At 43.7% G+C, this 70000-nt stretch overlaps 2 protein-coding genes and 1 long non-coding RNA gene across 4 annotated transcripts; 1 reads left to right on the forward strand and 2 right to left on the reverse strand.

Moving 5' to 3' along the window:
• Positions 1–12281: 12281 nt before the first annotated feature.
• cbln2b (cerebellin 2b precursor) lies at positions 12282–14365 on the reverse strand. Its single transcript, XM_063206112.1, has 3 exons — positions 13961–14365; positions 13394–13513; positions 12282–13274 (listed from the first exon to the last, which is right to left on the reverse strand). Exons 1-3 carry the CDS (start codon positions 14246–14248, stop codon positions 13077–13079), a joined length of 606 nt encoding a protein of 201 aa, XP_063062182.1. The 5' UTR covers positions 14249–14365; the 3' UTR covers positions 12282–13076.
• A 9357-nt stretch (positions 14366–23722) lies between these two features.
• Positions 23723–24742, reverse strand: LOC134455560 (uncharacterized). The gene is made up of 3 exons (XR_010036124.1): positions 24595–24742; positions 24307–24428; positions 23723–23843 (listed from the first exon to the last, which is right to left on the reverse strand). It is a non-coding gene; the product is annotated as an uncharacterized LOC134455560 (long non-coding RNA).
• On the forward strand, positions 23838–41696 carry fbxo15 (F-box protein 15). Of its 2 annotated transcripts, XM_063206699.1 has the most exons (11): positions 23838–24157; positions 24333–24422; positions 24765–24869; positions 25253–25489; positions 28230–28445; positions 30124–30253; positions 36828–36845; positions 37432–37514; positions 38480–38625; positions 40080–40204; positions 41172–41696. In XM_063206699.1, exons 1-11 carry the CDS (start codon positions 24096–24098, stop codon positions 41436–41438), a joined length of 1479 nt encoding a protein of 492 aa, XP_063062769.1. In that variant the 5' UTR covers positions 23838–24095; the 3' UTR covers positions 41439–41696. The 2 variants fall into 2 exon arrangements, with proteins under 2 accessions (XP_063062769.1, XP_063062770.1); XM_063206700.1 differs by lacking the exon at positions 36828–36845 and having other exon boundaries at positions 23841–24157.
• The last annotated feature ends 28304 nt before the right edge of the window (positions 41697–70000 follow it).

Below are 70000 nucleotides of genomic sequence, written 5' to 3' on the forward strand. Positions count from 1 at the left end.
ATGGACACTGGGACTTAAACCTCAGGACCAAATTGAAGCATCAACCCCGCAACCCGCGCCCCAGAACCTAAACCAAAGATTCTAAATAATAATTCCTTTTCAATTGTCTCAAAAAGCTCCTTTACAACCATGCCTAAATCTCAACCATGATATATCCAAGGACCAACCCAAAGCCACAAGGCACAAACCTCAGCTCCATCTCCATCCACAACTGTATCTCACTCATTTCGTGAAGTATTCACGAAAAAATAGATTAATTTTCGTGGTGCATTCACGTTATTGCCCGTTTTCCGTGGTAGGGCAACGAAACGCTGCCTATTCACTTGAATTGCCCGACTGTTGCCTAGCGACCCACTAGTTTGATGCCCTTTCGGTAGCCTACCGTCACATGGTAATCAAACATTTCAAACAAGCAATTTAGGGTTAGGTTTAGGGTCAAGGTTAGGGTTAAGGTTAGGGTTAAGGTTAGGGTTAGGGTTAGGTTTAGGGTTAAGTAGGGTTAAGGTTAGGGTTAGGGTTAGGTTTAGGTTTAGGTTTAGGTTTAGGGGACATAAGGCGTAAGTACCGAAAGGGCGTCGAATTAGTGAGTCCCGAGTGTATCAGCAGTGTTCTGTCAGCACCCCCTCCCCGCCCCTGCAGACGCTTGGATAACCATAGCAGCAGTGGGGCAATTCAAGTGAATAGGCAGCGTTTCGTTGCCCTACCACGAAAAACGGGCAATAACGTGAATGCAAAATTAATCTATTTTTTTCGTGAAGACTTTACGAAAGGCGTGAGATAGGGCTCCCATCCAAGCACCAACCCCAGTCCCAGCCTCAACCGCCCCATGCCCCATGACCCCATTACAGGCCCCAGCCCCAGCCTTGCCCTGTGTGGAGCCCTGACTCCTGCCGAGTGGAGGTTGGCAAGCTGCTCTTTCATTAGCACTCACCTCATTTCTGCTCCTGGGACGGCGAATGGGTTTCTTTCTTTTTTTTGCATACTGCTGCTATTATTACAACGCCTCTGGCAACACCTGGATCTGTATAATCAGCATGCAACCGTTCATTGTTTTTGTAGCTTGCGTAGTCAATATTTATTTATTTATTTATTCATTTATTTAATTATATGCTTACTTAGCTATTTATCTTTTTATTTAGGCCTACTTATCAATCCTTCCATCCATCGTTCCATCCATGCATCCATCCATCCATCCATCCATGCTTCCATCCATCCATACATCCATCAATACATCCAAACTACCAACCAACCAACTGACCAACCATATATTTAGGTGTGTGAGTGGTGGTGGGGACTAGGGACTCAGCCAGGCCGTGCCCTCCTGATGACACAACACCTTCAGCGTTGCTTCTAGTCAGACCAGGAGCAAAACAAATATCGTTTCTGAGCTCCAGAAAAATCGGGAACTCCTCCTACTTTGTGGGGAAGCAAACAACCAGTAGCAAACCAAGGGAGGCGGGTCAACCATGCCATTTGGGAAGTGTTAATTGCTATGCTCTTGGTCAGACCAAGTCTCGAAGAGATTTGAAAGTCGATGATAATCAGGCTACTACACAGCAAATTCTGCAGTGTTCATTCAACACTTAGAGGGTTGATTTGACCTCATTTGGACATAAATGAACTCTTAAAGTGTTGAATCAACACTGCAAAATTTACTGTGTAGGGAGTTACAGTATGTTGTTAGTTCAATGCAGTTACAGTAAGCCATTTGTCCATTTTATTGTGGTGCAAGAACATGGATTGGTTCAGGGTTTGTACTGTAAATAGCACAGAACTGTGAGGTTGCTGCTGGGATATTAATCCTGCATGTCTGTCTGTGTGGAGGCTCAGTTGCAATGCCATGGAGAAGAGTAAGAACAAGAAAGGTGGAGAAATTATATTAGGCCTATATCTCTATTTCTCTCTATTTCTCTCTATTTCTCTCTATTTCTCTCTATTTCTCTCTCTCTCTCTCTCTCTCTCTCTCTCTCTCTCTCTCTCTCTCTCTCTCTCTCTCTCTCTCTCTCTCTCTATCTTTTTTTCTTTCTTTCTGTCTGTATGCCTCCCACTCAAACACACAAGCATTCACACATGCACTCAAGCACCCATGCACACACGCACACACGCACGCACTTTTGCAAAGCATCACTGTCCAGCCCCCTGTCTCTGTGGTTTTGAATTGATTGCAGTTTGGCTTGAGCTGGGTGTGTGTATCAGCGTTTGGGTTCTAAACATGCCCACAGCACTGCCCAAGGTTCATACCAATGCTGCAGGCAGAAAGGAACCCCATTGGCCAAAGGGCTGGACTGCTATCTATTCACCCAGGACCACATCTATAGAACTGGGATGTAATCCGCCAGCCAGAAGCATCTCTTTTTCAGCTTCTTCTAGTCAGACTACCTTATATGGTAACCCGCTGAGAGGGAAACTTTTTTCCCTTTGGTCTACTACATAGGCCCTACTGTACAGTTGCATATCAAACAAACACAGTTTGTACTGAGCACTGTATGTCAGAATGAAGATGTCTTTTTTTCCTGTACATACTCATGTCTGTTTAATGTGTGTAGGGTCTTTACAATTATTCAAATGAACCCCTGGAGGGAAAATTGATCGATTGATCTTCATCTAAACCATCTAGTTACTTTTGTTGACATTGTTTCAGGACATTATTCATGCCTCTGATAGGTTCAATCACTGAACAGCTAAGGCCTGTTGGGTCAAAAGTTCAAGAGGTGAGATACAATCAAATACTTGCTTTGATCGTTCTCGACTATGCACACTAGCATCACTAATCTAAGCCGCGGTAGATGATAAAAGTGATTTACAGTGGGACTATAAAATCTCTACACACTGTGCATACGATTCTTTTCTTCTTTTTTTTTAAACCCATCTCGAAACTTAATGTCCACTCGCTTGCCAAATTGTGTTTAGTGTTCTGACAGCTTGCAAAACAAAGACATGTCAAGCAAGAGGAGGAGAAGCGCCCCGGGCTCATTAAGGGCTGTGAAGGCAGCGGTGTGTGGCGCAGTAATTGTCAGGCCTCAGATCTTTAACAAATAAAGTGCCACTTAACACACGGTGGTGGAGGAGGATGGGGAGGAGGAGGGAGGAGGAGGAGGAGAGGCAGGGTGTATGTCACAATTATGCCACAGGCACTGGTGGCTGGGTGCAGGGTGCAGGGTGAGATGGTACTATATGGTGTGCCGCTACCAAGATGCCAAGAAATGCCACCACCACAAAGCAGCACAGTCCTATGGGGTGTCAGTGTGTGTGTGTGTGTGTGTGTGTGTGTGTGTGTGTGTGTGTGTGTGTGTGTGTGTGTGTGTGTGTGTGTGTGTGTGTGTGTGTGTGTGTGTGTGTGTGTGTGTGTGTGTGTGTGTGTGTGTGTGTGTGTGTGTGTGCGTGCATGCATGCAGAGCCAACGACAGGGGGGACAAAGGGGTATGTGGTCATGGGCCCAGGGAGATACGGTTCCCAGAATTGGGTCCCCATTACAATGTATGTATTGGGTTGGGGGACCTTTCAGATTACTTTGTCCCGGGCCCAGTAAAAGCTGTTAGCGGCCCTGCAAGCGTGTGTGTGTGTGTGTGTGTGTGTGTGTGTGTGTGTGTGTGTGTGTGTGTGTGTGTGTGTGTGTGTGTGTGTGTGTGTGTGTGTGTGTGTGTGTGTGTGTTGTGCTGGAATGCAAATCAACATGAACTACTAATGGTGAAAAGTAGAGTTTGGATTCAGGGGAGTGCAATGTTTTCACACGGCATCAACAACAACTCTTATTTTTCTCCATACTGTACAGTACACACACACGCCAACTCATTCTCTCCTTCTCTCTGTCGTTCTTTGACATGCACGCAAGCACGCACGCACGCACACACACATGCACACGTACACGTACACCCACACGCACACGTACACGCACACACACACAGATCCTCACAGCCTTATTGCCAACCTCTAGAACAAACAGACCCAAATTCAACCTGCAAGTATACAATGTGCCTCAGTGTGTGTGTGTGTGTGTGTGTGTGTGTGTGTGTGTGTGTGTGTGTGTGTGTGTGTGTGTGTGTGTGTGTGTGTGTGTGTGTGTGTGTGTGTGTGTGTGTGTGTGTGTGTGCGTGCGTGTGTGTGTGAGAGAGTGTTTGTTATTTACATAACGGAGCCCTCCCAGGGAGGCTGGAGTGCCTTGCTGTGCATGTTTGCAGCACAAGTCGGAGTTTCTCTCTCTCTTTTTTATTGCATTATTCTGTCTGTGGGGAATCAGCTGTCTCAGCAGAATGCTATTGTCTTATGACAAGTTGCCATGCCGAGAAGTAAACAGACTCTCTCTCCCTCTCTCTCTCTCTCTCTCTCTCTCTCTCTCTCTCTCTCTCTCTCTCTCTCTCTCTCGTTTACCCCATTTTCAAACCCCTTCCCCCTCTTCTCCTCTCCTCTCCCCTTCCCTCTTCCCCTTCCCCCATTTCTCTATTCCCTTCTTCTCCACTCCTCTTTTCCTGAAGCCAACTGACTCGAGCCGATCTCAAAGAAACACTCCTTGATTGATGTTGTGACAGTTATGTGCATTTGCACACTTCCTAAATGTGCTTTGCATCATGATATCCTCCCCATGTCTTACCCTCCTATCTCTCTCTCTCTCTCTCTCTCTCTCTCTCTCTCTGTGTCTCACACACACACACACATGCACACACACACATGCACGTCGCACACACACACGCACGCACACACACGCACGCACACGCACATGCACACGCACATGCACATGCACACACACACATAATGTTTTTGTGTGTGTCTGCTTTTCTCTCATTGCTCTTATCAAACCCATCCCTACCACTCGACTGCCGTTGTTGTTTTCTCACTCTTGTATCATGTCTGATGTGTTTCAGATAAAATGGCTGGCCGTGTGCGATACTAACACACGGCCCTCGGTTGTTATCTAGTTCGAGGTGGGGAGGGGGGGGGGGGGGGGATCAGCGTTCTGCTGGGTGCACAAGCTGAATTGCCAAGGAGGTTCCCTATCTTTCACCTTAATATTCCCTCCACCGAGCAGAGCTGCAGGTGGAGAGGAGGGAGGGGGCGTTGAAGTGGACCTTGCCATAAAAGAGGGCACGAATCACTTTCGAAAAACCTTTGGTTAAGAAGATGGCTGAAACCAATATGAAAGATGGCCATGCAATTAAGGGTTTTTAATGATGTGCCGGCTGACAGAAGTCAGCCAAGAAGACTTTCAAATCACACCGTAGCGGATCATTAACGAGGGGCAGTGTGTTCGATAGGTGTTGAATAAAAATGAGGGGAAAAAATGTAGGTGTTTTTATTAGAGGACACAAGAGCAGGCAATCTAAATTTAAAATGTATTCATTTTGGATACATAAACAAAGACGTGCGTACGGTTTTTGTGAAATGAATGGAATAGATCTATCATGCACTTTGGTATACTATTGCTATATTAGTTGAATTGTGTTATTGATCGGTTGTCCTGACAAAAAAAATCTGAAGCTCTGTCCGATTCTGTGCCTGTGTCTGATTGCGGGACTAAGCCCTACTGAAAACTTCTTACGGGTACGTTGAAACATGTTGGCTGTTTTTAAACATGCTCTATCCAAGATTTAATTAAGTTGTCTTGAGTAACCTTTTTGTTGAATACCGTGTTTGATTCTGACCGTGTCTTGTTTGTCTGCTTCTTTTTGGGTAAGTTTGCGCCATGCCATTTGTCGGAGTCACATAGAGCAGTGGTTCTTAACCTTTTTTCTTAACGCACCCCCTTACCTGTGTCCAAGACAAGCCGCGCACCCCCATCCAAACATCTTCATGTGTATACACACTAAAAACTGATTTGAGTGATTAATTATAATGATTCTTGCTGGAGACATTAACCCATACCTTAATCATTTTACATGGGGACCAAAACATAATTAATTATGTTTTGGTCCCTAATTATAATATTCACAAGCAGAATTTTGGTCACATCCTCAACAAAAAAAACGAATCCGCGCACCCCCTGAAATTTCTGGCGCACCCCCAGGGGGTGCCCGCACCCCAGGTTAAGAACCACTGACATAGATGTATGCAGCACAGCACAAAGCTCAGGCCTGGGTCTGTTCTCTAGCTGAGGACATGAAGAGACGATAGGTAGGCGGGTGGGGTGGTGGTGGTGTAAGTAATTCTTCCCGCTCACCACCTGATCAGCCTCTGAAATGAAGACCGGTAATGACTTTAGGGTTGGTGATTACCTGTCTCGGGGTCCTTAGCTGACTCCAAAAGATACAGAGGGAGCCTCATCCGCAGGCCTTGTGCTTTGAGCACAGCACGACGGGACAAACAAGGCAACCTTTCCTAATGGCTTTTTTAGCCTTCAAACAACAGCAGGTAACAAGAATTAGCCCTAAATAAGAACAGGGGCTACACAAATTTGTAGAATCCAAGAGTTGATTTAAGGTTCACCCACCACACAAGCTTCTATTCTCATGCAATCTGAGTACAAGCCTGACAGCCTTAACAAGTTGCTGACTATGAACAATTTGATAATTGAGATGCTCGGTGTATAGCCTCCTGGACATGTCTGGATGGTTTTTTGTTCTTATAGTCTGGAAAACAATACTTCGAGACTACACACAGCATAACTAAAATCGAAGGGAGCTTCTAAACATAGGGGACCTAACCCTGCTGGGCTTTAGAGAGGGGGAACACTAGGGGGGTAACGCTGAGAGTGGAATCTGGTTTAATTGAATGAACTCTGTCCAATGCACAATGAGAATGAGAGGGGGAAAAAAGAAGTTGCTGTGAACAGGAGCTGCATGTAGGGGGAGTGTGTTCAAGCCTGGCTGAGCAGAAATTACAGCAGTGTCGTTGTCTCCGTCTCTATCTTGCTCTGTAGGGGGAAGCCCTGCAGAGCCGACATTGAAGACATGCGATCCCACAGATTAATGAATAACTGCTACCGACACCACTTATGAGTCCTAACACCCAAAGATAATATCATTGGCGCTGCTTTAATGTGTAATTTGGACGCTAATGCTTGAAGTATTGCGCCCGCATCTTGCTGGGGGAGCCACTCTGCGGCACCGGGGTCCTGCTGTGCCAGCGCTCTGCCGCTGCTGCATGGGTGAAACAGAGGCATTCAAATTAGCCTACAGAAACACACACACACACACACACACACACACACACACACACACACACAGTCGCGCGCATACACACACGCGCGAACACATACACACACACACACATACACACACACACACACACACACACACAAGCCCGGGTGCCGCCAAAATTCTAGATGAAGACATCTCAGAATTTAGTGTAAATGGGGCTTATTTAATGCGGAACTATTAAAAGGGGTGGGAGGGGTTGGGGTTGCTGCTATTTTGGGCCTATATGAGGTTTGTTTATTTATTTATGTGATGTCTTGCAAAGCACATTAGGTTGCCATCTGGGTTGTCATAAAAGGCGATTTTTTATGAGCATAAATTTACAACATTGTTTCTGTTTTTTTTGTGGTGGCGGTTTTAACATTTCTTTCATGGCTGCATCAGTTTAATTTGTAGCAATTAGGAGAACAATGGCCAAACTTTAGTGCTGGCTTTGGTTGAGGAGCTGCAAGGCCATGTAATGAACTATGAGATCATCGATTTGAACATGACTATGTCACCAAGGGGGTATGCTAAGAACATGGTTTAGTGAAAAACCAGACGTAGTTAACCTACAGGAAGTGGTAAACTGCTAATAGATATACCAGTAGGCATCATTTACGTGATAAGAAAATGAGGACTTCAGGCTCTTCTATGAGATGATTTAGCTATACCACAAGGTTAACTTAACCTGGTTTACTACTGATCCAGCTTCAGTATACCCTCCAGATACCCTCCAGTATACCCTTTCTCTCTCTCTCTCTCTCTCCCTCTCTCTCTCTCTCTCTCTCTCTCTCTCTCTCTCTCTCTCTCTCTCTCTCTCTCTCTCTGTCTCTCATATGTGTGTGTGTGTACAGTATGTTCGTGTGTGTGTGTGTGTGTGTGTGTGTGTGTGTGTGTGTGTGTGTGTGTGTGTGTGTGTGTGTGTGTGTGTGTGTGTGTGTGTGTGTAGGATTTAAACTAAAGCATACAATTTGCAAAATCAAATCTACTTTTGGGAAACAAACACCAGTGTTTAGTCCAAAATACACAGGACAGTATGGTTCCCTCAACCCTCAAATTAATGGAGCCACAGACTGAAATGTGCTTACAGTTCCTGACATGTCAAGAAGAAAAATCTCGCCAAAATATTCTGTACCTTTTTAAAAGTAGTAAATCAATGAATCATCATTCTGATGCTGAGGCTCCTCAATTTCACTTTAGAAGGGCTGGGTTGGAACGAAAAAACTGCCAGGACCCTCACATATCCACAGGCCTGAACTGGTAATCTGTCGTCCTGGGACATTTTCCAGTGGGCAGACAGCCTTTAGGGCCACCACCTGTAAAATGTGGGACGGTCCCTAAGAAAAATAGAACAGCATTTGGCCTATGAGGACCGGCCACCCTCAAATAAAATACCCTGTTTGTTCCAGTCCTGCCCTGCACATTGGATTTAATCACAGATTAGCCTTAAATGCATTGCATGTAGGGTACCAATCAGATGTATGGCTTTGTTACCACACATGGAGAAGGGTTAGTCTGTTCCATCTGTCATGATTCTACGGCACTGCTCCAGATGTACACCCTTGCAAGCTCATCTAAATACTATTAGACATACTGTACAGTATAGGTTATGTATATCATTTGGTACACAGTTATTAAGAGGGCATACCAGGACTGCAATTCCCAAACACATTTAAGTAGAATTCAAGCCTAAGTAGTACTTAAGTATGAGGTGCCCCCTAGGCAATACACCACATCACTAAAAGTTTATGCATACAATCATTCTAAATATTTTTCTTGTGCATGCAAAGTGCACGTGCAACGTAAAATAATGTATGTATAAACTTTTAGTGGTGATGTGAGACCTATTTCTGATATATTGCCAAAGGGGGCACTCATACTTAACAGTTTTAGGGAAACGCAGCCCTGTCACAAGGCCCAAGTGTTGCAACCCTCCTCTGTAAAGCAAAGTAGGCCTACATCCAGGCTATACATTGGTAAAGCTGCATACACTTGTGTGTTGTGTGTGCTTTCGAAGTCAAGAAATCTAGCATTAGCATTAGCTGTGACCAGGTGTGCATCCCAATATGTGACCTTGCCTCCTCCACTTGTGCTTGTCTCCTCGTCCCGCCTCCTGGCCCCTCCTCCGTGGAGAAAACGATAAAGTTTCCCAGCTGTCAGCCTCGCCACAACAACTTTTGAGGGACTGTTTCTCATTCACCATCCCAATTGCAAATGAGAAAAAGACTTTACAATTGAGCTTTTGCAAGATATTGAAATATAATGCTGTTGTCAGTGATGTCATCATGACGAGAAGCAAGTGGAGGAGGCAAGTGGAGGAGGCAAGGTCGCATATTAAAACGCACTCCAGGCCAGGGTGGTCCAGAGCTTGCTGCTTATAATTTGTCTCAAGTGTTCTAGATCAGCTAATCAACTCTCCTTGCTCCTAATTGGTCAGTTTCAAATTTGGCGCCTTTTAAAAGTTCTCTGTCTTGCTCCCAACTTGGCTGCTCGCTTCTTCGTAATCCACCACCTCCCCTGCTCCACCTTGTCCTGTATGACATGGCATGGGCTACTCCTTGCCTCACATGCCTGATGAAGACCCTGTTGGGTCGAAAAGTTGTATGACCTGAACACATTTTCAAAGCGGTGCTACAGTGTGCGGACTTCAACTTACCACTACGGGCTACTCCTTGTCATGTTGCCTGCTCAGCTCATGGGGGAATTGCTGGCTCTCCTAATCGTAAATTCGGTGAGCATTCCCTATGCTGCTGCTGTCCCCGGAATCTCTGCTTTCTATGGTACTCTGAACAGCGCCATAGCGTCAAATCTAATTCATAGCTGTTCAATAAAGAAATTGCATTCAGAATTTCTTGTCTTGTTTTTCTTGACTGTAATGGACGTGACAGAACTCTTGTTTTTTTCAAGGCAAACAATCCATCTTTCAGTTGATCCGTGAAAGACGGTCATCTTCTGTGAGAAACATGACAACTACATGCCCCCGGAGACCAACGGTGTCCCCATCCATCTCGTCAATGGCCTATGAGGTCTTAGTGGACTATAGCTTTTCCAGGCGGTCATCACACCATTCTTCCATACATGCTCCATACAATTTCTACCAGCAACTGACCTGGCCTTCATAGTCATGATGGCATGCTTGATGCACACAATATGCCTAATGGGCCACTTAATGATGTGTGTTCCAACGTCTTGAGCCATTGAATGAGGCATTTCATACTATTAGCTCTATGTAAAAAAAACAACAAAAAACAAACTGTAGCATCCGTCATTTTCAAATTGCACCGTCATACCTCTGATTCCTCTGTCACATACTGTATCTGATACTGTCAGTCACATGTCTTAGAAATAATTTTGTGTCAACATTAGCAGACATTTGGCATCTCTAGGCTATGGCGCACATTGTTTGCCTTCTCAGAGTAAAGGCAGCAGCAATGGCAGCGTGTCTGTATGGCTGGCTGCTGCTGTGAGGCTGTGTGGTTATTTCCCCCCGCATGCTAGGGCTCATTTACTGAGCCTGCTGTTAAATTATCATCACAGGCTCAGGCCACTCGTAGCAACTGAACTATGCTACTCAACAAACCATAAATAAATAGACCTAATGATCCACCATTTAACGCTCACACTTGTGTCGCAAAGCACCCGTAACAAATCGTCTTTTTTTCTTTGTCTTTTTCCCCCACTGCTCTGCTCAGATGTGTTTTTCAGACTATGGCTCGATTTGTTACTTTTCCTTTGGTCAGGATCAGAAAACCATTTGGCTCCTACCAACAAAGGCAGACAGATGTAGTGCACTGCAGACTCTGTTTCGTCCTAAATTGTTACTGATGCCTCTGACTCGGTACCAAACTGTTGCACAATCCCTGATTTGTCCTGTTTGGAACAAAAGCAATACATTCTGTTGTTCTATCTCAATTTCGCTCTGTTGGTCTCTGCTTCGAAATACCTTGTGCACACCCTCTGTACTGTTACTCTGACTGTGACTGGTCCTCCTCTGAGTAATCAGAGAACAAGGGGCGCCCATGCTTTCATTTTTTTAGATCTTGTTGTAGGAACTGTGTGGTCTACACTGTGATTATTAGTCCTGTTATAGGAGGTCATCAGAATGATGGGACCTAATGAGTTGTGTATCCCACAACGTCTGTATTCTTCACATAAACAGTTTAAAAATGGAGATGAACTCCAAAATCACTTACCACCAATAGACCTATAATGTCAAATACATTGTGTCACAAGGAAATGTGTTTCAATCAAATGCATATATGAATATAGAACTTGGGATTTGATGTGGAACTATCACAGTTTTAGAATTTTAGAAAAAGAAATGATTTCACATGATTTTCTTTTCGCTGCTGCACTCCTACCTCATGCAGATAAAATAGACATTGCCCACATTCTGCACCACTTGGTCCTCTGAATTTGGAACGTTTATTTTATACTTCCCATATGTGCAGTCTTTGATGTTTTTAGGTTACTAACATATAGATGTTTTTTTATATTCAAATGTGCAGTTTAGCTGCATGATAATAATGTGTGAACAGGGATTTTTTTCCAATTAAGCTACACCAAATATATTGTCTAATGTTCTAATGTGTCTGATGTCTGTGTGTGTGTGTGTGTGTGTGTGTGTGTGTGTGTGTGTGTGTGTGTGTGTGTGTGTGTGTGTGTGTGTGTGTGTGTGTGTGTGTGTGTGTGTGTGTGTGTGTGTGTGTGTGTGTCAAGCGTCCATTTGTGTTGATGCAAAGGGTTTTTTGCCCCAAGGGTAAATAAAGAATGCGAAAATGCAATGTGTATTTCGTAGCATGGCAAACACGGTAAAACCATCGCCAGAGGTAGGCCCTATGTTTTGTAGAAAATGTAAGATGGTGGGGTTCTGTCCATGCCCCAGTCCGCTCAACCAGACCACCAGCAAAGGCCTTCTCGCTACTCCAGGACCATGGACAGCGGTCACTTCTAGGCCTACTGAAACTACACGGACGCCCTCTGCCATCTGAAGCGGCCATCAACACACAGATATGCTAAGATAAATTGATTAGTTTTACAAGTGAAACGAAAATGTGTATTTAATACCATGCGTAATACCCAAGAGACGCGTGGTGACGAACGTAGGCTAATAATCCGCGTCAGACGTTTATGTGACATTTGGATTTGTAGAAAAAAATAAATAGATAGGGGTACAATACAATATTTTTTATTAGGCGGGACATATAGGGTTTTTTTCTCCTGTTATTTCACAATATACATTTGTGAGCAACGTCACTGAACACTAAATCAGTCAAAGCTACGATCCGGAATGTAGAACACACCATAATGTGAATATGTATTTTTTAATATAAATTAGGCAAATGTTAAGTAAAAGTTTCTTTTTAAAATGTCTCCATTGGCTGTTATATGACTTTTCTCGTAATATAGTAGGCGGCCTACATTTGGCATATTTTCAATATGTTCAGCATCCAAACGAAACACCATGGACAGCACAAAAAAATCATAATCTCCCATTCGTGCAAAAATGCTTTGGGCGGAAAAGGACTTCTTCACACATGTACGTCCGTCACTCCATATATCTCTTTTGACTGAAGCCAGATCTCTTAAGGCTATACAAACACAAAATAAAGCATTATTAAATACATGTGGTTTCGGGGGTTATTCTTCTGCGTATATATCTTCTCTTTTAGTCCGAGCGCTCATACATGTCTTTTGTCAAAAGTTGATTTTCCCAAGCAATAAAATCCAGTAGCCCGTCTTGGGGGGGAAAGCACACACGAAGGCAGATCGATTCGTTTATCCACCGGATTGCATTGGCCGATGGGGTTGAAAATATGAACTCCACAGATTCGTCCTTTGAATGATATTTAAAACGTGTAAGCTATTTGTCCGCTTGGGTAACAGTTATGTTCGAGGAACTGACCTTTGCGTGGTTCCTCACCCACGGAGGAGTCACTCGCGGTGCAGTGCGCCTTGCCAAGGTTATTATAGAGGAAATACCAAAAAGCCAGAAAACGTGGAGTACTTCCATCCGCCCATGAGATTCCCCCGCTCCAATTTGAGATACAGGCGGTCCTCTCGCTCCACCATCAGTAGAACTCCGTTACTCGCCGCTTCTCGTGTAACATCCTGATCCCCGGCAAACGCAGAGATGACTGGATACTCGTTTTGCATCAGGTTGACCTAAGAAATAGAAAAAAATAACATTTTTAACCAATTACGTCATTGATTCTGTCAAAGAATTGGGTCCGTCTCGTAAAAGAAAGAGAGAAAGAAACAAGTGCGCACATTGTCCAACTCACCTGAATAGTTTGTCTGTTGTACACCTTCACCACATGAAAGCTAAAGCTGTAAATCCCTCTCCTTGGAGCCGTGAACACGCTGCCTTTGAGGTCGAAATGATTGCCGATGTTGACTAATGCCTGCAACGACAAGAGCAAAGCGCACAAAGACACCTGTGAAAGGAATTCTGATCCGCGGCACACGACACGAACGAATTGTCCCACCGACTTGCAACAAAATCCCCAAAGTTGACAATTGCAGACCTCGAAAACATGAAGCAGTGTTGTTTACTAAACCTGTTGGATGTTTTACCCTCTGAACACAGTTATTTTACCGGTCTCTATTCAAATTCCAAATCACATTTTTATTGTTCATATCGTGTAGGCTGTGCTGAACAGTTTCATATCCTGTACTGCATACCATGCAGTATTTTGGGTGAACCACGAGATGTATAAGTGCACCCAATGTTTAACAAGTCTACAATCCCGCACCATTCCATCACGTCTCTTTGGAGGTATGTAGTTTTTACGCGCAAACACAGTGCGCAAAATAAACAATAAACAAAGATTTTAGAGAGTGCATCTCACCTGGTCGAAGTAGATCGTCATTGAAGTGTTGCTCATCTCAGATGGTTCATGGTTTGTCGCTCTGACGGCGGAGAATGCCACTTTGGCGCTGCCAGACCTGACGGATATCCCGAGCGAAGAAGTGACCCCTCCATCAGAGGACGGGTTCGAGTCGCACACCACCAGACACTTCCCTTCCAGGACAATGGGCTCCGTATCATTCTGGCCGCGGCATACACCGATGCCACATCCCAGGAGCAGAACTAATGCCAGCATGGCACGGGGTCCGGGGCAGCGTGCTGGCACCATGGTCGGAGCAAGAATCCTGTGCACACTGATCTTAACGATCAGCCCCTTGGAGGTTTGTTGTGGCTCTATCACCTGGTCCAACCTAACCCCTCACTCCCTGTTTCTCACCCTCACACACACACGCACACACTGACACACACACGTTCTCTCTCTCTCTCTCTCTCTCTCTCTCTCTCTCTCTCTCTCTCTCTCTCTCTCTCTCTCTCTCTCTCTCTCTCTCTCTTATGCGTCTTCGTAGTTGGCAGGATGATCTTCAAGCTGCTTGTGTGATGGATCCTGATAATTGAAAAGAAAGACACAGATAGTTGAATTATAGGATGAGGTAATAAAGAGATTGAACATTTTCAATTAAATGCTCTATTATGAAGAATTCGCTCACAAATACGCACCGGAGAGCGCATAATTTTACGCACAGCCAATATGCCTCAAATAGAGAATTTGTTGCGGTATTCAAGTACTTGAAAGACTCAACGTCACCTATGTCTTTTAAAATAGCATCATTAAACTTCTACGAGTAATAAACGCACATTTAAAATACACCTTACGACTGGTGATCCGTGCGTAAAAACACTTTGTTATTTTAGTGTGCCTTTTCCGCGCGATAAAAGCTGTGATGCTTCACAAAATGTTCTATACAATACCTGTTAAATCCATAGCGCTCTTCTGGGACCGTCCTCTCTGCATGCGCGGCAGTCCTGAGAGTAAGTGAGAGAAGGCTGCGGTTTGACGAGAGAAAAAGAATCGCCCCTTCGTGCCCTCCAGAGAACGGCTCCCGCCCATCCTTTACATTTACGAACCGTAGCAATTTTACACGCTGGCGAGAGAGAGAAGCACCCACTTCATTCAACGCCGCCGACTGGCCACCCGTCTAGATTAATGACACTGTTTGCATAACCAGTTGAATCAAAGTTTAACTGTAAGAGATCCCTTGGGACAAGATGTTCAGTTGTTTAAAAGGAAGACTGCCGCTGCTAATAGGCTAATTCGATGTTATGCAGAGATTAATCAGAATGGATGAGAGAAAAACGTCTCACTGCATTTTGGTTTGTTCGGGTAATTGAGAGTGTATGTATGTTCTGATATGAATGTTGAGGTGACACAAAGAAAAAGGATAAGCGAGATACTTTTGCTCCATCCAGTGGTTGAAAAATGGTATAGTTCTGATGCGTGTTTGAACATTCAATTCAGTGCATCTTGTTATTTTCATGGTTTAAATTTGAACTTTAAACACATAGCCTACACCTTAACAGGGACCTATGGATTTGAAACGCATTAATGAGCCAATTTGGGAATATTATGAAACACACACCAATGACCTTATGTGAAATGACCCTGTGAAAAAAAACTTGTCTTGACAGTTTTGAAAATGTATAAAAATAAAAAAACAAAGAAATCATATTTACAAAAGTATTCACAGCCTTTGCTTAATACTTTGTAGAACCACCTTTGGCAGAAACTAGGCCTACATTCATTTTTTCATTTCGAAATGAAAAGGGATAAAAGGGAGGTCATCGGTGTGTGTTTCAACCTTTCAGTACATTGAAATTGTATATTTTGAGTCTGCACCTGGCTAAAATAGATGGGTGTGAGTTTTGAATTAAATCCTATGGAGAGTATCATGATCTGCTTCTGTAGTCACAGTGCATGTTGACATGCATGCTTCTTTAGGTGTAATTCAGATTTCCAATGTTGACGGCATTCATACATTCCCAAACCATGTCAGTCCCACTACCTGTTATGTTTGCCATTGCCATGGCAATGCCACGTTTACAGGTTCATACGTATGACGTTGTACGTAACGTCACTCTAGTTAGTTAGTTGTGTGTGTGATTAAATGGAGGACTCTCCAACTTCAGCTCTCTGTGTCCGAGTCCTTTCCTACTTAACATTTGGCGACGAGGATGGCTGACTGTTCACTACCACCGCCTTCTCCTTTCCTGGCTCTGCCCGGCGAACCACCCGTGCCGTGGTTGCGTTGGATTACAGCATTCGAAACTTATCTCCTGGCTGCCGGCTTGGATAACGTTTCGGACGGGAGGAAACGCGCGCTGTTACTGCACTGTCTCGGAACAGAGGGACAACGAGTGTTTGACACATTCGGGAAAATTCCTAAATATGACGACGCAGTGAAACGTTTGAAGGACCACTTTGCAGCCCCACAAAGCGCCCTTCTCCGCCGAGTCATTTTCTGGCGCAGGCACCAACGGATGGGTGAGTCTGTATCCCAATATGTTGCAGATCTGAAGGGCTTGGCTAGCTTGTGCAAGTTTAAAACGCTGCAAGACGAAATGATACGCGACCAGCTCATCTTACATACGAACTGTGATAAAATCAGAGAGAAACTGTTATTGGAGGAAGATGATTTGACACTAGTACAGGCTGTGAAGATAGCTGTTCAAGTGGAATCTGCCCTTAAATGCGCGGCAAATCTGTCGGAGCCCGCCCCATCACAGCATTCATCGGAGGCAAACGAATCACAGCCCTTAATAGCATTGGCCAACCTCACTACCACTACCACAGATAACGTGCAAATAGCCTCTCAGCCACGTGAGCGTGCCAGACAACCATGTGGGAACTGTGGCTCTCTCACACACAATTCTAGAGCACAAGTCTGCCCTGCGCGGGGAAAAACCTGCAGCAATTGTGGGAAACTAAATCACTTTCATAAAGTCTGCAGATCTGCCCCAATGAGAGCCAACCAACAACAGTCACTCGCCCCCACAACAATAATTCACAATGTTCACTCTGGCTCCTCATTTAAAACGTGCTCCCTCATGGTCAATGGTGTCACACTGCCTCTCCTCCTCGACACAGGAGCCACTGTATCACTGTTGAACTGGTCAACCTGGAAAAATTTCTTCTCTGATAAGCCACTAGCCCCAGCCTCCACAACACTGCGTGGCTATGGGAATTCCAACATTGACCTTATGGGAACTGTGACGCTCCCAGTGCGTTATGGAGATAAAACCCTGCCAAAATTCACATTTCATGTTGCCCGCCATGGTGCCAACTTACTCGGCCTAGACCTTTTCAGTGGCCTCGGATTCACCTTGCTCGACACAACGGGTTCAGAGATCCACACTGTCGCCTCCCCATGGCGGCAACAATGGGTGATGTTGTTCGATGGGTTGGGTTGTCTTTCAGCTTTTGCCCATCAGCCCATGGTGGACCCTACTGTCAGATCTGTGATGCAGCCACTTCGACGCTCCCCACTAGCTCTTCGCGACGACATCACAGCTGAACTACAGCGCATGCTCGAGGGTGACATAATTGAGCAGGTGAATGCTTCACCATGGATATCCAACATCGTGGTGGCGAAGAAAAAAGATGGTGGCCTGCGCATCTGCGTAGACCTCAGGTCGGTGAACAAAGCCATAATACCGGACCGCTACCCCTTGCCAACAACAGAGGAGCTTACTGCCCAGTTCTATGGGTCCACAGTGTTCTCGAAGCTGGACCTCCGTCAGGGCTACCTCCAGGTGCCTTTACACCCAGACAGCCGCAACCTGACGGCGTTCATTACTCACAAAGGTGTCTTCCGCTTCAAACGCATGGCTTTTGGACTGTGTTCGGCACCAAGCTGTTTTCAGAAAATCATGGCCTCCATCCTCGCGGGGATTCCAGGCGTGGCTGTGTTTTTGGACGACATCGTGGTCCATGGCTCCACTACCACAGAACATGACGAACGGCTCCACAGAGTTTTCTCAGCATTGGCCACACACCAGCTCACACTCAATGGAGGAAAGTGTGTCATTGGGGCCTCATCCATCGAGTATGTCGGGTTTCGTCTGTCTGCGGAAGGGATCAGCCCACTCCTCTCAAACACAGAGGCCATTCAGCGAGTCCCAGAGCCCACATCGCCAGCTCAGGTGGCTTCCTTCCTTGGCATGACCGCATACTATCTCAGGTTTGTGCCACAGTACTCGGAGACAACCGCGCCACTTCGGAGACTGCTAAAAAAAGGACGAGCCCTGGCTCTGGACACCGGCCTGCTCTGAGGCCGTGCAATGCCTGAAAAACACAGCTCACATCACCGCCTATCCTGGCACACTTCGATCCAGCCAGCCCCACACTGGTCACGTGCGACGCCTCAGCCATCGCCATCGGGGCGGTGATGTCACAGGTCCAAGGGGGTACAGAGCGGCCCATCGCTTTTGCCTCCCGGGCCCTCACCCCTACAGAACAGCGCTACTCTGTGGGGGAACGGGAAGCTCTGGCGTGCCTCTGGGCCTGCGAGCGTTGGCACTTGTATCTGTATGGCCGCGAATTCACCCTGAGGACTGATCATCAGGCGCTCACTGCCCTTCTGGCCACATCAGGCACTGGCCATAGGCCACTCCGTCTGCACCGTTGGGCTGAACCGCTTACTGCAGTACCACTACCGCCTGCCAATTCACACCTGGGCGTGACAATGTGGTAGCAGACCTGCTGTCTCCGCGCCATCCCCACACCACCCACGCCTCAGGTCTCAGTTTCCAGTTCTCGAGCAGGAAGAGCACGACATTGTACAGCTCCTCCACACACCACTCCAGGAAACTGTGTCACTGCAGGAGCTGCAGGAGGCCTCGGCAGCCGACCCCCCTGTCCTTTCCTCTCTGTCAGAATATATCAGGCATGGCTGGCCAAAACGAGTTCCGGAAGAGCTCACACCCTACTTCGGGTTCCGAGATCAGCTGGCCTGCTGGAACGACACCTGTGTTGCCAGAGGGCTCTGCGCGGTGATTCCAAGTTCCCTGCAGGCACGTGTCCTTGCTATGGCGCACGAGGGCCACTTGGGCATAGTCAAGCTCAAACAGCGGTGTCGGGATACAGTGTGGTGGCCCGGGATCGACAGGGAAATCGAGGACATGGTAAAGGACTGCACTGCCTGCCTCGTCAGTGGGAAGACTCGGGCCCCAGCTCCGCCTCCACCCATGCAGCCTTTGGCCTGGCCCTCAAAACCCTGGGAGCATCTACAACTCGATGTGTGTGGCGAACTGCATGGCGTCCCGCACCACCAGCGTTTTCTGGTAGTGCTCTATGATCTTCACTCCAAGTGGCCAGAGGTGACACCAGTTGGCTCAGTTACAGCCAGGGTGTTGATCAACATTCTAGACTCCCTATTCGCCCGTTGGGGTCTGCCCCAAAAAATCACCACAGATAATGGGCCGCAAATGGTTTCAGCCGAACTGACCTCCTACCTGAAGGAAAAAAGGGATTCACCACATTCGCACAGCCTTCTATCACCCCTCAGCCCAACGGAGGGGTGGAACGGCTGAATCAGTCTTTGAAGAATGGAATCAGGGCGCACTTGGCCCAGGGGTGCACATTCAGCGTCAGCCTACTGCAGACATTGTTACACTATCGTGCCACCCCACATGCCACAACTGGAGTCTCTCCGGCCTCCCTCATGCTGGGGCGAGAGCTCCAGCTGCCCGCTTGACAGACTCCGCCCCGCTCTGGCCCAAACCCCAGCTCACCCACTCCAAGCAAAGGTGGACGCACATCAGTCTCGAATGAAGAAGTGGTTCGATGGGAAACGACGAGCCCGGTCTCCCAACATCGCAGTCCATGACTGGGTGAGAATTCGCCGACCACATCGGGATAATAAATTGCAGTCTTTCTGGTCACCTCCTGTCCAGGTCAGCAAACGGCTCGGCCCTGCCACTTTCCGGCTCGCAGATGGAACCCGTTGGCATGCCAGCCGTCTCCGCAGGGTCCAAGCTCCCATAGGGCCTAGCGGATGTGCAGCTCCAACTACGCCCATATTGATCCCACGAGATGGCCCATGGCCAGGGCCCAGCACCCAGCCTGACAGTGACACACCTCCTGTCCAGCCAGGGGCCACAGCCCCTGAACCTACAGCATCGGAGCCAGTCACTGCAGCTGAGGGGCGCCCAGCCGTCCAGCCAGGGGCCGCAGCCCCTGACCATGCAGCCCCTGACCATGCAGCCCCTGAGCCTGACGCTGCAGCACAGGGACGCCCAGCCCGGGCACGTGCACGGCCTGGACACCTCAATGACTTTGAGACTAATTTTCACGTTTAGGTTCTGGGGAACGGGGGGGAAATGTTATGTTTGCCATTGCCATGGCAATGCCACGTTTACAGGTTCATACGTATGACGTTGTACGTAACGTCACTCTAGTTAGTTAGTTGTGTGTGTGATTAAATGGAGGACTCTCCAACTTCAGCTCTCTGTGTCCGAGTCCTTTCCTACTTAACACTACCATGCTTGACTAGCCAGATGATACACTTTTGTGTAAAACTCACTTGTTTACTACCACACATGCTTAACACCATCTAAAGCAAATTTGTATTTCTTGGTCTCATCAGACCACACAACATGGTTCCAGTGATCCATATCCTTGGTCTGTTCCTCTCTCTTGAGACCAAGATAAATACATTTGCTTCAGATGGCGTCAAGCATGTGTGGTGGTAAACAAGTGAGTTTTACTCAAAAAGTGCATCATCTGACTAGTCAAGCATGGTGGGACTGACATGGTTTGGGGATGTATGAATGCAGTCAACATTGGAAATCTGAATTACACCTAAAGAAGCATGCATGCCAACATTGGAAATCTGAATTACACCTAAAGAAGCATGCATGCCAACATGCACTGTGACTACAAAAGCAGATCATGATACTCTCCATAGGATTTCATTCAAAACTCACACCCATCTATTTTAGCCAGGTGCAGACTCAAAATGTAAAATTTCAATGTACTGAAAGGTTGAAACACACACAGATGACCTCCCTTTTAATCCTTTTTCATTTCGAAATGAAAAAATGAATGTAGTTGCTACCAAAGGTGGTTCTAGAAAGTGCTAAGCAAAGGCTGTGAATTTGTAAATATGATTTCTTTGTTTTTTATTTTTATAAATTTTCAAAACTGTCAAGACAACTTTTTTTTCACATGGTCATAATGGAATAATTTGTGTAGGATTTTGACAACAGAGATTCATTTGTAGCATTTGGAATAAGGCTGTAAGATAATAAAATGTGGAAAAAGTGAAGCGCTGTGAATACTTTCCGGATTGACTGTATGTAACGTGGGCATTGTAAATTCTAACTTTTCTGGGTTTGTTTTAATCAAAACGAGTGAAGTGGAACACTAGGTCTATAACACAGTGAGACACTGATAAGAAGAGTTGTTTTATTTTTTAATTGAATTTACTTTTAATTTTAGTCTAGTCTTCTTCCACAACATGTCAAGCAAGTTGATCTTTTGGCCTCCCTGAGGACCCCTTTACACTGCAAAAGCCTGGGGTCGTAGCACTGTTGTTTTTCCTGCTGTTTAAGCCTGTTAGCAGACATGCCACAACTTTTGTCCTTATTTTCAAAAGTGTCTTCATCTTCAAGTCTGTGGCCTATGCAAGGCCAAAGCACACCGCAGTGTCAGTGACCTCCCTGGCTACTCAGGTCCCGGAGGTCTGGGAAGTGTGTGTGTGTGTGTGTGTGTGTGTGTGTGTGTGTGTGTGTGTGTGTGTGTGTGTATGTGTGTGTGTGTGTGTGTGTGGGTGCGTGCGTGCGTGTGTGTGTGTATGCCAGCGAACCTGCGCAGAAAGCTCCTAATGAACTGTCAGACTCCATCCTCCCCAAGACGCTAATTGGCAATATCATGCAGCTCTGATTGCACCGATATGCTCAGTTGAACCTGCTCTCTCCCCAGCCCAGGAAGTTACAAAGGCCTTTAGTTCATTTCAGTAATGTTATTCTTGGTTTTTTTCTTGATGAGCGGGCAATGTTTATGCACACTTCCAGGTGAATAAAATCAAGGGCAATTAATGAGGCAACTCAGGAATTGGCAGGATTTAGAGATGTGCGTGGAGGTGTAGTTGTTTTGGTGCTCAGAAAGACACTTTTTGATCTCTAACACAGACACCGGACAAATTAATGTAGTGTGTATTCAAAGTCTGTAATTAGTAGAGATGCACCGGATTCTGATTTTTAGGATCCTGCCGGATACCGGATCCACTGCTTAAGATCCTGCCGGATCCGGAACCGGATACCGGATCCTACGAAAGTTTTGAAACGCATAGCCTATGCGCACACGTGGGCCCTTTATATTACGTTGGCTCAAACAATTTTTTAGACTCATTGGCTTACTGCCACACTGCCTGCACTGCCCGCTTCCAAAGTTCTTTCACTCCATGCAGCAATTGGGGTTGTGAAAGACTGACTTAAAAACCTAGGCTAGAGATGCACCAGATCCTGATTTTTAGGTAACTGCCGGATACCGGATCCACTGCTTAAGATCCTGCCGGATCCGGATCCTGTGAAAAACCCTATTATCCTGCCGGATCCGGAACCGGATCTTGGATCCTGTGCATCTCTAGTATTTAGACATAAGCAGACAGGCCTGAAAACAGGTCAGAAATTACAATTTGCTCAGCCTGGATACTTACTGACTCATGTTCAGATTGAATGGCTGGAGAAGGGAGCACTGTGGCACTGGGCGCTAAGCACCCAACATATGGGCTTGCATGCCCATGGGGACCCAGGTTTGAGTTCGGCCTGGGTAATCCCCCAACCCTGCCCCATCTTTCTTCTTGTCAAACTCCTCACTGCCCTAAGACATAAAAAAACTCTTCAAAAGAATGGCAGACAGTGACAGACTCACACATCAGTGGCAGTTAAGTCTTATTGTTTTTTTGTAACCATTTGAGCCTTAATACGTTGTTATCACCACTGCAAATCATTCATCTGGCCACCTCTAAAGCCCTCAAAAAACCATACATGGTTGGCAGTGACCAAGGGAAGAGGCTGACTTCATATGTCCTGAGAGCAGTAACTGACATCAGGCATGAAGGACATGCAAACAAGACATGCAAACACCAGAGAGAGCGAGAGAGAGCGAGAGAGAGAGAGAGCGAGAGAGAGAGAGAGAGAGAGAGAGAGAGAGAGAGAGAGAGAGAGAGAGAGAGAGAGAGAGAGAGAGAGAGAGAGATATGAAAATGTCAAGTTGAGAGTTGAACTTAGTCCACATTAAGATACCTAAGGCAACAGTGATTCCAGTCAACCAAGCGAAGACACTTTTTTTTTAACCTCTGTTTTGCTCTATTTTTGTTTTGTTTTTCAATTCCGCTTATGTGTCTTGTTTTTATTATTGCTTCTCTGTAGGTAGGCCTACAGTGTCATTGAGTGTTTTGAAAGGCGCTTTTAAATAGGCCTAAATGTGCCTATTATATAGGCCTATGGAAGTTACAGCTATTTACTTGACAGGCAGCGGATGGAGCTGCAGAGGTCTTGGCAATGTGATCACTAAAGTTACATTTGCGTGAGAGTGAAATGAAAGGTGATGGAAGAGAAGCGTTTTTATGAATGTGCCATTAAGGGAATAGTGTGACAGAGGACATATCATATGGCCCACAAATTATGTTTCATCATGATAAACTATGCAGCCCAATAAGCCACACTGGAGAGATAAGTTAACAGAAAAAAAAACACACCTTTAAAATGTGTCCTTTATTATTTTGCATTACAGGCTCAATTCTACTCATGCCGTCTGAGTGTAGGCCTATCACGCCAAACCAGAAGGTGTCACTGTGTTTCACTTGAAAGGGTCCAAAATGACAGCTGACTTTCCAAGTAGTAAACTGGGCGCGCGGCTGCACCTGTTGATAATTTGAAGGAGTTCTGGTGATGAATATTGGATATGAATGTGCGCTTCGGCATGAACTGTATTGCAGGCGTAAGTCCACCGATTAGTAGCCTAATATTGCCCTACAAAAACATCCTGCAACAAACTCAGAGGGCACTCAGCTGAAGCTTGTGTTACCATAACTACAGGACGCAATGCCAGCACGTGCACTAACAGCAGCGGTGTTGCAGTTCTGGGCTAACAATTCGAATTTCAGTCGACCGAAATGCAGCAGTTTCCTCGCGGCATGCCACCGCCAGTCGGGTGTACCATGTCAAATAGACAAAGGTAATTTTTGTGAAAACGTATCTGAGATTTGATATGGCAAAGAAGCCAGTCTACCCAAACGACCATGCGAAATGGAAGTGGTAACGTTACAATTAGTTGAAAAGTAGTTGTTGACACTAAGTGAAAAGTGTTTGCTCTTTGTTCCATACCTCTCAAACATGTCCTTGAATGGCAGGAAGAAATTAGCGTCGAAGAACAGGGGTGGATACGGTCGGCCTAGAGCAACTCCGTGGACCTCATCTCCTAGCAGAGCCAATATCGGAAGGTAGGCCTACAGTACATTTAGCAAACAACGGGGTCAAGTCTATAAAGTGCACGCACTATTTTAATAATATGTAATGTATTTTTGCAAAGTTTCGTGTCGGAGTGCTGGTTGTTGTCTTGGCTTGTTCGACAAAATAGAACACTAGACAGTAGCACTGTTACTGCATGCATACCGTTAACCGTGTACAAAACCTGTGAATTCACTACAACTACGAGTATTATTTGGTAACAAGACTAGCTGTATGACACTCTCGTGGACTTGCACGCGAGTAGGAGGCATCAGTAAACGCCGCCTGTCCGCTACAGTCGGTTTGTTTTGACAACACGTTTCTTGTCTGCCCAGCCTGCCACCAGAGGTTCTGATGAAGATCCTATCCTTCTTGGACGCATCCTCTCTGTATTCTGTTGGTTATGTTAACAAACAGCTTCACGCCGTCTCAAACAGCAAGTGAGTATTCAGCAGAATCTCTACTCTATCTAGCCTACTACTAAGCTTACATGTGCACGTGACATGGCAAACCATATGTCGATACTAAGACATCTGGTGGTTCTTGAAAAGTCAATTGGTTTATAATAAGTAGTGGTCGAGTTGCAAAATCAAAGCAGGGGGAGAGTCAGAGATGGATTCTGATTATTGGGGGTTAGGGGGGTTTCTCCCATGAGAAAACACTGAAAATATAGTTGTTAAAAGTGCAAATTTAGCACAATATGTGGAGAAGGGATGCCTGTTTTTTTTTTTTTTTTTTTTGGGTGTTGTCTGAAAGCATAGAAACCTGATAATCCCCTTGTGATAAAACTCAAATTTTGACACACTCCGAAAATACTCTCCAGTTCCCTGTGGTACAGGCTGTACACGAGAGACTGTGCGGAGAGCAAGCGGAAGCCACTGATGGTGGACGAGGTGGCAGACGGACTGACCAGCGTGGCCATACAGGAGAAGCCTATGGGATACTGGAAGAGACTGCTCTTCAGGAAGATGGCTGGCTTCAACACGGACAAGTGGCTGAAGCAACTCAAAGTCACCAACCCTTACACGGGCCTTCCAAGGCAAACGGAGCATGTCCTCAGGTTCGAGACCCCCTCTCCCCCCTCTCCTTCCTTTCCCCTTTCTCGTTAAGACTAATATCTTCTCTTCCCCATGGGTAATTAGTCCTACGAATGTTGCTTGGGTGATGTTGCATAGAAGTGTGGTGTATGTAGGCATATTCATCTCCATTATGGACTCTTGCTCTTATGGTGCACCTAATACACACTTGCATGCGCTGTCTTGGATCTTTCTTTCTTTCTTTCTTTCTTTCTTTCTTTCTTTCTTTCTTTCTTTCTTTCTTTCTTTCTTTCTTTCTTTCTTTCTTTCTTTCTTTCTTTCTTTCTTTCTTTCTTTCTCTCTCTCTCTCTCTCTCTCTCTCTCTCTCTCTCTCTCTCTCTCTCTCTCTCTCTCTATCTCTCTCTCTCATAATCATCATCACTCCCCATCACCCCAACATACTATCATAACCTCTTGTGTTGTCTGTTCCTCTCTCTGTCTGTGTGGCTGTTCACTAGAGATGCACCGAATCCTGATTTTTCAGGTACTACCAAATACCGAATCCTACTCTAATCATCTGGTACATTATAATGCATTGAGAACCATTGCACAGTGCATTTATTTTCTTTAACAGTAAGATAGAGATAGGCCTAGGGTACTTTTCTTAGGCATATTTTATGAATTTATTCCAGCGAGGGTCCAGCGAGGAGAAAAGTGTAGCGCCAACTTACTGTAGTTGGAGCTTTCCTATTATTTTTTTCATAGGGAAACAGATGAATGGACTAAAATGTGAGTAGTTTGGATACAATTTCATCCTGTGACAAAGATTTTTTGTATTACAAGTTGTCTGAAATATGATGATTAACTGTTCAAACGAGATCACAACCAGGCAAGCGTTGAGGGGACATTAGATAGTGAGGAGGGGTGCTTATGCCATTGGGGGGCATTAGTCTATTTTATTTATTTTTAAGGGGGGCATTGGCAGGGTTTTGATGAGGTCAATGGGGTGTTAGAAAGCATATGATGAGGTCAAGGGGGAATTTTTTTTTTTTTAAAGGCTGAGAACCAAACCCTATCTATCTATCTATCTATCTATCTATCTATCTATCTATCTATCTATCTATCTATCTATCTATCTATCTATCTATCTATCTATCTATCTATCTATCTATCTATCTATCTATCTATCTATCTATCTGCCTGCCTGCCTGCCTGCCTGCCTGCCTGCCTGCCTGCCTGCCTGCCTGCCTGCCTGCCTGCCTGCCTCATCAGACATGACAGCATGACAATCATGAAGTAACGAAGATGGTTGGCAGTTCTTCTTATGTTCACTGTCCCTGGGTCGCTACAGTATGCTCAAAATTCATAATTTAAAGACGGTTTTAGCTACATTTTCTCCCATGGGAGACCATGCCCACAGACCCCACTAGTATGACTCTTATACAACACTGTCCCCCAAAAACGCCACTGCACACTACACCTGTGTGCGCACCGTTCCAGCACACGCGCCGCTCTGTGCCACCGCGCCACGCCGCACCTTTCTCACCTTTTTCACCCCTGACCCGTTTTCATGCCTGTACAGAACTGGATGGACTGAGGATGATCATAAACATTTTCCTGTAAATAGCTAGTTAAGTATGCTTTACAAAACTTGCACATGCTGTAACATTCGGTTCGGTTGACGATCTGGGTTTGGCAGACACTGAACCCTGTCAAAAAGGCCAAATTCGAAACCCAACCTTGGACTCGGAGCATCTCTAGTGTTCACTACCCACACCTTCTCTCCTCAGCTATCACCCTCTCCTTCTAATTCCATCTCTTCCATGTGACTCTCTCTTCATCTCCTTGCCTCTCTTTCACTCTGCCTCTCTCCCAGTCTGAATGGATTTTGCGCTCCCCCCAGCTCTATCATGCTCTCCTTCTGTCTCTCTGTCTGTCTGTCTGTCTGTCTGTCTGTCTGTCTGTCTCTCTCTCCCAGTCTGTGTGGGTGAGCACTGGCCACCTGCACACCTGGCAGAAGTCCTCTGATGATGATAAAAATCAGGCCTGTGCCGCTAATTAAAAAACGGGAGCATGTTTGAGGCAAATTCAGCAGGCTGTGCTATACCGCAGGGCATCTGGGTGTAGACCGCTGTTTATGAGCCATATTGGACATCTAACCGTAAGTCCCCTCCTTTGTGTATCAGGGCCACACTTTTAACCCCACTCTCTTGACACAGGCAGGGTAGTGCAATATTGTTGCTTATAAAGACTGATGCTATGAGTTAATTTTAGTTTTTGCTAGTGCCGAATGTAAATAAGAACATGAATTGGAACAGAGAGCAACAGTTGGTTTATAAACATAAATATGCTCAGTGTCCCAAAACGTGTATTGCCTCTGGCACTAGGAAAATGATTGAATGAATGAATACAGGTAAGCAGATAAAAAGTGTTCATATTTTAAAATATCTGCAATCTGCATAATAAGTTTAAACAGCACCCTAGTTCTCCCAATCAAAATGTTTTTGCAATCCATAGGACCTTAACGAGGTTCTTCTGCAACATTCCTGAGATGATTCTTTCCAGAAAGTTGACATTTTGCCATTTTGCTTAAAAAAGGGGGAAAAACATGACTTTGGCCACCCGTTGAGTATTTCATGTCAAAACCTGATCTTAAAACATCTTTCTCTTTTCTGTTTCTGGTTGATGCTAGCAAAAAAAACCCTTGAACTAGATCCTCCTCCAAAAGCCGTAAAATGTCAGAAGGGGTTTGTGTCTCACTAACGTCTCTCTTTTGGCTGCCAGGAGCGTCGGCGTGACCTGGGAGCTGACTGTGATTGATATGAGGCGACGGCAGTGCACCTTTAAGCCCTCGCGCGTCTTCTTCTCGGAGTCGTCCCTCAGCCTGACCTGGTACAACCTGGCCGACCTGGCCAGCATTCACATCCACTCCATGCAGCTCCACGGGGTGGTGCCCATGCTCTTCGACCGGCACACCGCTTCTGGCAGGCAATCCAGGAGGTGGTTTTGCATTAATAACAATAATAATAATAATAACATATAATATTTAATCAATGATGATGTATGGATGCAAATGATTAATTGATTAATCGATTAAGGCGTTAATCGATTAAAAAAAAAAAAAATCGTGATTAATCGCCAATTCAACTGACAGAGACCCAGGTGACATGGGCATGTGAAGAGTGTGTGTGAAGAGGGGTTTGAATAGTGGGAATATTTAAATCACCTTTGGATTAAATAATTTAAATAGAACTAATTTAAATGTAGCATTTAATCTAAATTTTGAATTTTAATTTTTAGATTCAGTGGGGTTTTTTTTCGAGAAACATTGAGATTTCAGGGGAAAACGCTGCTTATCAGATAATCGTAAGTTGTTCGATAAGGCAATCAACTAACGATTAATTCATTAATCGATATTTTGCATCCCTAGATGATGATGATGATGATGATGATGATGTTAATATTATTGGTAATCTCAATATCAATAATGATCATCATCATAATTTGCAATGTATTTATCAGGAGGGGGGGAGTGCCAAGTCTTTCTTGGCTCTTTTTGTGGAGTTAGAAACTGGCATGTCAAAATCTGCCCTAAACTGCAATGGTGAAGAATCTTTAAAAGAAAAAAAAAAACAATCCTGGTTCTGGATCGTGATCCGGATCACCACCAAAATGTAATCACGTGTTCCTTTTGTCATTTGCAACAACTCCCCAAAATTTCATTCAAATATGTTCAGAACTTTTTGAGTTATCCTGCTGACAGGCAGACAGACCAACGCGACAGAAAACATAATCTCCTTGGCGGAGGTAATGATGATGATGATGATGATGATGATATTGTTGTTGTTGTTGTTTGTTGTCGATTTACAATTTATTAGTTGGTGGCTTTGTATTTGTGTTAGGCATCTCAAACAACTGCCAATGTTAACATGTAGAACTCTTTTCCGAAGTGCTACAAAAACCATTTGAATGCAATTTTAGATTCCCGTTTTTGTTTGATTTTAAGACTATCGGGATAATTTACTGTTCGGCAGCCACACCTTAAAACCAACAACTAACCGATCAACGAAATGCTAACTATGCAATATCCTACACATAGTCTGCTATTATGCACAAGTTGTGATGCAGACGAAAATGAATTTGCCCTTGGGGACAACAAAGGCTATCTATCTATCAGTTATTATGAAGCGTGTCATAAAAGGCAAATTACCATTTCTACCCTCTACCATGGGACCTCTATTCAAAGATCTATCATTTCTGTCTGTAAAGAACAGTTAAATACCTATAAAAGACTACTAAACACCTCGGTTTTGCATTCATTTGAGTGGGGAGAACCATTGCATTGACTGACATGGCAATGCTACTGGTCATTTGGAATGGGGTTAATGTTATCTGAAATTAAGCAGGGATTTTACTGAGAGGCACACTAAAATATTTTTGAAGATGGAGGCATAATGTTTTGGGTAAAAATGATTTGCTTGTTGTTAGGCACCTTAAAACAATGGCCTCTGACTTCATGTTTGAATCATGCTTGAAGCATGTTTGATGAGGCACAGTGGCACATGGGCGAATTGCCCAGGTCTGTCAAACCATTTCCTCTCCTCTCTGCTCTATTTTGATTTGTAAAGTCGTGTGTGTGTGTTTGTGTGTGGGCGTGCGTGTGGGCGTGTGTTGGCAGCCCTGTGTGGCGTTCCCTAATGGCTGAGGTGGACATGAAGTCGCCCAACTGGCGATTCCTTGGAGCTTGCCAGCTCGTGAGGATGAAGTGCAGCAGACAAATCCCAGGATTCAGCTTGGGACAATGGAGGGTAGATACACACACACACACACACACACACACACACACACACACACACACACACACACACACACACACACACAGACAACACGGAGTAAAGTGGAGTCATGTCGCGCGCTATAAACAGGTTACGTGTTACAGTACATCTTGGTTACCTCCAGAGGCATGGAAGTAAGAGTTGGGCTAAACCCATTGACCTCCAAAATAGTTCAAGGAAAGTGAGTGTCGAACACAGAAAGTGCAGTAAAGGTAAATGTAATTCATTTGAATTCCTTTTAAAGGGACACTGTGTGAGATTTTTAGTTGTTTATTTCCAGAATTCATGCTGCCCATTCACTAATGTTACCTTTTTCATGAATATTTACCACCACCATCAAATTCTAAGTATTCATTATGACCAGAAAAACTGCACTTTTCATACATGAAAAGGGGGATCTTCTCCATGGTCCGCCATTTTGAATTTCAAAAAATGGCCATTTTTAGCTGCAAAAATGACTCTACTTGGACCATACTAGAAAACATTTGTTTATTGCTCAGTAAACTTAAATGTAACTATCAAATTTGGCGATAGCCAACCCAGTTTCAATGAGCAGCATAGTTGCAGTACCTTTTTTGACCATTTCCTGCACAGTGTCCCTTTAAAGTCATCTTTGCTTATTATGTAGGGGTTCTGTGTTAGTCTCGAAAAGAAAGCCGCTGCTTAGAAAGATTTGAATCTACATGAATAATGTCACCAACCGACTTCCTGTACCCCAGTGGTCACAACTCTGAATTCCATGGCTCTGGTTACCTCCATATTGTGCAGGTTCAGTTGTAAGTTTAGGAACATTTCATATAGATTTTTCCATTCAGCATTTTTTTTTACTTCTAGGACCCCCCCGAATACAAATCCACCTGTTTCCAATTTTTTCCTTAATATTTAGTGGCAAATCCAAGATGGCTGTCATAGTGTACAGAACATTCGCCATTCATTAATGTTGTTTTAAGGATTGAATTTCTTCAGTTAACCTTTTTTTATTTCCAGGGCATCATTTAATAGAAAACAACTTGTTTCCAATGTTTCGCTTCCTTTTTAGTGGGAAAATCAAGATGGCTGACATTATATTTGGCAACATTGGCATATTTAGTATTTTTTAAGTCTATACAGCCATTATTGACTTTTATTGGTAATATTTGTTACATGACTGAAGTCAGCCATCACATGAACTATGGCTCAATTCGAAACGGAAGGCAGTGACTCGATGACTCTCCTCTACATAAACAGGTCACTGATCAGAAAGGTGAAGTTAGCTGAGGAGGCAGCTGTTACGAACGGCACTAACGAGTGCGCTGCCTTGCGCATTTGATGTTAAGGCGATTCTATGGCGGGAGTTACGTTCATCACGTTAGCGCTTAGCTTACGCATGCTATTTGAACGGTGAATGATCGTCAGACGGCAGAATCGTAAAATAGGCTATAAATAGATCTAGCGACAGCATATTTAGATACTACAATGTTGATTTATCCATTCGATTTTCAATATCTACATACATAAGTGTCAGAATAAAGAGTATGATAAGGTAGTAGCTTGGGTAGTAGCCATGTTTGTTTTTCAGGTTTCCAGTTGAGACGGAGGTGGCGAACATCATGTTGGGTACCAAGGCAGCGAAGTCAGCATCTGATGCTGACCTCAAATATCCCCGTTACGCCCACAAATGCAGTCAACTGCCGAGGGAGGAAATAAAGCAATTTTTCGTTTCGATCCACACTTCATGACTCGATGTCCAGTTAGCTCACTGGAAGGACAGCTGCCTTCCCTGTTTCGAATTGAGCCTATATCCATTACAAAATCCAAGATGGCCGACATTTCACATAGCAAAATCAACATTAACATAGCGCTTTCAGGTCTATAAAACCATTCATTTGTGAATTTAAGCACAGAAGATTTTATGCAGGTCCAAATTATTGCTCAAACAAAAATTACTATGAATCCATTCATGTACAGTACCTGTTATGCAGTGTTACCTGTACAGTAGTATTGCATATGCACTGGTTTGGCTGCCTATGTCAAGGCCAAGGCCTACAAAGTTCCCTCAGGGTCGGCTTCAGCTTACCTGAAGGCTATGAAATCAAATGTTCTGCCTAGGATGCCACATTCCTCCAATTCCAACAATCTTGCCATGCTCTCTGCTCACAGAACTCTTTGGCATGACAGTCAGTGCACACCCATGACCCTAGTAATAGCCACACTATCATACCTTTGGCATCATGAAGTATTGGTGGCACAAGTGTGAATGTAAATTGTGTCTGCCTCCAGGGGCGCCGCCAGAAATTTTGGGCCCCATGAAAGATTCGAATTTTGGGCCCCCATAAGGGCTCCTGTTAGTACTGTCAGTGTTTGGGCCCTTAGAATCTGTAACATCTTTCCTCTCCTAGCTGCGCCGATGTCTGTGTCAATGATGCTACAGAGTATTCTCTCTATATTAATGTGTGGAATGAGTTAGTCCTATTGCCCATTCTTCTGGATAGTTGTTCTATGAAATGAATTAATAGGATGTTTTTGTACTTCCTGATCAGTCTATGGAGTTTAGTTGGAGGCAACTGGCCTTTTTTTGCAACTGGCCAATTGCAAGTAGCCTGAGTATCATCCTCCGTAGTGACCGCGCTAGCTCAATACTTTCGCTTGCTGACCACGGAGTCTGACCCTGCAGCCACCTCCGGCAGTTGGAAATTATCTCACTTAATGAGATCACTTAATACTTTCGCAAAACCCCTCCCACAAACGGCCGCCAACCAATCCGAGCTCAGCAACGGTAACTAAGGAGTGTAGAACTTGTCGAGGTCCGTCAAAAACCTACGATTTCAGGGAGACATACAACGTGTGCCTATGGCACCGTCAGGGTCCGACACCATCTGATGATTAATTAGGACCTCATTTTTTCACTTTCCCGAAGCAAAAACCTCAAGCGGACTGATAACAGGGATGGATTAAGCCATGTGAAGGCTATTAGCTCCAGGTGATCATATTTAAAATTAGCAGGCTAACTGTGCAATCGTCTTGTTTGCTAATATAGCCCCCTTCCCCCTTGCATTTAGCTGGCAGAAAACGTACCCTAAACAAATAATCAATGCATCGCTCAGACTTAAGGACAATATTATATGATATTATAGTATTGGATCCACGGCATTATGATTCAAATTTTATTGGGAAACTACTAGTTGCGTTGTTTAATATGCGCCAAATGCACAGCCCACGGAGCAGCCCCCACCCTCTCTCCTTCCCAGTTTGTGTCTGTGTATATGCGTCGAGTGTGACAGCAAAAAAAGTAACACTGAAATGGGGCTGCGCTTGTTCCAACCTTGTTATGAAGATATTAACTGTCAACTAAAACCATTAAAGTGAACCGAAGAGAAACGCCCAGTGTGACTGCCCAAGAGCTGCGCAGTGTCAGTGCCGACAATGTCCCAGTTTACACCAAGCACTATCAAATGTCCTGGTTACAGCCATCACATCGCCATCATCAAGTTGTTGTATTTCAGTTGAATATTTAAGAGGGCTTGGGGAGGGGCTTAGACTATCAGCGAGCCTATTGGCTGTTCAAATACTGAACGAATATCTGAATTCCAACTGCCAGGGGTGGCTGCAGGGTCAGACTCCGTGGTCAGCAAGCGAAAGTATTGAGCTAGCGCGGTCACTACGGAGGATGATACTCAGGCTAAATTGCAAGCCAACATTTGCGCACAACATTTAAGGTGTGTCACCCCAAATTTCAGATGCTCTACCTCTGAGACTGAGGCATCATGAGGATGGACAGAGGGTTCCACTCCTGTCATAAATCACAACGGCTCCACTTGCTGCTATGCTATTGAGGTCAGGGGTCAGTTCAGATATAGATGAGATCTAGGTTATTTGCTAGTTCAAGGGTTTTTGGAAACCATATTGAAATTTGGCAAAATATGAGATAAATGTTGATAACATTTCATGTAATGACAGTTATGTGCCTATCAAAATATTACCAATAGGTGTACAATAGTGCAGAATGGATTTATAGACCTTAAAACATCAAAATGTCCTCATTTTGCTATAATGTCAGCCATCTTGGATTTTGGTACTAAAACTTAAGGGGCGGGGGTGGAAACAGGTTGTTTTTTGTACAGGGGGTTTAAGAAATATAAAAAACACCAATTCCAAAAATGTATATAACATGTTTCTTTCAATTACATTCAATTGTGTTAGAATATGACCATATATCCGCCATCTTGGATTTTGGGCGTTTCCACTTCAGAAAAAAAATGGAAACAGGTGGATCCGATGACTATGGGGTCTGTAGTTGATAAAAAACACAATTTGGAAAAATCTATATGAAATGTTCCTAAACCTTATTTTTGGGACAATTGAACCTGCACTAATTGCTGTGCAATTAGTTGACCAATCAGAGGTTGTCTCATTCCATGAATATTTCAAAGTGTGCGTGTGTGTGCGTGTGTGTGTGTGTCTTTGTGTGTCTTTGTGTGTCTTTGTGTGCATGCATGCGTGCCATGGAAACACACAAATGATAAGTAATCACCATTCAGTGGAACTGGTGGTACCAAATAGACACCCTTCCTAGTTACTTACCAACTAGTAACAGCGGAAACAAAATGTATTCCTTAAAGATACACTCTGCAAGATTTTTAGTCGTTTATTTCCAGAATTCATGCTGTTCATTCACTAATGTTACCTTTGTCGTGAATACTTACCACCACCATCAAATTCTAAGTATTCATTATGACTGGAAAAACGACATTTTTCATACATGAAAAGGGGGATCTTCTCCATGGTCCTTCCAGAAATAGCCATTTTCAGCTGCAAAAAAGACTGTGCTTGGGCCATACCAGAAAATATTAGTTTATTACTTAGTAAACTTTCATGAAAAGATCAAATTTGGCAATGGGCAACCCAGTTTCAATGAGCAGCATAGTTGCAGTACTTTTTTTGACCATTTTTTTTTGACCAGTGTACCTTTGACATCTTCATTTCAATTACTCACAGACAGACACACCTGGGCTTTTTGTCTCAGCCGAACAAACATTAGGCCTACTTGTCAATCAGAAGTATGTATGTGTCTGTGGCTGTATGTCTCTTGAGATGGATGTGATGTTGTCCTTTGCTGTATAGTTTTTTTGTTATTAGTTTGTGCATTTTTCCTCAACTGTCAAAAACATGTCGGGGTGCACATGCACACACCAAGCACCAGTGATGACTTGAGACTTCACTTGGCAATATTAGGAATTACTTGCGACTTAACTCAGACTTGTACACTATTGCCTCTAGACTTGAACTTGACAATTTTATCTCACAATGACTTGGAGTGTCAGGTATAAAAATTCCATGTCAATTAAAATGAACCGATTTGTCCTAATGCAGTACTAGTACTATTTTTAGACGCGTCCTAGTATTTCTATAAGAGGGTATGTCCGTCCATCCATCCGTCGGTCTGTCTTTCTGTGTCTGTCTGTCTGTCTGTCTGTCTGTCTGTCTGTCTATCTGTATGAGACGCATTCTTCAATGTGATTCCCTCCTGTGTCCACAAGGCGGCAGTGCATAGACGGATGCATCTTTGTCCGCCTGTCAGACTTGTTGGTTAGACCGCAGGCAATCACTAATTTTCCAAAGGTGAAAGGCAATTGTCATACTCTCACTATTTAAGATGAAAGGAAACTGTCTACTGTTCACTCATTCTCACATGTTTAGCTTTAGTTGTATATTGACTCACTTAAATTAACCTCACTGTAAATTCACTCAGGATGCTTTACAAACTTCTCTCTTCTCTGGGATTCTTTTATCGTTTATCTTGGGCACATATTGTAAAACATTTTAAAAATGGAAAAGAATAATAACTGTAGTTACTTGTGCTAACACAATGAATCATTAATATTACATTACATTACATTTAGCAGACGGTTTTTATCCAAAGCTACTGGCCAGAGATGTATAAAGTAGAAGTAGAATTATTGTTACAAATGTAATTGCATCACTACTAGTTGTATGATGTTACATATGCCGTTGAAACTGCGTAATATCATACTACTAGTGTTGTAATTACTACTTTAACTTCTACTTATTACAACTCTGCAACTGGCAAAGAGGAACATGCAGAGTAGAGAGGTAATACATTAACGATTGAAAGCAGTTGGCAGGATTACGCATAGAATACATGCCGACTTGTTAAGGACTTGGGAAAAAATGAGACTTGGACTTGACTTGGTCCACCTGTCTTAACTTGTGACCTGACTTGGACTTGATTGGAAGGACTTGAGACTTTACTTGTGACTGACTGTATGACTACACTTTGGTTGGTTGGAGTGTAAATTAAATTGCCATCACGTGAACTGAAATTGTGTTAACGCAATTGATCAAACTGATTTCCTGGTTTAAAAAAAAAAAAATGTTTAATCTGGTTCGACAGAGTTCTGCACTCTATGAATGTCTATGTTTTCCTTGTAATGTCCTTGTAATGTTTTCAACAGTACATTGTGGTGCCACAGTACATTCTGCTGTCCTTGTTAATGTTCTTTATTTACTTGCCCTTTCTTTCTTATCAATTGGCATTCATCTTGTCCAGGACTCCTCACCGGAAGAGGTACTTGAAATGGATGCTCCCAGTTAAGGGAAGCATGCCTAAAAGTAGTACAGTAGTAGTAGTAGTAGTAGTAGTAGTAGTACTAGTGTCTAAAAATTGTGGATACTTACTGAATATCAGTCCATGTTTTGCCAACTCTTCTTTCCAAATGCTGTTTTTTGTTGTTGTCACACTGTTTTTCACTGGGCTGACCTCACTGTCCATTCACATGTAGATATTTGTATTCTTTATCAAAAGAGGTGCCTTCAAACAATTGTGTTTTATCCATTTGATACCCCCTCTATTCCTCTGTGTTCTTGCTGTAGTTTGGTGCCATTGTATTACTGTTTCATAGGTCATTAAGCAGGCTTAGACACAGACCTATTGCTATTCAGTCATTACAACTACTGTAGATGAGCTGCGTTTTGACTTCACTTTGCCTTTCATTAGCTGCATTTCAATTCACTTTTTCAAAATGCTGTTGAGTAAAGTATCGGCAATGCTTGACTGAATGCTGTTCATGAAGTACTTAGCACCTGATTGTTGGCGATGATTATGTATATGTTGACATTTTTCGGAAGGATGTAATTTGGCCTTTTTCTTTCAGGATCAGGGTGACATTGTGTTTGTGAAGATGACGCTGCATTTTCACAAACTTGTGGAGAGAAGCCTTTTGGGATCAGTTACATGGTATGAATGTTTTATCCCAGAAAACGCACACACACACACACACACACACACACACACACACACACAGACACACACACACACACACACACACACACACACACACTTGACTTGATATGGGTGTTGTGATGGGCAGGGACTGAAGTTCACAGTAGTTTTAAGTGCAGTGAAATTATTTGTGGACTCCAGCAGATAATGTCTTCACTGCTTTGGGTTCCTTCTGTGTCCTCTCAACCTCCTCCTCCCCATTCCACACTACTCAAGAGGAAACATAGACACTCACTGTCTCCCTGCAGTGAGCTGCATGCACTCACACATATACAATAGTACACACATGTAGAACAGGGCTTGACACTGGCACCTGTCAACCAGATAAATGCTTGTTGATACAACTTTGCTTTGATGGGGCTTTTCATAGTTTCTGTCACTTTGTTCTGGTAGTTTATTCTAGGATATGCCATATCAGAGTGGCCTATATTCGGTTATTCTAACCCGCAACAAAATTGTGGCTAGTAGTAAGGCTGAATGGCTGGTGAATGTGAGAACCACAATCCACAGAGACCAGTGAGACATCAGACATGAGCTTTTAATAAGTTCACTTTCTGTCTGGCCATTATTCCTTCTACAAAGTTAACTTTAGAGGGGTTATTTGTAGGGACTTATTTGTTGTCTAACACATTTATTTTTAGTGTATTTACTATTTACATTTTTTACTTGGACTATATTAATCCTGAATCTATTGCACAGTGCAAATACATGCCTTAAACTTTATATATATATTTTTTACTGTACCTAATTATTTGTAACAGTGACCTTAGGCCTACTTGTGCTAATGGCTGGTAATTATCACCATGAAATAACAGAGAAATTACCAAATAATTACCACCTTATTACTGATCTGTAAAGGTCAGTGTTGCCAACTCAAGTGTTGTTTGGGTGGCTGTTGATTTTTGCGACTCTTCCTCCAGCCCCTACATGGTGCAAGAGCCCCAGCCCATGTTTGACGACATCGACCCCGAATACGGTCTCCACGGCTACAAGGTGCACCTGGAGCTCCACGACATGGCCAAGCCCATCATGTCGGGCCACTTCACCGGCCTCTTCTGCCGCAGAGGTGAGCCCAGCAGCGGTTCAACCAGGACCATATTAAGCCACTGCGGTACCCCTGCGAACTATACCTCACTGATGTCCCCCTTACAAACAATATTTGTAAAGTTTGTGTCTTGTGGTGCCCCCTCACTAGTCGAAAATGGCTGATGCCCCTTGGAACTGTGCTGCTGACCCTTATGATAATTCGACCATGGGTTCAACTCATTTGGGCGCTCTAGGCGAAAGATGGACATTGGGCCCTTCTAAATACTTTGATAAGTATTACCATGATGGTTTTGACTACTGGATGGTCCCTAAACAGAGCATATTTTGGTAGGGTTCTAGGCATGTGCCTTATCTGGCCAGTCAAGTAGCCAGAGGCAGAAGTAATGTGGGGATTGGGTGTGTTTGGAAGGTTAAAGCAGGTTGCCCAAATCCAATGATGTACGCTAGTACATGAAGGTGATGGGCTGATGAAGAATAGGAGGGTAGGGGCTCACTGGTTCAGCTTCAAGATTAAATGCAGAGACCTGGGGCCTCATTTATCATTTGTTCGTAGAATGCCTTCTAAATTGTGTCCTACGAGTGAAATGTAGAATGGTCGCACGTATAGAAAAATCGGGATTTATCAAACGTGCGTTGGCTGCTCCTACGCACACCTCTGCATGATAAATCCCACACCTTCCAAATCACTGTGCACGCGCGCATTCTGGGTAATATGCATCCCGAAACGCCTCCAAGTAGCCATATATGGCATTAAAATATATTCAAATGCCATGTTAATTCGAAGGCGCCACCCTGTTTGGACACACATGAACACACGCGGACACACGCGCCAGTCGAAGCACTGGCGCGAAGTGCGGAGATAGAAACATTTCCGCGGCAGAAGTGGAGGTGCTTTCGACAGGAGGAGGACAGTGTTTCAAAATAAGTAAAAGAAGGAGACACACCTGGACGAAAACACTGTAAACTAGCACACTGCCATACTCCATCGTCATTCAAAGCAAACTGCACCTTGCACGGTCAATATTATTTGCAATTTCATGTTTCTTCCACTCGCACGCATGGTCTGAGGTGTGCGTAGATTTAGGCACATTTCTACGTTCAAGTACATGGTCATGAATCCCACTCTTTGCTCAGGAATGATCGCACGCACGCTTTACGCACAGATCTGTGCCTAAGAACGCTTGATAAATGAGGCCCCTGGTGTTTTGACTTAAGTCTACATGATATACTTTTGTGTCTGTGTTATTGTCTATTTAAGATGTCATGATTAGAAATGTTTCAAATGATGTAAGTAACAATCCAGAAACCAGACATGCAATACATTATTTTGTCAATAGAGGGTGCTGTATGCTTACTTTATGCTACTGGAATTTTAACAGCATAATAAACCGGTCTGTAATATTTCACAGTGCAAGCAATCTATTTCAACTATCTGTTTTGACGCCCTTCTGACTAGTATTTGTTTCCTCTTAGAAAACTTTGCGGGTAACCACATAAACTTGAGAGCCATCTCCAGAGGCAAGAAGGCAGAGCACACAGCCTTCTGCGACAAGCTTTGTCTGAAGTGGCGGAGCGAGGGACTGGACGGGAGTTTGGAGGTGAGATGAGTGTTCATTTGTCAATCTGCACAGCAATTTTCACCTAAATGCTGATTGTTTATAGGCTGGGTAGACCATTGTAGAAAAGCTACGGGAAATGACGACAGGTTTATTACTGTATGGTAATCTTCAGCCATGTCATATTTTGAGAACATTGTATTGCATTTTTTACAGTTTCAGTTTCATTACAGCTGTACCAAAAGAAGCACAATTTAAAAAAAGATTACCAAGCTTGTAAAATTAAGGAAGGCACGGCTTGGAAACAAAGGCTTAATGTTAACAAAATTCTAACATTACTGTCGGCTTTTTCCAAAAAGCACTGGGCATTGAATGACACTGTTCAGACTTTTGTACACGTAGCTCTTCAATCCTAATTTCATGTTCAGTCCCAGGGGTATTTTATAAAGAATCATTAGCTACTTCAGATTAGGTGGTACAGTAACCCTCTAATAGTAATAGCAACAGTATTTACATAGTACATTATCATGCATAACTGTCATTCAATGTGCTAAAGAGAAAAGTATTGTAGTATTAAAGTATAATGGACAGTATATATCTAACTATCACCAAAGGCAGAGGAATATAAAGCTGTTTTGAAGTATTTCTAATATACTGTATATGGACCCTGACTTACATATGTGAAAAGTGGTGCATTTACCAGTTGCCAAAACGAAACTATTAGTAATCCTTATTGTCACACTTTAACTCCTCTTTGGTGTTTGCTACTAAAATGATACGATGCCAGGATCAAATTTTTGTACATATTGAAACAAGGGGCCATTAGATCACATTGCACATTTTAACCACATTAATTATTTGTTAACCAGCACGCATGTATTGTCTTGTCCAGGGAAACCATTTAAAACAAGGCTGTATGTGTGTGTGTCTGTCTGTCTGTCTGTCTGTCTGTCTGTCTGTCTGTCTGTCTGTCTGCCTACTTATGTGTGTGTCTGCTTGATGCACAAAGAAATGCTGTGTGGTGAACGTGACCGTGGTAGACGAGACCGACACCCCCGTTTGGTGCATCTCCACTGCCGTGCCTGCCATACAGATGACCGACAGTACCTCGTACGACTACGGAGGGGAGACCTACTCCATGAACTATGTGGACGCTGGCGGCCGCGTCTTCATGGACCTTGTCTGGATGGAGGAGATGAGGCAGTACTTCCTGGTGAAGTTCTGGGTACAGCTGCCGGTGGCAAAGATCAACAGGCTATATAGGCGCAATTACTAAGAAGTACGGGGAGCAGGTTTTGTGTTGGCGTGTTTGCACTTGGGACGATGTTGAGTTCGATGTAAGCGTCGATTGTTCACGAGTGGCGTTATTGACAAAAACACATTTAGGGTTTCATGCCCCATGTGCTGCGTAATGATATGATTGTTCACAGTTTTTGTTCAGTTGATGATGAACAAATTTTGTAAATAGACTTTTGTTGACAAAACCATGGCATTTCCTTCTGTTTTGAATTAAAACAATGGCGAATTTCTGTTACTTCTGAGGATGTGTTGACTTCCATTAAGTCAGAATGTTTAAAGCAGAAATTAACAACTAATGCGGTTTCCTCGTTGTGTTTAACTAACTGCTATTAAAGCATTTTTTATTTTTAGACTAATGTGTATTGACTCACCCAGGATCATAATTAAAGTCTTTGACATGAGACTAATGGGAGAAAAAGTGGCGTGCTGGCGAGGCAGTTGCGCAACTCCCTCCAGATGAAAATTGGCTTTAACGGTGACACCGTGACACTCATTTCTAGTTAAAAGTGTATTTGGCTCAGATCATTGGTTGGATCAAACTGCGTGTGTCAAAGCTGCTGATGAGCCAGTTGATACAAGATGGAGGATGGCGGTGGCCGGGATTCCTTCGTCACTGTTTCATGCTCCAAGGTCATGCTGACTGTGCGGAAGATGTTGCTATTTTTAACACTTTAAGAAGCACTTAACTGGAAATGCCATTATCTTCTTTCCACAGGGCCGTATTATAGTCCGGGCCCAGGGCCCATGAAACGATAATAACGATGCCTATGCCATTTGTGATGGGCCTTAATTCTCTACAAGTTTATGAATACCCCTCTACTGCCAAAGCGTAAGGCCTGTGATATCCTTGCTGTGTGCCTTAAAGGGACACTGTGTGAGATTTTTAGTTGTTTATTTCCAGAATTCATGCTGCCCATTCACTAATGTTTCCTTTTTCATGAATACTTACCACCAGCATCAAATTCTAAGTATTCATTATGACTTGAAAAGTTGCACTTTTCATACATGAAAAGGGGGATCTTCTCCATGGTCCGCCATTTTGAATTTCCAAAAATAGCCATTTCTAGCTGCAAAAATTACTGTACTTGGACCATACTAGAAAATATTTGTTTATTACTTAGTAAACTTTCATGTAAATATCAAATTTGGCAATAGGCAGCCCAGTTTCAATGAGCAGCGTAGTTGCAGTACCTTTTTTGACAATTTCCTGCACAGTGTCCCTTTAAATTATGTATGCAACCAGAGTATTTTACATCATACTGGAGGTATCATTTAGGTGCAGATAGCTAACAGGGCTGCCGCGAACTCAACATCTCATCTCATCAAGTTCGGAAGATTGCCCCGCACAGTTTTGTAAATATTGCAAGCACCCGTCTGCATAACGTGTGTGTGTTCTTCCGCGCACAAAATTGACAAAATTTGCATGGCAACACGTCCAACGTTTGTGCACGAAATGTGCCTGCACATGCGTCCTGCATCATGCGTATCTTCGGAATAAGAGAGCCCTCTCATAGAGCGAGCCCAACCGCCCAGTAGTCAGATATGGAACCTACTGAAAGCACAGCCTGTGGTATGGATGGACATGCAGTGTTTGCTAACTCCTGGCCCAGACCCTTCCATAATCCGTTTCTTTCCATCTGGACTGCGTTACTGTAATTAACTTTGTTTCACGTCTTTCCTCTATTAAGTTAATAGTAAGTTAATAAGTTAAAGTTAATTTAACACCCTTATTATAGGCCTAAAACTCCAAATTCAAATTCACCTCTCAATTTTCAGATTACTAGTTCATGAGGTCTGCCTAATACCAATTTATTAAATGAAAAGAAGTAAATTGAGAATTAATTAATCAAATTATATTGGGTTTTAATAAATTCTTCTACTTCCGTCACGGTTCGTCATGGACAAATAAAATTGAAGTCTGGAAAGTGAAGTGCTCCATACAATATGTTGCCTGTCTGAATCCAGCCCAGTGTTCAGTCTGTCAGCCATCGTCCTTCACGCCTGTCCAGTGTTCCATGGCTCTGTTGTTCCCACGCCAACCAGCCTAAATGCGGTATTTATGGCCCAGGATGGGAACAGATTGTCACCAGTCCCAGGCCTTTATGAGCGATTAGGAGTGTACAGCTGTCCATATCCACTTGCTATGGAGTTCAACTTCCACACTTTCCGTGGAGTGAAATGAGTCACTGCATTATAACCAGTGTTCATAGCTATTCTTTAGAGCACTTGAATGAGGTGGAAAATCAGCATTCAGGCTGCTACTTATCTTCCGTCACGTCTACTCTCCTGCACTAAACGTCCTCGAGACCCCTGCCCCATTGCAGTTTTTTTTTTTTCTTTTTTTTTCTTTTTAGAAGGCAATGCACAAGCAATTCCTCTCAGGTGTTTATGACCAATCAGGAGGGTGCCGGCTGCTCCATCAGCGGCCTGAGAGGCCCTCGCGGCCCCATCATGGCCCACTCTTGTGCGGTCAAAGTCACCGGGTCGCCTTGATGGAGCAGGTGGCTGAGGGTGCAGAATCACTCACAGCTGATGGTAATTGCAGGCTGTCTGACCTGATGTAGGCCCGGAGCTGCTGCTGCTGCTGCGCTGATGTAGCCTGCGTGTGTTTACCACGGATGAGGTGTGTCCTTGATAAACAGTCGCCCTCTCTCTCTGAAGAGAAGAGCTGGGGTTTTTTATTGACACATTTAGGGCATAAATATTTCAAACAAAGTGATTATGGGGTAGAATTCAACTCACCTTGTATGCTCCTTTTGCGTTTTATGTTAGTTCAGGTTGTTTTGGTTGCTCTATTCCACTAGGTGGCAGACTTGTATTCTTGTAGCAGAGAGACGTGTGAAGTCCCATGTTCAAGGCTTGGATTGGGTGCAAATATATTAAGCACACAACACAGTAGGCTCTCCAGTTGAACTCACAGAGCCATTCAAAAGTGACAGAATATAAACAACACCAATATATACAGTATAATAAAGTGTTGTAGAATACAGTGGACAGTAGATATGCTTTATTGATCCCAAAGGAAATTAAGGTGCCCAGCAGCACGCACTGTTAGCCCCCGCACATCTTATATCACACAGAGAGCTCGCGCCTCTCTTGGTCAAGCCATGGCCCATGAGACATCAGCTGCACTGATCTCTAAGAGTACTGTGAAGCTGAATCTACACAGAGGAAGGCTCTGTTAACTATTTCTTTCTATGATTTTTTTAACCCCTTAAGACATGGTCCCCGTTTTAAATTAGCTGTTGCTAGCGATGACTTGTAATATATAACTAAAGGCCCTGTGTCCTGTCATAGTGCTGTAGTACAATGGTAGCAATGTTTTTCAGTGACCATTATTACAACATTTCAGTGGTGCAACACAGGGCTGGGCATTTTAAGCCAAGACCGGCCCACCAGGCATTGAGAGAGACATTGCCTATGACAATATATGTTGTCTATTATGACCACAACAGCCAAAATAAATAATCTGAGAGGTCAACTGTATAGTAGCATGAGGACTGATATCACTACATTGAGGGGAGGACCAGGCCAAAATCAACAGTCCATCGGGCAAATGCCATGTATGCCTTATGGCCAATCCAGCCATGGTGAAACGGCATGTGTTAACCCATTAATGCCTGATGTTGCATTGCGCAATATTGGCCCTGGCGCCTGGAGCTGCATTACGCAACATTCAGGCTCAGAGATTTCAGACAATTTTGTCAAAAAATCTCTGTTTGTTTGAGATGAATGAACACATTCTAATGAAAGATGAGGGTCTTAGCGTTTAAATGCAACTTAGTGCATATTTTTATGTGCTTCAAAAGCTGAGATATTTAGGTTTTATAGGCTGAGTGCAGCTTTTCTTAAAAAGCGCTCAGGCATTCAACACCCTTTTTTGCAGGTGCCTTAGGCGTCAATGGGTTAAGGGGCTACAGATCAGTGCTCAGGTCCCATGGGCCTGACAGGAAAGGGCACAACTTGGGCTCTCAATTATTTATTTGAGCTTAATGATGCTTCCCACCCGCCTCTAATAAGTTGTGATGTTCCTACAGTGCCACCAGGTGTGTGCAGGTAACCATATGAGAAACATGTGGTTGCTATGGCGCTCTAAAGCGCTCTCTTGTTTACTGTCCCCCATGCTGCAGTCTTACAGCCTGTCACATAAAGTACAGTACTGCACCATAAGTTTGTCTCATTCAATTTGCAATCCTCCTCCCACATTCACAAAACAATCCTCTCTACACCCAGCTGCCAGACTGAAATTTGTTATAATTTCATACACTTCTTGAGTCACGCTTAGCCAAACAAGTGTCATCTCAAGTGCTGCCACACACAAACGTGTGTGTGTATGTGTGTGCGTGAGTGTTTATTTTCTCTCATTCAGTGTAAATAGTTAGCTTTAAGAGGGCCAATTATGAAGGTTTTTTTATCGTTTGGTTCTCTGCGGACTTGTTTGAGATGGAAATTGCTTTCATTTTTAGTTTTGCTGATGCAAATGTTGTCCCTTATGAGTGAGCAGCTGGCTATGAGCCTAATGATTCTTTTGAAATATTGTTTGTACTCCGCCACAGTCGCACAGGTAGTTAGCAGACCACTCGTGTCCACACGCAAAAACACACTGCTTATCTCCAGACATTCCTACAACATGTACGTTTTAAGGCCCTCTCTTTGTGGAGAGAATTAAATTTCAGTTTAGTCATTTTGGGAGAAAGATTAAACACCATTTCCATTTCCTGAGAACTTTGGTGTGTCACGTGCATACACACACGTAAACGCACACTGTGAAATGTCTGTAAGATGCTGTGCTCTTGGCTGCACACACTCAGACACATCCTCACAAACGAGACTTGGAGAGTTTTTTTAAATATACTGTGAGACAGGTTCTTCTCCAATCTTCCTGAGGACCATGTATAATGTAGAAGATCAGTAGGGCCTACACGCTGGTTCTGTTAAAGATTTATTCCACATTACATACTAAGCTTCTCCAAAAGGGCAGCCAGCCATTTGAATAAGATAATACTCTCTCAAGTAGACCTACTTGTTAGAGATTTGACTGGTCTCAATATATATTGTAGATAATTTAAAAGCTTGATGTTTTCCCAGACCTCCTTTATACTGTAATTTCAGAATAGCTTGTACAGTATTTTACCGCAATCTCTCACATATCTTGAGCTTTTATGTAAGCTTACTTACTGTATTTTGTTTCATTTGTTCCTGTGGGAGCGTATGTAACCAATGATGCTCGTCCACTGGTTTCATCACTGGACCCTTTCTCTCGGCTCCTGCTTGGCTGTTGTTTCTATGCCTTCTCGTCCTCCTCTCACCTGTGGGTACCAGGTTATGGCCTGGTGGATGCCCTATCCTGGACCATTTCCTCTTGAGCCCCCCACCCCCAAACAAGCTGAAAACAAACCAAACAAAATAAACGTGTGCTACAGACACTTGTCTAGTGCCTACAGCCAATAGTCTGGTTGTACAGGTAAAGGTTTGTGTTTTTTTTTTTTTACTGAAATGGCACACCTTGCTTTTTTCAAATGTGGGCTTTTGGCCAGCATTAACTCTATTGTCTTACAGGTACTGCACAACAGCTGTAAATATTATACCGGTGCTGCGCACTGGTGCACATCGGTCTACTTTCACCCCACATCTGCACAGCACTCTACATGATGACCATATGTTTGTCAGCCTGGGGAAGGTGTTTTGATGTAGTGGTGTTGGTCTATAAATCAACACATTCAAAACTACTGACAATAAACTTCTAATTCTTCAGACATATTCTACAGATGCATACTATGATTTAAGGCAGACTTATGATAAACACTATACTTTGGTTATCATGGTGTTAATGGTTTTTCGAACAAATATTGTGTCAATGACGGTAAAACAAACACATCATGTATACAGCTCTAATTCCTATGCACAACTTGCCAATCGGAGACAAATTGGTGAACTGTCCAGCCGGGTTCGTGCTCTGAGAAGACCTCAGGGTGAATTTGTGTGCTGTTGTAGATTTGCTTAGCACCAAATGTTGCTGAGTGACAGCCCCATTTATGCAAACAGCATTTCAGAATTCCGAAGCAGACCTGTCTCAAATAAACAGACAGCACACTGCCCTGATAAAAGACTCCCTGCCAGTGCATTAAAAACAGCTTACTGCTGACTTCATTTTGGCTGCCAGGGGACAGATGGTGATTGTGTGCCACTGGAGGTGGCACTTTCTTGCATAATCCACCCTAAATGCCAAGGTAGTATGTGTCATGTCCCCAGAAATTGACAAATATTTGCCTCAGTCCTGTCAGATGGCATCCTGTGACTGAAGACTTCACCTTCTACTTCTCCAATCCTCTGTTGTGGCGTATCACCTACCACTGCAGCCAAGGAGAAGTGTATGCAACAAGACACATAACAGATCGTGGGCCTATACTACAAAATTGGTTAAGGATAAGTTAATAGGTAAATAATCTAATACGAGAGCTTTTCATAAGAAAATAAGGACTCCAGGCTCTTCTATAGATGACTTAGCTCTTAACTTAACCTCAGCTTATCCTGAACCAGCTTTGTAATATAGGTCCCATGTCAACAAAGCCAAATCAGACTTCTGGTGGCCAAGCTATTAAGATTTAAAAGTTTGATGTTCTCCCTTACTGACTAGTTTTGAGTCATTTTTAAGTTATCACAGTTTGTTTAGGTCCTGGGAAAATAGCTCAAAGCAGGGACGACAAAGTGTTGTGTTGCTGTACTTCAAAGTTTGCCTTTCAGGGGATCCAGGCTTGATTAGTCTGTGGGGGCCACCAAGCAATGGCTTTGTGTTGTTGCCTTTCAACAAACATCCCCTCTGGCTTTAAGTGGCGCCTGTGTCACTGACACGTAGGTACAGTAGAAGAGGCCCGCCGTGGTGACATTAGGCAGAAAACTTTGTTGTTACCCCGGCGGACTAATTAAGCTCCATTCCCCACTCCATCTGGACCTTGTTCCAGCAAATTAAACCGCTGCCACCGTCGATTCCACGGGCGTGGTAATGAGGCCCGACCCTTTCGCCCGTCTGTCGCCTCTGCGCATGTTGTGCCATCCATTTACAGATGGGGAGAGGTGGGGGGCAGGGGCTGGGGTTGGTGGTGGTGGTGGTGCGGTGGTTTGGCTGAGCCAACAGCTAATTGTCTCACAGGTTAATCATTGCGGCGCTAAAAGCCAACACGTGGGGAGTGCAGAGCAAACCACGGTACGTGCTCTGGAGTGGAAATGTCAGCCACACCGTAGCGATCTATCTCCTCTCTCTCTCTCTCTCTCGCGCCCGCGCGCGCGTTCTCTATCTCTCGCTCTCACTTTTGCTCTCTCTCTCTCTCTCTCTCTCTCTCTCTCTCTCTCTCTCTCTCTCTCTCTCTCTCTCTCTCTCTCTCTCTCTCTCTCTCTCTCTCTCTCTCAGACACACACACATACACTCGCTCTCTTGCTCTCACTCTCACTCACACACACACACACACCATAGACAGTCATCCCCTTGTCGGTCTCTCTCTCTTCCACTGGACACATACCATACGTAAAGACAAGCTGGCTGGCAAGCCTTACTGCTCAGGTCGGCTGACACAAACCAACTGACAGACAAGAAATTGACACGTCAGACGACCTCTGAGGACACCAGCGGGAGCCTCTTTGACTCCAGTATGAACCCAAGGCCTCGAGAGCCTAGCCTAGCCTGTCTCCAATCCAAGCACCCAGCAACCCCCCTCTCTCCACCAACCGTCTCCCCAAGTCCCAGCTCCGCTGCCGGGGAAGGCTGCTGCTGCGAGCCCCCCTGGGTGACTGTATTGTAATAGGCTTATTAGACACAGCCGGGGCCACTCTCTGATTTAACCTCGCAACTTTAAAAGAGCTCGTCAGAGCAGCACACACAGGCACATACACGAACAGACACACACACACACACACACACAAGGGGCAAAATCTCATTAAATTTTTCTGGGAAGTATTGCAACCTATAGCCGCCAGGCCGCTTGCACAATTATTACATAAGTTCCAGGCATGTGTGTCTTCTGCAATGGAGAGAGCATTGACTATGGGAAAATGGCATTATTACTTTCAAGAGCTATATGCTCACTGAAAAGTTAAATTACATTTTTGTTTCAACAGGAATTGATTTTCCTATGGTAATATCTTTTGCCCCTACCACTGTGGCCTACGATCCGTAACACAAACTCTTGGCATAATTTTGTATACATTATTAACACATTATCCTATTTACATTGTTCAGACCAGTGCTTGATTTAATACGATTATATTTTTTAATGTATTGCCGTATTATTTTAGTCACAAACAGTCTTTTCTCTTCTGCCGTACTTTTGCTGTAATCACATTTTTTAATCACAAGGTTAGGGGAACTCTTGCCAGCACACAACACACTCGGCACGTCCCTATGTCACTGAGGGAGGGGCCCAGACATCAGACCTCCAGAGAGATCTCTCTGGATTAAAGGACCCCCCCAGAAACATGCACACACTGCCAGGGGGCCCCTGACTGGTCAAAAGTGGAAAATTGCAGAATTGTGACAAGATACAATATTGAAAAGTGCATCCGTCATTTTGAGTACACTTGGTAGATATGTTGACCCTTATTTCCTAGCTTGTAATTATGACACTGCCTATGTACGTTTGTTGTGAAATTTGCCCTCCAGGGGCCCCCAACACAACCTGTAGCCTAGGGGCCTCAGGCCATCTTAATTCGGCCCTGCACACACACACACACACACACACACACACACACGCACACACGCACACAGAGCCACATCTTAATATCTTTGTGGGGCCCTCCCACTGACTTCCATTCATATTAACCCTGACAATAGCTAAAGAATGCTAAACTGTGCCCAAACGAAAACAATCCCTAATCTGTCAGTGAGGAAAATGTTTTTACTCTTTTACTTTTACCAGTAACAACAAAACTACCCCAGCAAAAGGGGTCAAAACATTTGGAGTCCAGGATTTGGGCCCCACATGGAGCGAGGGCCCCACCTTGTTGGTGTGCTCCAATAGCAGCAGCCTCACAAATGGTAGATTGGTGCAGTACACACACACACATACACAACACACACACACACACACACACACACACACACACACACACACACACACACACACACACACACACACACACACACACACACACACACACCACCACCACCACCCCAACCACCACCATCACAATATTTACCCTTTAAGTCTGCAGCACCTACAGTACCCTCACAACATTGCCGTCTCCTTTTATGTTTGTTTATGGCACCGCTAAAGCAGGCTGTTGTCGCCTGCCAAGAGACTAAGTCCATGCTCTCTCACCACCACCACCACCACCACCACCCACCATCACTCCCCCAGTTCAGAGCCCCGACACTGGGCTGCTGATAGTCAGTGCAGTGCGTTCGCTCCAGGCGCTTGGCAGAGCAGAGCCCCGCTGCCTAGCGCTCGCTGGTGCTCCACCGTGCGTGGCGCGCTGATAAGCACACGCAGCGTTCCACAACGCCACAGCGAGAGAGAGAGAGAGAGAGAGAGAGAGAGAGAGAGAGAGGGAGGGAGAGAGAGTCTGGTCCACCGTGCCACTGTGCCTTGGTGCCGGGCTCCAGCGCTGCATACCAACTAAATGCTGTTCATCATATTCATGCTCTGAATATCAGCATCCTCTCCCATGCATGCATGCTCCTCACTTCAATCAATATTCCAATCGACTCTCAGGTGGCAGGCAGAGCAAGGTGTGTCTTGTGCGTGCCATGCGTGTGCGTGTGTTTGAGCCTGTGTGTATTTGTGTTTGTCTATTTCCAAGAACAAAAATTGTCTTAAAAAAACTCAAATAGAGCATGAAGTCTGATAGTTTATCTTTAAATAAAAGGAGTATGATCAAGGTAGTTGAATAGTGGGTAGTTATCACGTAGGGTAGGTTAGTCCTTACTGTGGATGCCTGGAAGGATCTCTCAGTATTTGCCAGCCAGTTGCATACTGGGGTTTTGACTGGCTGAACTCAGATGTCGTTAGGCTATGTATGTCTGTTAATGTGCTGATTTGAGCATTGATGTTTTTGTGCTGCTGTGTGGAAGACAGTGTGTGTGTGTGTCTGTGTGTGTGCGTGTGTGTGTGTGTGTGTGTGTGTGTGTGTGTGTGTGTGTGTGTGTGTGTGTGTCTGTGTGTGTGCGTGTGTGTGAGAGAGAGAGGGAGAGAGAGAGAGAGAGAGCGCGGGGGGGTCACTAATGCAATGTCAGGACACCCGGTCAAATGGCAACATATGCTGACAGCTCACGGAGTTAATGACGAGCTCTTTTGATTATTTTTTTTTAGGACAGCGCCACAGATTTATTTTCGCAAAGAGAGGAAGACGCAAAGAGACGGAGAGAGAGAGAGAGAGAGAGGGAGACAAAGACAGACCTGCTGGGGGAATTCTCGATGAGGAGAAACTCGGCTAGCAATTGTTTTCCGTGCAAAGGTCTGCGCCCTAGGCGAGAGCCATTGATCTGAAGGAGAGCAGAGAGAGACGGAGACGGAGAGATGTAAAGAAAGACGCTGCTCAGACACCCTGTGCAAACAAGCCTCATTATATGGGAAGTGTGGGCGCTCTGGGATTTGCCAGTTATAATATCTGTAGTGGGCTAAGCCGTGACACAGTAGAAACAAATTCACACACACACATAGACACACACATACGCACGTGTGCACACACACACACACACACACACACACACACACACACACACACACACACACACACACACACACACACACACACACACACACACACACACACACACACACATACACACACACACACATCTCTGCACCTCTCTCTATCTCTCTCTCTCTCTCTCTCTCTCTCTCTCTCTCTCTCTCTCTCTCTCACACACACACACACACACACACACACACACACACACACACACTTGTCGCAGGAACAAGATGACATGCTTACTTCTCTCTGCTGTGCTTCGCCTTCTCTTCAGTATGCACGTTCCTGGAACTTGCTACTGTTTACTCTCACACACAAAGGGCAGTACTATTGTAGAACAGTTGGCACCTCTTTTTCCTATCAGTGTGTGTGTGTGTGTGTGTGTGTGTGCGTGCGTGTGCGTGTGTGTGCAGGGCCGCTGACAGCTTTGGCTGGGCCCAGGACAAAGTAATCTGAATTGGGCCCCCCACTCAATACTAACAATGTAATGAGAACCCAATTCTGGCACCCCTCTCTCCCTGGGCCCGTGACAACTGACCCCTTTGTCCCCAAGGTCGGCTTCGCTGTGTGTGTGTGTGTGTGTGTGTGTGTGTGTGTGTGTGTGTGTGTGTGTGTGTGTGTGTGTGTGTGTGTGTGTGTGTGTCCAGATGTTATGCTCCACAGCACTCTCCTTCTAAATGAGTATCATTCCTCCACTACTCCTGTGATTCCTGGACTGATTCACAGCCTGAGTGAGATAGGGAGGAGACGCTGGGTCAGTGCCAGGCTGTTTGTGGGGCACAGTGGGTCTCATACTATATACAGTACGCCTACATAGTTTGGTCACGCTTGTGCGTGTGCGTGTGCGTGTGCGTGTGCGTGTGCGTGCATATATGCGTCCATGCGTGTGTGTGTGTGTGTGTGTGTGTGTGTGTGTGTGTGTGTGTGTGTGTGTGTGTGTGTGTGTGTGTTCATGCATGGGTGTTTGTGTGCAAAGAAGGATATGCCGTTTAGCCTTTCTAGGCCTCCCACGGCGTTCTCTACTCCAGGGTAGTCTGTTCCGGGGGTTTTGTAGTTGTTTGAACTATTTTAGTGGCACACTGCAGGGGTTCAAGGACTTTAGTGAATATGCGTGAAGTAATCCTGTGTGTGTGTGTGTGTGTGTGTGTGTGTGTGTGTGTGTGTGTGTGTGTGTGTGTGTGTGTGTGTGTGTGTGTGTGTGTGTGTGTGTGTGTGTGTATGTGTGTGTGTGTTTTGCTCTGTAATTTGGTTTTGTGTTTTAATTCATCACAGAGCACTTGAAATAATATAGTACCAGCAATCAATCAGCATGAGGTCAGGCAGAGCTTGCATTGGATTTTCTCTTATTTCTTAATAGCAAATGAGTTAGTTGTATCAAATGACCCCAGAAGAGCAATTTCACTTTCAATTTCAAGTCTGTCTTTTTCCTTACACCTCACAATCACTCTATCTAAACCCAGCTGCTAGACAATTGTGCCAATGGAGTGTCATTTTGTATGTTCTGCTGATGTGAGCATAAGTATGTTAAATTATACATGCTTTATTTATCCCAGTAGGGCAATTGATTATCAGTGCTGACACTAATACACACACACACAGCTATACACACATTTCCACAAAATAGGTAATACTTTACTTGACATCACCCATCATAAAACTGACACGTCATTGTCATAACTGTGACATTACTGTCCATGCCTGTGTCATGACAACTTGACATTCGCCAAGACCACAAGCTGGGAAAGGTAGCTTTAGCTTTGTACCTGTGTGAGTGGGGGGGCAACCGCTATTCCGACATGCCGCTATTCCGACACTTTTTATCCCCACGCGAGCGGTGTGCCATTGAAATTGGGTTAGGGTTAGGGTTAAGGTTAAGGTTAGGGTTAGGGTTAGGGTTAGGCCTATAGGCTACTTAAAAAAATGTCGGAATAGCGGCATGTAGGAATAGCGGCATGTAGGAATAGCGGCGGACGGTGGAAAACGTGTCGGTATTCCGACAATAAACATTAACGTCAGAATAGCGACATGTCGTAATAGCGTCACGTAACCGTGTGAGTGTGACCGAGGTGTTCCTGCACCTGTTCGTCCCCCTCGGGGATGCGAACCCGCCACCTCGTCAACTACAATGGTCCGGATATGGGAGACACAGCATGATACCGCTGGACTAAAGGACCAGTCCCCTAGCCCAGCGCTACCGATACTGTATGAGGCTTTGAGAGGGAGATTTTTACTAACGTTCCACGTCAACTCTGCTAGTTAGCCTTACATGAGTACCTGCATTTGTGGCACAGACAATGCTGGGTGCTGTCCTCATAGTTGTCATGGCTAATGTCAAATTGTCAAGACAACATCAACATGCTAACTCTGGGACAGCATGTTGTCATTGACCCTGGACTAATGTCAATATGATGACCAAGGACACTCATTTTCCAACTCATCCTGGAACAACCTTAACGAGTTGAGCCTGGAACTTGGCTACATTTTGACATTGCTCCTGGACTAACGTTACAATATCGATCCAGGACCCACATTTTAACTTTCCATTGCCCAAATAGTGTAGGAGTACAGATAGGTGACTACCTGTATGGTGGAAGTCAGGGGTTCATATCCCAGCTTGGGCAGTTGGAATTGTTTTCTCCAGTTGCCTCAGGATAAGTGGTAATGTCTAAACCCCCTCTATTCGCACATTACTTCAATTGTTCTGAATACAGTGTCAGGTTCATGAGGTCTCAATTTCTGTGTATCTTTATACAAGGGCCCTTCTGTCTCAGTTGGTTATGCTTTTCAGCAACCAAATTCATATCACAATGATACAACTCCATACTTGTTTATTCACACACGACCGCAAACCTTAAACAATGATACGGGCACACTTACAGTTGTGTATACATTTTGTTACCTCTTCCAAGTATCAAAACAATAATCGCCTCGAGGAAAGAACGAGCAGACACAAGATTCACCCCTTTATGATGTTAAGGAACAGCAAGAATACCTTCTCTACTCTACTCTCTACGCAATCACATACAATTACATGTACATGTCTAAAAACACACACACAAAGGACGCGGGTGTTTATCTTTTGTGTCCCTTTGAAACATGCTGTCACAGTTGTCATGGCAATCGCTTGTGCTAGGCCTTCTCCATCACATCGCATGACTGTGCTCTACAAAAAAAGAAAGCCGTGTGTTTTCAGTGACACATGTTGCAATAGTTACTGCCTTGACATCCACCATTAGTTGTCAGGCAACTGAGGAGAATGCATGCTATGAAAACACGATAGAAGGTTTGACGAGCACTGCTGAGATTTCAGAAGCATGTTCTTCCTGCTGTCACTCAAATATGCCTTGTTGGATTTCCTTTTTGCTTTTTCACCTCATCCTACCTCCTCTGCTAAATTATTATATTATGTGTGTACCCCTTCTGCAAATTTCTTACATTATACTGAATATTTGAGCCTCCTGCTGTGTGGAAAGCTGCTTTTAAAAGTCGGCTATTGCAACGCAAGCCTTCTTGACGGAGACCAGTTGTGCCGTCACATCCATACCTATCCAGAAGGTTAAGACTTATTGTGTCTTTCCAGTGTACAGTACATTCTGTTTTGGTAAGCAATTGGTCTTCTGTTTACACAGAGAGGACGCAGAAAGGAAGCTCCTGAGTTTTAAAAGCAACACAAAAAAATCACAATCCCATTGCTACTTTCCTGTTATAAAGCATTATAGTAGCACGCCTCAAATAATGACGGTAGCTCTAAAGTGTGTGTGTGTGTGTCTGCGTGTGTGTGTGTGTGTGTGTGTGTGTGTGTGTGTGTGTGTGTGTGTGTGTGTGTGTGTGTGTGTGTGTGTGTGTGTGTGTGTGTGTGTGTGTGTGTGTGTGTGTGTGTGTGTGTGCGTGTGTGTGTTTGCGTGCGTGCGTGTGAGAGAGAGAGAGAGAGAGAGAGAGAGAGAGAGAGAGAGAGAGAGAGAGAGAGAGAGAGAGTGAGAGTGTGAGTGTGAGCATTATAGTAGCACGCCTCAAATAATGAGCTCTAAAGTGTGTGTGTGTGTGTGTATGTGTGTGTGTGTGTGTGCGTGTGTGCGTGTGCGTGTGTGCGTGTGTGTGTGTGCAAGACACGGTTCCTCATTGCAGACACCTGGTGATTTATCATCATGTTTGGATACATGTTATTTTCCCTGCTGCGTGGAGGAATGTGAAGCATGGCACACTTAACCGAGGCACTGGCATTTGACACGAATGACTGAGCAAGGGTGATAATCCGCGGGGCAACTTATTTTCCTATCATCTGGCGTGTGTGTGTGTGTGTGTGTGTGTGTGTGTGTGTGTGTGTGTGTGTGTGTGTGTGTGTGTGTGTGTGTGTGTGTGTGTGTGTGTGTGTGTGTGTGTGTGCATGTGTGCATGTGTGTGTTCATGCGTGTGTATGTGGGAAGGTACTGTGTGTGTAGGCAGTGTGCATATGCTATATGTTCATGGGTGGTTGTGCACTTTATAAAACTGTAAAAGTGTGTCTGCACATACAAGTGTGGGCGCTGATCCATGAGGGAAGACATTTGTCATATGACATGCAAAGCGTATGTGTCATTATTCACTACCCATGTAAGCATGTACTGTGTTCCCGCGTGCCTGGCCGTGTTTGTGTTTTTCCCTCTCTGTATGTATTTCTCCGCAGTCTCTCGCTCTGTGTGTTTGTGGTGGTAGGTTAGCCAGGCCGCACCCTCCTAGTGACTCAACACCTTCGACGTTGCTTCTAGTCAGGCCAAGAGCAATACAAATATTGTTTCTGATCTCCAGAAAAATCGGGAACTCCAGCCACTTTGTCGGAAACCAGTCCACCAGTAGCAAACCTAGGGAGGTGGGTCAACCATGCCGTTTGGGAAACGTTAATTGTTATGCTCTTGGTCAGACCAAGTCTCGAAGAGATTTGAAAGTCGATGGTAATCAGGCTAGTGCAGTGGTGCTCAAACTGTGGTACGCGTACCACTGGTGGTGCTTGAGACATCTCTGGTGGTACTTGGAATGCCATTATGAACCTCTCCTGTATTGACTGGCAAAGTGAATATGGAAGGCCTTTACTGCGATATTCTAATGTTGGTTGTCAAGGTGGTACTCGGAGAGCTCAATATTTTCTCAGGGGGTACTTCACACAAAAAGTTTGAGAACCACTGGGCTAGTGGTAGATGTGAGTACACAGTAAGTGTGAAAAATGTCTACAAGACATTGTGTAAGATGAGGGCATCATCCCATCTGTGATAAGGATTAATTCGTGCATACACGCAGAGTGAAGCGGTCATGCTCTCTGCGATACGCGCCGACCATAAAGCAAGACTGTTGCTGGCGTATGATGAATCACTGCTAGTTATAACACTTGATGGGGCATTTTCTTCTTAACAGCACCGTCTGCGAGCTGTGCGTTGAAAAGAATGAGTAAGTGTTCAATGTGCGAGTGAGAAATCGCTTCAATCTATTAAGACGCTGTAGAGAGCATTATTTTCAGCAAGTGTGTCCAGCCCAAACCTTAAGTGAGCACTAATATTACTCATATTACCACAAGGACATGTTGCAGAGGGATACAGACTACATAGACTAGTGCACTAAGCAAGCATGCTGTACAGTGCTGGGCGATATGGGGAAAAAAACAGCATGAAATGGATTACTTTATATCATGATAACGATATATATCACGATATACCACAATTACGTACACTTTCAGTTATTCTCTGTATTTTCTCATTTTCGTGTCATGTTGCAAAACCAAGTTTCTTTCAAATCATTTTTTAAAACCGTTTTATTCTTATTTTTACAGTTATATGAACTTAGAGCTAGAGTTAGAATACAGAAGTTAGAATACAGAATGTTGTGAAATTCTATTAAATTCTATCTTAGCTGTATTAATGGACAAAATTAATTTATCACTGTAGAAACGATAGAGGAGAAAGAGCCCGATAGATATTTTTCTGTCATGATAACGATATATATCGTCATATCGTCCAGCCCTATGTACCGGCAAGTGTACAGTAAAGTCATGCTCTGTACTGCTCGGCATGTGAGCATACTACAAAGAACAGGGCCTACATGACATGCTACTACACAAAGCACCTCATGACACAAGCATACGGTGAAGAACAGTCGGGGGCAGACTCACGAGACATCCAGACATGATCCATGTACAATGGGGACATCACGTTAACTATCGTACAATAGAACAACAAATCTAGTCTTCATAGAACGTTGAACAGCACGGTTAAGTCTATATGCACTTTTTTTGTATAAGGAGGACATTGGTATACAATGGAATAGTACATTAAGAGGGTCCAACAATAGAAGGTATGAGGAATGGCCACAAGAAGGCATTGAAGGACCATGCAAGTCTTTCAACCCTGAGTGTGTGTTTTTGGCTACCAGGCAGTTGCAGTTGATATTGGAGCTCTGTGTTTGTGTTTCAATCATGCCCTAAGCAGGGCTGGTTAATACTATACTGTGGGTTTGTCAAATGTAGCGTAGAGTTCCAGGAACTCATTTATTAGTTCCTAGGCTGTATGATTATTGGTCACTGTTGAAAACAAATACCAAAAATAGGCCTACTGTAAAGAACTGTAAAAGCCTAAATTTGTCTGGATGCAATGTAAAGTAGGCCTATGTGTTTTGAGAAGTTTCTGTTGATACGTATGTGTATGTGTGCATGCCTGCGTGCTTGTGTGCCTGCGTCCGTGCTCGCATGCCTGCCTGCGTGCACATATGTGGGCAGATGCATACATGTGTGTGTGTGTTTCTCTTCGTACACTGCTAGTACATCTGCTTCCGTGTGTGTGTGTGTGTGTGTGTGTGTGTGTGTGTGTGTGTGTGTGTGTGTGTGTGTGTGTGTGTGTGTGTGTGTGTGTGTGTGTGTGTGTGTGTGTGTGTGTGTGTGTGTGTGTGTGTTTGAAGGAGAGAGAGAAAGAGAGGGGAAGGCGGGGGTTGGTAACGGAAATTAAATGTTGTGAGCCACTTGACATCTCCCAGGGAAACCAAGGCCTCCTCTTTCTTCTCATCGCTAACTGCTCTCTCTCTCTCTCTCTCTCTCTCTCTCTCTCTCTCTCTCTCTCTCTCTCTCTCTCTCTCTGAGTCATAGTCCTAGTCTCTGTCTTGCAATGGTCTTCCAACCGTCGTCACCATCAGTGTCTCAAAACGGTCGCCATCTGCCTTTTCTTTTGTTTTTCCTTCCTCATTCTTCTTCATTCTCTTTGCCTCTGTCTCACTATCCCTCACTCTAACCCTCTCTTTTCAGCAGATATCCACTGCCATCTCTCTCTCTCTCTCTCTCTCTCTCTCTCTCTCTCTCTCTCTCTCTCTCTCTCTCTCTCTCTCTCGTTCTCTCTGTGCAACCTTGGTGAGGCTAAACACAAAAAACCATCTCATTAGGGAATATTACCCACCAGTCATAGGACAACATTCATCAACGTCGTCGCTGGGGAGGACGCTGCCAACTCAGCACCTTTTCCCTTCATCTCCTCTCTCCTCTCCTGCACTGACCAGACTTTACCTGTCCTCGGTTACTCACACTCACACTCACACTCACACTCACTCACTCCACCGCTGAGAAGTAGAGAGCAGGCCTCTCTGCCTTGTGGTGAAAAACAACAACCGGGGCGTAAAGTGGTCTCTTCTTTCTGCACCTCTCCAGATTTTATCCGGACCGTTATTTATGAAGTGCTCCTCCGGGGGCACTAAAACGTTCCCCTCCTGTCAAAACCGTAAATAATATCAAAATGGTTTTGGTTTCTTACCCAAATATTGATGGCTAAGAGCATAGAGACAAGCAGATGGAACTTAGTTGTTATATTCAGACGTCCATCATTTTCCGTGGAATTTTATTTCATTCTTACACATGCAAAAAATGGAAAATATTGACAGTAGAAAAGAAAATGTGCATTCACTGATTAGGTTTGGGATGCTAACGCTACCAAGATGGCTGACTTTCAACATGGCCGTGCATAACATGTGTCCCATTCATCCTATTCCTTCAGATTATGGGATGTCTACAAGTGTTAATTGTGAGCCATAACAATGAATTGTATGTGATAATGAATAAGTAAACAATATCTTGCTTGGCACCCCTAGCTATAACCATACAACCTCATCCCTTCCCATCCCATCCCACCTTAACTCCCAGTGATGGTGGCACAGATTCCCTATGCCTGGTGGTAATAAGAAGCTAGGTGGCGACGACTTTCTACCAGAACTCAGGGGGAATAAAGTACTGCATTGTCATCACTCCAAGGCAAGCTACTGTATGTTTGAGACACACAGGCAGCACACACAGAAATCTGGTAATGAAACATGATAATGCACACACACAGATGCAGATGCAGACGTGCACACACACACGCACACAGACACAGACACAGACACACACACACACACACACACACACACACACACACACACACACACACACACACACACACACACACACACACACACACACACACACACACTGTGCTGCCCTTGGAAGGTGTGAGGTGCGTATTTGAACATTTAAAATGGCAGGCATCGAATGTGTAAGTCACCTTTCTCACTTTATTCCCGTTATACTGTGTGTATATGTTATCAACGATTAATTAATGCATGGGGTATTGACATTGCCTCTCTTATGCATGTGCTACATATGTATACATACATTTAGAAATGTGTTTTGTAAATGATAAACGAGAGAGGAGGAGGGAGGGAGAAGACAAGTATGACTAAAATATGCATGACAGCCTTGCAGCGCATGCAAATCAGGCCGTAAGACTTTCATGGACACGGAGGGGCTTCTGGAATGGAATAAGAGAGATGGGGAGAAACAGCAGGACAAAAATCCAACATCTGCACGTTATTGTCACAGTATATGACTGTACAGCTCACCTGACACTTGGTGGGTGTTTCTGGAACATTTTCAGAAAAAAAAGTACAAAGAGAAATCAGTTGCACTTACAGTTTCTGCTGAACATGATGGAGTAAAAGGTAAAAAAAATGTTGTATGTCTCTTGGATGAGACGCTTTTTATGCATTTAATCCTGAGAGTGACTCTAAATACTGCCTCAAACCTTCCAACAATTACAATTACATTACAATAAACAAGAACACAATAGACAAACACAACCCCCCCCCTCCCCTAACTCTATAGGACAAGAAGACAGGTTGACAAAAAACCCAACTTAAACACAGTAAAGTGCAGTATTCAGTGCCAAAGTGCAATTCAGTCTAAGTTACAGTTGTCTTATTTAACATGGATATACTAGTAGGTATAAATGATTGGCGGGCTCTGTTTGTCTTAAATGAAGGCATCCTAAAACTCCTACCTGAAGGCAACAACTCATATGCTTGCTGTAAGAGCGTATGCATTTAATCCAGAGAGTGGCTCTAAATACTGCCCCAAACCTTCTCTGGTTATCTGAGCATTGCATCTTCTGGATTTTATTTATTACCTCCGCTAAGGAGGTTATGTTTTCCGTTGCATTGGTTTGTCTTTTGTCTGTCTGTCTGTTTGTTTGTTTGTTTGTCTGTCATCAGGATAACTCAAAAACTAATGAACGGATTTGGATGATACTGTGGAGTTGTTGGAAATGATCAAAGGAACAAGTGATTCAATTTTGGTGGTGATCTGGATTAAAGTCCAGATCCAGGAAGTTTTTAAATAGTCTTCACCATTGCGGACAAGGGCGGATTTTGACATTCCAGTTTCTAAGTCCATAAAAAGAATGCAGAAAGACTTTATTTATGCAGTTATTCATCTACACAGCAAAAACTGGAGGGTTGAATCAACTCCCACAGAGTCAATTTTAACCCTTTTTGCGGGTTTATATGAGTCCACACTCTAAAGAGTTAAATTAACATTTTCAATATAGTTAATATTTAACACTGTGCCAAGAGTTACTTTTTAACTCCCTAAACTGGGTTAAAGTAACACTATATTGAGTTACATTGAAACTTTATCAGAGTTCATTTTTCACTCCCTAAACTGGGTTAACTTAACACTGCATTGAATTACATTAACACTATATCAGAGTTCCTTTTCAACTCCCTACATAAGGTTAAATTAACACTATATCGATATACATTAACACTATGTCAGAGTTCCTTTTTAACTCCTTAAACTGGGTTAAATTAACACTATTTCGATTTACATTAACACTAAATCAGACCTCCTTTTAACTTCCTCAACTGGGTTGAATCGACACAACATACTTTAAAAATCGGACAATAAAACCATTAAAATGACAATAATTAATTCCAAGAAAAATGCGTCTTCAAAAACACAATTTATTTTTTCCCCAATGCATTCAGTTAAAACATGAGGGTATAAATGTACAAACTTCCATCTGCTTACCATTTATTTTAAGAATTGTTGACCAATGCATTAATTAAGATCAATTTAAAAAACAAAATACAAGAATGCATAATATTTCAGATCTATTTTTTATTGCTGAACAATGAAGGTAATTAACAATACATTTCATAATATACTATACAGATGCAAATCAATTTACATTTGAATTTACATGCGTCTTTGTATCCTCTTTGCAAAGATGGGTTATCAGCAAGACTGATCACTCATGACTGAAAAGACTCAACTACATCATAGCAACATTGCTATGACATTACCAAGAGCCTTAAGTAACAGGTTAAAACTCAGTCATTACAATATTGGTGACAGTAAAGGCTCTGTTAAAAGGGGTTAAAGGAAATGGTTCAGTTTTACCAATGTACCATTTGATTTCAGTGACACTGTAGAATTATAGAATTTCAAAAAATTAGTTTCACCTTACCTTTTGTATAGCACACTGTAAAACAGCACATTAAAATGTTTAAAGGGACACTGTGCAGGAAATAGTCAAAAAAGGTACTGCAACTATGCTGCTCATTGAGACTGGGTTGTCTATCGCCAAATTTGATATTTACATGAACGTTTACTAAGTAATAAACAAATATTTTCTAGTATGGTCCAAGTACAGTCATTTTTGCAGCTAAAAATGGCTGTTTATGGAAATTCAAAATGGCGGACCATGGAGAAGATCCCCCTTTTCATGTATGAAAAATGCATTTTTTTTCAGTCATAATGAATACTTAGAATTTGATAGTGGTGGTAAATATTCATGAAAAGGGTAACATTATTGAATGGGTAGCATGAATTCTGGAAATAAACAACAAAAAATCTCACACAGTGTCCCTTTAACCCCTTTGCGAAGAGCCCATGTGCTTTGCACAGAGAATATGTTGCTTTTTTAGCTATGAGTAAACAGGCCCGCCAGCAGGTCCATCTGCACAAACAGGCTTCTCACCGTACTTTTGGTTAATTACAAAATTTACAGTGCATCCATAACTGCGCTAACAGAGTGGAGTGAACTTTTTGTCTGAAATTTGTCTTGGGCTCTATAGTCACTACATTCCATACAGTACTTACATAACCATCATATAACAGAACATAAATAAAAAAGAACATTGGAAAAACATAGAAAACATTAAAATAAAAAACATCAAAGTGTGCACTGCATGTCCATGGCATGTCTATCCGCCATTAACAGACAAGGTATTCCCTGATGGGTGGTTATCCGAATAATACATTTCAAACACAGCATGTATTCAGTCCAAAAGAACTGACAGGGATGTCGCAACATTAAGACTGACAGTTTGTACAGGACCTTGTAGTAGCTGGCTTGTAGATACTCAAGGTTCACGTAGTAGATGATCTCCCAAAAGCACGGTGAAGCTGCAGGTTGCATATCCCTCATGGCGGTTCTTGGCATCTCACCACAAGTCTTGAAAAAGCAAAACAAAAGAAAAGTGTAAATGATTAGGCCAAGACATGGCTCTTCCATCTCAGTCATCATAAATATGGTTTAGGTAAATTATGAAAAATATATATAAAATGTTATTTCTGACTTGACTGCATGTGCATTTTGGGTGCTACACGCTATTTCTGTTTTACATGTTAACAGATCATGCACTCATTAGAATGAGATGACGGACAGGGCTGGAAAAAAGAGGCTGTTGGGTCCAGTAGTAGTGAGAACAATATAATTAGATGTTGAAACTAGTAGGGATTTTCCTTTAAGGTAGTGTGTGTTTATCTGTGTGTGGTGTAGAGTGGAGTGTGCATGCGCATGTTTTGTACGTGTGTGTGTGTGTGTGTGCGCGCGCGCGTGCACGCATGGGCTGTTGGGCTGCATGACAAAAAAGATCTTACTTCCTACATCCTGATGTTTGAGGACTCCTCAGATAAGTAGTGTCGCAGACCCAGCAGAGCAGAAGTCCTCTTCTTTCATTTGTGTCCTACAGCAGAAAAAGAATGAATAACTATAAGTAATAGTAATTGGGATTTTACTGTGAAATATATAGTACAACTGGCACCCATGTTTACAATAACTGGATCATACACTCACACTTCAGTGCTGGGTTCTTCCCTCGATGCAGACAGCTTCATACACATTAAGCGGTTTTGGTGCCAGGTCATCACGTCCATCGTGGAACGACTCCGTGCCTACCGGAATGACTCTGTGCCTACCGGTGCCCAAAGAGGAAGACAAAAAGAAAGACAACAAGTTTGAGAATTTGGCAGACAAAAAGACAGAACATACAGTAAATCGTTGCAAAATTGTCTGAAGTGACACCAGACAGTAGGCATTCCATGCATATTCACAGAATCAAAGAACAATATCAGGCCAGCTCTCATTGTGTGTGTGTGTGTGTGTGTGTGTGTGTGTGTGTGTGTGTGTGTGTGTGTGTGTGTGTGTGTGTGTGTGTGTGTGTGTGTGTGTGTGTGTGTGTGTGTGTGCGCGCGTGTGTGTGCATTAACGCCTGCTGTTGTGTTGTGCATTGATATAAAAAACTTACTTCATAGATGCTGATGATATCCAAGAGCTTCACCGACCCAGCTGAGCAGCATTCTTCTCCTTTTACTTGTGTCCTACAGCCAAAAAATAAACAGTTATTGTGATTTTATTGTTTTAATAGGCCTACAATATAGTTGACACATTTGTCCTGAACTCAGTCAATTAGGCTACATCTCTCAGACAATCCAAATCGGTTTTCATAGGTTTACTTCTTCAGTGACTTAGTTCCAGCTTCCTACACATCCAGCTGTCTTGGTAACAGATCAGAGGAAAGACATCCATCTTATCCAGAGCAGAAGAGGTTTTTTTTAAGGCAAAACGTTACAGGGCTTTCCAGACACACCTTCAAAACATACAGGCAACCTTAACTAAATGTATGAAAGGCTTTTGTCTCACTACTGTAGTGCACACAACAACTTTACATATTTCATTTACATTAATAAAAATATAAACCAACCAGTCTTCGGAAATGCTGCACATACTACAGAGTACAATATCACACAGTCACACTAGAACTAAACGGTCTCTGGAACTACTACACACGCACGATTTGCGGCTGATATCAGCTATCATGCATACTTGTAGTAGCTGTTGCCTTATTGCCTATGCTCTAGCCACAACTTTCTTTAAACCAGTAAACTTCCCTGTAGTGTCAACAAAGCAACAAATCCCTGCTCGTGAAAGAGAGAAATTGGCTAACTGGAACACAACGACAGGTGAATAAACCGTTTTCCACGCAGCCTTCATCCGCATAATCAAACAGTTATGCAGTAGACGAGCTACGGCGCTAGCCAAGCAAGCAGAGCAGGGGTGCGTTTCCGCAATGTTAGCTTTGAACTACAGATGTACTTTGTAGTTATCTACTTACTTCAAGGCGAAATCCGTGCATTTCTCGAAACCTTACTATTCCCACAGTAAGCCAAAAGTAGTGCGGCTACTTTCCTAAGTTTACACCGCTACTTACTTTCTTGGCATTGCAGTGCGTGACCAAAGAAGCAACAAGAGATAAGCATGATTGCTGAGTCATGATTCAGCTGTTTCCTCCTAAATTCAGCGCGTGAAGTAGAAAGCAATAGTGTACAACCACCACCAGCACATTTGATTGGATGTCACGACACCGTGACTCCGCTGTTTCCTCCACAACACACCTTGTAATTTCTTTGTGAAAAAACACGGCCGTGGCATTACAATCAGACACCGTCCGCACCAATAATGCAGTATTATCTGCATGCCGATTGGATTTCGTTTCATTCCGAGGTGTAATTTGTAAAATATTTGGACAATAAAGTTGTGGTTACTCCCAGAAAATCGCCTGTTGAAGTGTCATATTCCTCATTTTTTTTCGCGCGGATTTCATTACATAGCCTAGTGGTATTCACGCTTGCATCCCAATGAGAAAACAGAAGCCACGCCGGTTCGAATCCACATGGTTGCAGTGCCACAATTTTGGAAATATCTGGCAGAAATAGATCATTTATGTTGTGCATTTCCAACACACACGTGCAGCCAAGGCAAAATGTGTTACACTGTAGGGTCCAAAACACAATTTCACAAGTTGTTGTCAACATGCTGCACAGTGGACTCGAACCTGCGTGGCTCGCGTCTTCCCATTGATAGGCAAGCGTAAATACCCCTAGGCTATAAAATGATATTCGCATCAAAAATAAATGTAAGTACTTGACACGTAAGCCAGTGCATTTCCGGGAGTAACCAATACTTTCTTATCTAAATATTTCACAAATTACACATCGAAATGAGACGCAATTCAATCGGTATACAGCTAAAAGTATATTATAAGTGTGGGATTCATCAGATTCCAAGGATATGACATTTTTTTTTCACGAACAAATGACATGACGTGAATTTGTGTTCTGAACACTCTCGCAGCTGTATCATCACTTTGTGTGCATGTCGATTGATTTTCATCGCTTTTGCACCACAGGATTAAAAGATATTGACATATTTGTGGTCAAATATGTACTACAAGTTTAGCTAATGGGTGGAGTCACACTCTGAAGTAGACTAGCGCTGTGTGTTACTTGGGGTGGCTGAGGTGATGTCTGGACTCAATGGATCTACTCAAGCTGTACTTCAACTTCACTGTCGAGATACGGATAGGAGGCGCCTCACTTTCAAAGTCACCACTACTTCAGAGTGCACATTACTCCAAGCAGTAGTTACTTCGTGTGCTAACGTTCGAGACACAGGAGTTAGCAACTTTTATAGTATCTACTCTGCAAAGTTGCTAACCGACTAGCTACTTCGCCTTTGAGAAATCTACCCCAGCACTGTATAGGCCTACGAGCCAAGATAAGAAACGTCCGTTGACACAAACAATAAACCATTGTCGCTCGCGACAACATTTTCTTGCAAGCAAGCTGACCAAGCACATGATGCGACTTACCACACCGAACATTACTGTCAATGAACATACCAGAGTAATATTATGCGCGAGCTCTCCCTCTGTCTTTATCAGAGTTCGGACTTGTGAAAGACACAAGTCGCAGTCCATCGACTTACGTAGAAATAACATGACACTTGTGGTAACCGAAGACAGCTTGCGCGCCCCCCAAAACGAAAATGTGGCTAGACATAGTCAGCTAATTTATCAGATTTGTGTCAGTTTAGCGTCCTGCATTAGGTATCGCCTGTGAAGTGGACACACAATCTATTACCTAAAAAGCATCCGCCCAACAGCCAACCATCCGTTATGAGCTCTACTAAGCGAAATAGCAACCAAATGAATCCCAGAAGGGATGACTTACAGTAGCTAACTAAACACCGTTGACAGAACCTGGACGAAGTAGGCTACTTTACAATGTAGCCTACCTTTGTAAAATTCATTAAAGCAAGCATCTATATTCCCAAATCCACCACAGGACAGCAAACCGCTGCAGTTCATTTGCTCCCCTTAAAAGACTAGTTAATACCGTTTCCTCCTATTACTTGAAATGTGCCTTGCTTTCCACAAACAGGAACTCACGGCTGACGCACATTTACACAGTGAAAAGCAATTTATGGAAAGTTTATATACATAAAAGGCGCACACTTACCGAAACAATGCTTTCATAAGCCATCCGGTGTCCTCTCTTCTGGACGTTGGTAGCCTACTGATAGCCGTTCTTCTGGCAATGGCGACCGGTAAAATTCGAAATTCAAATATCGTTGACAAGATAACTTAAGTTAACTCGGCTGAGACGCACTTCACATCTCTACAGAGTTGATTTGCTTGGGTTTGAATAACTCTGTTAAATAACTCCAACACTGAACACCATTTTAATCAGAATGTGTTAAAATGACATTTTGAGAGTTGAAATCAACTCTGACATGTTTAACCCTGAAATTTCAACATTCCAGTTTTTGCTGTGTACTTATTTATTTTCTGATTATTTTTTTTATTTAAAGTCAGATGAACTGCACAGCTTCTTTCCACTGGACACGGAGTGAACGGCGCCAATTTCTGCATTTGCATCTCAAAAGACATGCATTTAATTCCTTGTGGAGGGGCTCTAGAATCTAGAGTCTAGATGTTTGCCTCAAACCCTCTCTGGCAATTTGTGTTTTTTTGCCATATGTCTTGCTACCACCCACCTCCCACAGGAGAGAACATCATATGTTGCCTGTCTGTTTCTATATATTTGCAAACACCTCCCCTAAAGATAAATCAACTGCACAGTTTCTGCCACACACATTAAAGTGAACGGCACCAGTTTCTGAATTTGCATCTCGATAAACGAGAGGCATTAATCCTGTGGAGATTGGTTCTTAATGCCTCACACCCTCTCTGGTCATTTGTGCACTTTGAGGTTGGCGTTTGTCATGTGCTCACTTCCCCACTCGCCTCCCATAGGAGAGACAGCATGGCATACTTGTCTGCTTCAATGTGAAGAGCTGTTCTCCAAAATACTGTTAGAGGCATGCAAATGCAATTTTCATTTATCTTTTTTAGACTTTGATTTTTCAGGTATGTAACTGGGTTTATTTTATAAACATTTCCCCTTCCAAATTAAAACAAAAAAGAGTGGATTTCCAAAATGGATACAACATTTTGGAAATTAGCCCTCCATTTAAACCAGTGTGTTTTGGCTCTAAATAAACTTTGAGGTTGGTGTACAAATATGTCTGGTGCTCTTGAACATCTCCCATAGGAGATAGATAGCATTGCATGCCACCTGTGTGTTTCCATATATGTTCACTCACATATTCCCTAAAGATAAATCGATTGTGCATTTTCAGCTGCACACGTTAAAGAAAGAAATTAGATGCATTAATCCTGTGTGGATTGGCTCTAAATGCCTCCAACCCTATCTGGTCATTTGTGGACTTTAACCCATTGATGCTGGATGCTGTGCATACGCTGCATTGACCTAGGCGCCTGAAGTGACATAGACACAGCATTCAGGCCCATGAAATTTGAGTTTTTTTCTGTGCTTTGAACGCTCTGATATGTAGGTTTTTATAGGCTGAGGGCGCCTTTTTCCAAAAAAGACGTAGGCATTTAGTAGGCGTTTTTGAGGGTGCCTTAAGCTGAAATGGGTTAATTTGACTTGCACTGCCAGCACACTTCCCATAGGAGAGGAGCATCACATGGCGCTTGTTTGCTTCCATATGAAGACTTTCCAAAATGCTGTTAGAGCCATTTGACTACAATTTCCTTAAATTTTATTTGTAAAGATTTTGATTTTAAAGGGACACTGTGCAGGAAATGGCAACTATGCTGCTCATTGAAACTGGGTTGGCTATCGCCAAATTTGATATTTACATGAAAGTTTACTGAGTAATAAACACATATGTTCTAGTATGGTCCAAGTAGAGTCATTTTTGCAGCTGAAAATGGCTATTTTTGGAAATTCAAAATGGCGGACCATGGAGAAGATCCCCCCAGAGGAGAGACCAAACTGACAGCTTCTTCCGGGTGGTACTGTCCACGAGGCGGCGATGTTCAAGCAGAGGAGAACCGTAAGAATTAATGGGGTCCTATGAAGCTCCACAATAGACGCAGCTAATGTGT

The sequence above is a fragment of the Engraulis encrasicolus genome, chromosome 9 (genome assembly GCF_034702125.1).
Source record: "Engraulis encrasicolus isolate BLACKSEA-1 chromosome 9, IST_EnEncr_1.0, whole genome shotgun sequence".
NCBI lineage: Eukaryota > Metazoa > Chordata > Actinopteri > Clupeiformes > Engraulidae > Engraulis > Engraulis encrasicolus.

What these genes read in the sequence shown, in the direction of transcription:
- cbln2b (XM_063206112.1), bottom strand. Translation starts at nt 14,248, where the DNA reads ATGGTGCCAGCACGCTGCCCCGGACCCCGTGCCATGCTGGCATTAGTT. An exon ending in TGACGATCTACTTCGACCAG is followed by an intron (nt 13,514 to 13,960) that starts GTGAGATGCACT and finishes TTGTCGTTGCAG; the next exon opens with GCATTAGTCAACATCGGCAA. An exon ending in ACAACAGACAAACTATTCAG is followed by an intron (nt 13,275 to 13,393) that starts GTGAGTTGGACA and finishes TCTATTTCTTAG; the next exon opens with GTCAACCTGATGCAAAACGA.
- fbxo15 (XM_063206699.1), top strand. Translation starts at nt 24,096, where the DNA reads ATGCAGCAGTTTCCTCGCGGCATGCCACCGCCAGTCGGGTGTACCATG. An exon ending in CACGCCGTCTCAAACAGCAA is followed by an intron (nt 24,870 to 25,252) that starts GTGAGTATTCAG and finishes AATACTCTCCAG; the next exon opens with TTCCCTGTGGTACAGGCTGT. An exon ending in GACTGGACGGGAGTTTGGAG is followed by an intron (nt 40,205 to 41,171) that starts GTGAGATGAGTG and finishes TGATGCACAAAG; the next exon opens with AAATGCTGTGTGGTGAACGT.